Consider the following 72,089-nt stretch of genomic DNA (forward strand, 5'->3'; position numbering starts at 1 on the left):
ATGAAGAGTGGGCGCTGCCTTTCTATTGTCGCCATGTTTTTCTAATCTCTTTGCAGTCTCTTTTTAAAAAGAAAAAAAAAAGGTTCATAGTGAACCAAAATCACAGTGATGATCATCATCATCATCATCCTCAGGAATCGCCGCCTCTCCTCCTCCTACAGTAACACTTGGGTGCATAAGGTATTTGGCGAGGGTCACTAACCGTCCCCGTCCTGCCATTGGGGGAACCGCCGTCCGTGCCGCCCGCATCCTTCACCACTAATATGAGACACACACAGCTTATGTTTGCTTTGGACCCAGCAATGAGGCTCCCCCGGCCCCCGAGGGCCAGGGACACAAAGGGGAGGGCTACTAAAAAAAATAAAAATAAACTAGGGAGAAGAGGCGAGAGTAACTGCTGGTAACCCCTGTCCCCCACTGTAATGTGCGGTGGAAGGGGCAAAGGTCAGATTTTACACTTCAATATTTTTATTTTATTTTACCCTTGTTCAGTTTTCGTTTTTTTTAAGTCTTTGACCAAACAAGCAGAACACCATTTATGGCAATAACATTATGTAACTTGTTCCTTTTTTTTTTGCAATTTTAAGTATTCGCAATCATTTACATCTAACCAAAAAAAAAAAAAACACATTTCCAATTATTTTTTTCAGTTTGTACAACACACAAGAAAACTAAAAATCAGCCCAGTACTTGGTTACAATGTGCATAAATGTGCATAGTTACTAAATAATCTGATATAAAAAAAAAAATAGCGAAACATTAATAAAACACTGTCACGAGCAAAAGACACTGAGCCACTTAAAGTAACATTAAAAAAATAAAAAATAAAATTGATCGTTATATCAGCTAAATCTCCAGACTACTCACTAAAAAGACACAGCATCAAAGCAAAAAGGTACAAAAAAATAAAATAAAACAATCTTGGCTTTTGAAAGCTGGAAAGATCCGGGGGTCGGGGGATTGTTTTTTGGCAGAGAGGAAAAGTCTTTGAGAAATTAGCACGGTTAGTGCTTAAAAAAAGAAAAATTGCATTCTTCTAGTGATTTTTGTCCGTTTTATTGGGGGAAAATTAACTCTTTTGCCCATCTTATTCCTGAGAGCCGCAATGTTTTTTTTTCCCCCATTTTGGATTATTTAAGAATAAAAAAAAAATATATATATATTTCACACACAAACACAATTGGACTCCCAGAGATAAAACCGTCTTCAGCATATTTTTTTTTCTTTAATCTGATGGAAGAGTAAACATTACAAAAAAAAAAAAAAAAAAAAAAATCCCACCCTCATCCCTCCCCCTAAAAAAAAAAAAAAAAAAAAAAAAATGTAAACAAGAGGTTCCCGGTAAGGCACCTCTATAATAAAAAAAAAAAAAAAAATGCAAAGCCTTTGAAAGTGCTGCCCCCTACTGGCACCTGTAGGGTATACGTCACAGCTGTGGCCACTATTTTCTTTTATTTTTTTTTAAGATTTTTTTTGCATTTTATTGTTATTTATTTTTTTTGTTACATTTTTTTTTTAGCGCTATATATATATATATTTTTATTTTTTTTTTTTAGTAAAACCGTAGAACTAAATTTTATTTAGGTCATGAAAACCCGGTGCAATACTTTTCAATTTACTTATTTATTTTCTTAAAAACTACTAAAATTATAACCGTCAGTTTATTTTAACCCTCTTCAGCCCTTGGAGGTCGCCAGTTTCGGTGCATTGCTCGGCAATGGGCCCTCGCTGGGCGACGCTCGGGAAGGGGGGGGGTTGGGTTGGAGCCGGAGGGAGGTTAAAACGTAATACCACAATTAGGTAGGTATATAATCAAGGCATCTTAGAAATAACGAGCATTAAATCACGTAGGTGTCGTCTTAAGTACACGCTAGAGTAAACAGTTACACTTGAGCCGTTTCTGAAAGTTTTACAAGGTAAAAACACAGAAAATGTTGCGCACCGTTCATCAGTGCAACCAGATAACCGAGCTCGGACATACAAACCGGGGTCGGACATGAAATAAAAACCTAAATAAAAAAAAAAAAAAAAATTGAATTGGAAAGCGACAAACAGCTCATTAGACGCGGCTCTGGTATCGATAGCGCTAATGTTGGAAGTGTAAATATAGATTATTTTTTTTTCCTCTCTATTTCACATTATAATATTGGCCTGCATGATTCAAGTATTTCGCACTGATATGTTTGTGGGCTAAAATAAAAAGTGGGAAGTGTGCAGAAGAGCTATCCGCAGTGCAGAGGGTTCACACGTAAAGAGTCCCGACAGGGGCTGATCAGTAACAATCATCTGAGGTCATAGGCTACATGGGCTCTCCGTTTAAGTGATCGACGGGTAGGAAAGCGCTGACGTCTGACGGACTGCTCAGACCCCTGCTCTCGCTGCTTGCGTTACCCCATAAGCTTGAGGAATAGTTTGGGGTGCCCCATAGGGAAGTGCCGTGGAGATCTCCAGAGCTGGAGCCGGAGGCACCCGGGCTGTTCCAGTGATTGATATCTCCGCGACTCGAGATGCTGTGGGGGCTATCCAGAGACCCCAGCCGGGAATGGCCAGAGCCCAGGGACTGCCAGCTGGGGGAAGGGGTCATTGACTGGCCTTGTGCAAAGAAACGACTTATCTCCTCTTCACTAGCAAACTCGGCAAGGATAGTAGTGTTCCCTAAAACACACCTGTAAAGCGTGAAGGAGAACAAAAAAAAAAGGAAATGATTAATCTACCCCTGCACAGTGCTGCAGGATACGTGTCCATATATCACCTGCGCATAATGTGGTTCTGTATAATGAAATGGAAGCCGCTACTTACATGTGCAGAGACTTTTGTGCCTTCACTACCTCTTCCTTGGAACTGTAACGGACCAGCGCGGTGCCATGGGGCAGGTTCAGGTGGAATGTAATCAGAGGCCCGTGCTGCATGCACAGGGTGCGCAGGGTGGAGCCGTCAATCTGCGGAAAGAAAGCAGCAGTCAGGGATTAGGCCTCATAAGTCTATGGGGGAAGTTCAAACGTCCAATATTTTGCCTCCGTGTATCGTGTCCGATATTGATCGGAGCGTCGGATCAAAACCGGCAATGCAAGTTTGTGGATCCGTAAAAAAAAAAAAAAACAAAACACACAACAGGCATCACTTAAGATACCATTTGTGCGTTTTCCATTTTTCACGGACTGATAGACAGGAGAAACTTTGTATAAACGACACTCGGCAACATGAAAAGAAAAAAAACAACTTGCGCCTGAATGAGGCTGCAGACAATGGTGATTTTTCTTGTCTGCATAAAGTTTCACCAGTGTCTACAGTGAGGGCTCTGTCAGACATCTTTGATCAGTCTGGATCGCAACGCAGGATGACCGTGCGTCTCCCGATTCGAGTGCGACAGCCGTATAGCAATACACGAAGCCGTCACGATCGGGTTAAGAGACACGAGGTCAGTCTGGTACACTGTGATCTGAGATCAGACCGATCACAAAAGTCTGAGAACTATGAGTTTTTCGCTTATGCAAAAAAAAAAAAAAAATGAAGGTTTCTTGAGCGTCTGTGACTTGGAACAAAATCAGATATAACTCAGTGATTCGGGGCCTTCCACTCGGTCTGCAAAAATACAGACATGTGAACATCCCCATAGACTAAATAGGTGGAAAACGCAGCTAGAACTCGCATGAGGGAAAAAAACGGACGCCTGAATGAGCCCTAAATCCACTAATAGATGCAGATAAAAGCAGAAGACATCATTACTCACTTGAGGTGTTAGGTTTTTCAGAACAAGCCAATTTGTTATTCTCCCTGAGCTATTATCACTCCAAGTGGAACCTAAAAAACAAAACAAATAAAAGATAAAACAATAGTGGCGGGTTTTCTTTTTTAGTCCAATCACTACACCACACCAAGTGCCAGGTGGTTCGGTGCTGCCGTAGACATGTGCTTGTCCTAGCGTATACACTGCTTCATCCAAGTGCAGCAAACTGTCCCCGACAGGGATGACGCCCAAATGCATTTTACTTCGGTGGTCTTGTACCAAAGTTTATGAAAAGTACATTTACGGTGGAAGTAACTATGGGCATCAGACTTTATAAACTTTGCCCGATGATTTAATGAAGAGAACAGCGAGGTTGGCACGGTTGGACCTTCTTGGACAAGCACACTTGGTAGCAAGATTTTAACTTGCTAAAAAGTGCGTCTTACAGTAATAAAAAAAATAGAACGAACAACACCAGGAGGCAGTAGAGAGAAATTTTAAAAAAAAGTGTTTACCGGGTTCAGAATATTTACACACTATCCTAAGGACAGGGTATCAATATCTGATTGAGAGTGACACGTGCCACATATTGTGATACCATGTAATCAGCAGCTATGCCTATAGTTTCAGCCAGGACTTGAGAAAAAAAAAATTATTATGGCTGCTTATGTAAAGTGGCTTACTCTGAACCCATCAGCCACCCATGCGACACGACTTAAGGGTGCTGATGTGTTTGCTATAGCACCCAGTGGCCCAGTAATAACCCTCATCACCCAGTGGCGGGTCCTAAAAGGATTCCATACGTGTTTCAGTGAATCGAAAATCGTGCATTCAACTCACCCAACAATGAATGAAAGTTAAAAAAAGGTTCTGCATTATAAGAAGGCTCTGCGTTATAAAAAGGTTCTGTGTTACAAAAAGGCTCTGCGTTATAAAAAGACTCTGCAAGAAAAATAAGATTTAAAATAAAGAAACAAAGTCACTTCGTATTAAAACAAAAATAAAATAAAAATATATGTAACAATTGGTGAGAAAAAAATAAGAATTCTGGTATAGTTTTGATCCTTGTATTAAACTAATACAAGTTTTTTTTGTTAAGTAACTCATTCTTCAGAAAACAAGCCTGAAGGAAACACACACAAAAAAAATGTTATGGCGCGTAGAAAGTGGCGATAAAGGGGATTCTGAGAACAAGCACTGATGACTTGATAACCATAAGATAGGTCATCAATATCAGATAGGTGGAGGGTCCGGCACAGACATTGATCACTGCACCTCCATTTAAAAGGTTTACAAGCGCAAATAAAAGCAGATCAGTGTCGGCACTGGACTCCCACCCAAGTGAAATCGATGACCTCTCCTGTGTAAAAGTCATCAGTACATGTGCCTGGACATCCCCCTTTAAACCCTTAATGCAATATCAGGTATATGTAAATGATTGTGGGGGAGATTATGTGGGGAGGGGATTGAACCCAGGCAACGATGGAACCTACGAAGTGGAAACAGGTCACTGACGGAAGAGTGACCTGTCAATCAACGACTGGAGGCCAGCAGTGGGCGGGGAAGTTAAAGAAGTTGTCCGCTACTGTTCAGCTCAGATCAGCTGCGGCCCGGAGACAGTGACGCCAGCGCTGATCTGGCGCCGTGGTCATGTGTCAAAACAGCAGCATGGAAGTCCCAGGGACCGCGAGGTCAGACACTGCTGGAAGAGTGCCGGCATTGGAGAGGAGTATAAGCTTTATTTTATCGGGGCCAAACATTGGGGTTGTTCTAGTAGTGGATGACCCCTTTCAGCAAAGCTGATGAGTGATTCAACCGCCCTGATGAACTTGAGAATAAAACTTCTCAAAAATGCCCCGCCCACATTCTGCTAGCAAGGTATGAATGTAATAAGAAGTTAAAGGGGTTTTACGCTCACACCTTTATTTAGGGGGTCAAATGTCCTGCCGACAGGTCGTCCCTTAAATACGACACTAAAGTCATCATGTTTACTTACCTGGTGTATATCTGGACTCAGAAGCCCCCCAGCCAGTACCCAGGCGCAGGGAGCCATTATCCCAGGCAGATAAAGGCGTCTTCTGACCAGTGAGCCCCGGGGGAGGCCTGGACGGAGCACTGATGTTTTTAGATGGCAGAGGAACTTTCCACAGCTCGTGGGCCAGAGAGGTGTTACTGACCGAACCGGGGGACCAAGTTGGTTTGGGATCACTATTTCTAACTGTGAGTGAGAAAGGTGAGAGTTTAGTAACTCCATGATTTTAAGTAGAGTAAAGCTCAGATGTCGGAGTTCTCCATACTTGTACCTGAAGTGCTTTGTGCGGTACTGCTGTGGGAGACATTGTAGTTGGAGGCACGAATGGATGACCAGGCACTATTTGAAGGCAGCGTGGTGTTCAAAGATGAGGATGACCCTATAGAAATCCAGCAAGATACCCTCAATTAACCAACGTTGTGCAGACGGTGATAAGACAGCATGAAAAAAACGGCGGGGCACCTACCACTGTTTCTGTCCCTGAGGTGGTCAACACCCCGCACAGTACTAATTGACAGGTTATTGATGACACTGCCAGGAGTGACGTAGGGGTCAGTTTCGGGGTCAATGTTTGGATATCCCTTCCATGGCTCACCAGGGCGAAATTCTGAAATGAAATCAGAAATGTTATTTCTCAACACATTACATAGTAAATTAAATAATCAAACACGAATAGTTTATCCTAATAATGGCTAATAATTTTTTCGGGAAACGCTTACTCACCCGGTGGCCAATTGACACTGCTGGAGCCATTTGGCGATTTGGCACTGGGCCAGCCGTCCCCTATAGATCCCGGAGGGCTGGATGGAGAGTTACTGCTGTTCATGAAGTCATAAGAACTAAATGGAGAATCGTCAAGCCGGAAACCACTTGAAATAGCACCTAAGAAAAGAAGGCATCTTTAGTATCCAAGATCAAGGGAACCAATGATTTGTAATATTGGATGTCTTTGGGGATTGGTCATTACCATGTTTACCGGAGTTCTGGTCCAGTGAATTATTAGGAGACATGCTGTCCACTGTAGTCCACTTCCTTAGCCGGGACTGCGGTTCCTTTATTCCACCAAATTCCATATTTACATTCGAGTTCAAGCCTGGAGACAATACGGCAAGTACAATAAATCACAATAAAACGGGAGAAACCACCTCTGGAGAACGTCAGAGAAGAAACAATAACTCACCTAAGGAGAAGCCATTGAAAGCACCGATGGGGGAAGGAACTTTTGGAAGTTCTAGGGATGAGTGGGGAAGAACGTTGTCTAGGTAGGACTTGGGAGGCTGGTGAAGCATTCGCTCCTGTGATGGAGGCATAGCTTGCTTCATCAGGAGGTTGGGATCGAGCTGGCGGGATGGTTGCTGCTGCATTCCAAGGGAGCGAGCCTAAAAAATGAGACGACGTCAATGAATTTTACACATTCATCAAGTGCGAAGCCAATGCAAAGAACTAGGGAGAAATGTAGTCAGTCTACTGGCAAACGAGTGCTTTATACTCTGCATTTTAGATGGGGGGGATCCATGCATGTATAGTGGATGTCGAACTGACGCGAGACATGCAGCGGCGGGGACTTGAACATATTTTATGAGCGTGCCGTAGATACTTGGTTAGAACACGACCATGCTCCGATAACGCGTAATCCGAGCACGTTCGCTCATCACAAATATTTATAGCAAAAAAAAAAAACAAAAAAAAAACTTTCTACAGACCTGTTCCTGCGGCGCGCGTCCTCCTGGGGGCATTCCTCCCCTCTGGTTCTGCACTTTCTGTTGCTGAGCCAATAGTCGCTGTGGGAAAAAAAGGAAGAAGATTTACGGACTGCAAATTATTCTTTAATGGCTCTTTGAATGATCTACACTCAAAGAAAACGCACCTGAAAATGGATGAGAGGCGGTGAAATGTGCACAACTGTGTGTCACAGATTAATTTTTATGGCAAAATGCACACAAATAGACACTGCTAGATTAAAGATGGTGCAAAAAGTGGCCAAGTGGAGAGGGATCACATTCTAGACATTTACTTAATCAAAAAAGTTTAAAAAAAAAAAAGTGTGAAATGTTTTGGTATGGTTTTCCTACATCACTCACTTGTAGTTGGGAGATCTGAGAAAGCTGAGAAAGTTGAGTAAGTTGTGAAAGTTGGTTCAACATGGCTACTTGTTGGGGACCAAACAGCGGATTCAGGCCCGTGTTATTAGGTGGATACTTCAGTAAGGAAGGAGGAACCTGTTACAAGAAAAATCATCAAATATGCAACAAATACCATAAAAACATATTGGTGATCAGGAATGAAACCCTCCCCACCGCCCAAAAAACCCCAAAACAACAAAAACAGCCATACAGATCCTGCTGCTCTCAGACGTACCTGAGGGGACATCATATTAGGAGGCACTTGCGCACGGAGATTAGGCTGAGAGGCGTTCATTGGTTGAGGCGGTTGCGGGCCCCGAGCTTGTGCTGCATTGCCAACACCAAACATATTGGGATTGCCATTCTGTAAAAAATGAAGAAAAATAAAATAAATACAATGCAAATAAAAAAAAATATATTTCCCAGTAAAAAAAAAAAAAAAAAAAAAATAACTAGGCGAAAACCAATGAGAATTTCTGCAAGAAAATAAGACATTAGACGGGCACAATAAATTGGAACGCTTTGCAGTAGTTTTCTGGTCTGGATAATAGAGGACCATCAAAGGATAAAATCTTAATAGAGGACAGTCAAAGCGTAAAATAAGAATCTATTTTGCAAAGGTTTGGTGCTAGGATGTATCTGGTACCCTGGCAGACTCACCTGTCTAACAGAACCACCATTTGGCATGGTCAGCCCTTGGAAAGAGCCGAGGGACTGAGTGGGTAGTGCACTATTTATAGAGGGAAGCTTCATGTTCTGATTGGCAATAAACTGCAGATTTTGGGTTTCTTCTGCTACAATGCCATCCTGCTGTGAGGGGGAGGGGTGCAATACAGAATTGGTGTGCAGACCAGGAGAGCAGGATGCAGAAGCGAGGCGATTTCAGGATCCCGGTGCAAAAGAAGAAGGAATGCAACAGAAAGACAGCAAAGAGAGGCAGAAAACAATGGCATTAGTGCAAGTTGCAAAGCAATTAATAAAGTAGGGGAGACCTTTTTTTGTAAGGCCCCATTAATCTAAAATGCAGTGAGAAGCAGAGAAGAGGGCATTGCAAATGATAATATACCAAAAGGAAGCAAAAGGAGATGCAGGACTATGCTGTAAGTATAGAACGGCAGACCAAGGGCTTCTGCACTCCATTCTATGGCTCGAAGCGGACGTATAGGATACCCTTGGTAAGAGACAGGACCGCAACATCATCTACAAAAGTGGCCTGCAGGTATCTGTAGATGCGCAAAACTGTGAATTCCGGTATAGACTCTATAGGCACCGACCTTATCAAAGTAAGGATTGTGATCCATGGAAGACTCTTTGGAAAGGTGCCGAGGTCCAGGGCCTTTTCCGATTACCCGGTTGTAATCCCCAAGAAGCCCCGATTTCTCCAGATCCATTCGCTTGTCTGAGAACCCTGAGGACACATGTGCAAAGGTTACATTACAGAAAACTAATAAACTGAAGAAAAAGGTATAACCTACCAAAACATGGAGGATCAAGGGGCAAATCTGCACTGAAGTTACTCATCTGCCCCCCTAACAAGTTGTGCCACAAGGCGGACATCCCATAGAGAACAGTCAGCAGAACGAGAGTTTGGGTTGGCCGCCATCACTCCGGGCGCACGCCCCATACACATGTGAACCCAAAATGGGAGAGGGGAATAAGCTGCTGACATATCTCTGTGGTCTTCTGATCTCAGAAAACGGAAAAGTTAGGGCGTTGTAGTCTAACACGCCCGATCCATCTCTTGGGAAGCCTCCCACACACAGACTGTTGTCTGATCCTTCTAAAATTGACAGGTTTGGCAAACATGATGATTGACCGTTCGGACCAGCGTCATGGTCGCGCATCTGGCCCAAACTGTCTGGGGTGAACGGATCGTATCTAACAGTCAAAGAAAAAGGATGATAATTTGCGTCGCTCACCTCCGGAAATATCCATCTTATTGCTCTGTAAAGTATCATCGGTGGACTCTCTCTGCAAGAAAGTACAAGCGTTACAAATAATTTGCCAGGTATTAATATGTAGAACCTGTGAAGTATAGGCTTAAAACTTACTGAAAATCCCATATTATTGAACTGCTTGACAAATGGGTGCATCCAGCTGTCATCCTGTTTATTCCCATTTTTCATATTTCCCTGGAGAAAAAAAAATATGTATTTTTGGTATAAAAAACAAAAACAAAAAAACAGATCGAGAATTGTGGCTCCATCACACGATGAGCAATAATGGCCATTGACAATAATGGAGTCTGTCCTGGTTTCCATCATAGCGTTCCTCATCTTAATGGAAAAATATAGTGCAGAGCGCTACGATACTGACTTTTTTCCTGCCTAAAGTATAAAAGAGAACCCAGACAATTAGTAGAGAATTTCTCGCCGCACCTTTGAAGGCATTTTCTTCGAATATGACGACCAGTTGTTTTCCTGCGAGGAATTTGTGTTCCACATTCCTATTTCTACATCGTCTTCATCCCATCCGCTCACATGGCCCACGGCCCCAGCCATCTCATCTCCGCACCAGCCACCGTCTTGCATAGATTTAGGACCTACGGTGAATTAAAAAAAAAAAAAAAAAAGTGGTTTAACAGTAGCAGAAAACCAGCAAGTGGATTAGTCAAAAAATTGCCAAAACAGACGTGAAGAACAACGAAGCAATGGTGGGCTTGGTGTTTCATGTCTATGTGAAGCAGTGTACATACCGGATTTGCCGGGACCCTGATGCCCAATGGGAATATTGCTCCAACTAGTTGACGCCCCGTCAGGATTTTTATCCCCCCAGTTGCCAGCCGTTTCCATGGGTTTACCCCATGCCGCGGTACCATTGTCCACATTTGGAGCGGTCGTCTCGGGCCAAGAACCTCCCCAACCTAAAATAAAGCAAAAGTTAACGAGATCGTTTGAAGGTCGTAGAAAGCAAAAGCTTTAATGTAAGCGCATGTCCACTGTCACAGGGAAAGTGAAGGCGACTGAACAAAGGTGGCTCTGCGCCCCATTGTTTGGGAGCTCAGAACGTGTTTGCTCAGTAGTTTTTCAGGACTTCCTTACAAAATACATTCCCGGTGACACGTGGCGATATAGCGCATTTATCAAACACAGGACACCTTTACGTAATGCCACCACTTACCGGAGCTGCTACTGCTCTCGTTGTTTGGCACGGCACGTGTGGGTGGATGATGCGTCGGGGTGGGATTTTGTGCCCCACTGGTGCCTGTATTCGATGTGTTTTTATCCCACATGTTCACATTCTTGTGTTTGTACTGTCGGGGATCTCCCCAGGCCGCGGTTCCATCGTCGATTTCCATTTTGCGTCGAATTGACTCTGGAGAAGGTTCTCCCCAACCAGTGGGCTCTTCCTCTTTAGCCAGAGTGGGCATAGGTCCGCCACCTAACCAGCCTGATGGTTTATTGCTGGCCGGTTGACCGCCCCATGACCCGCTTCCTTCTGCCTTCTTTCCCCATTCTGAGGAGTCGTTGGGTTGGAGACGATTATTCTCCATTTGGGTTGGACCGCATTTGGAAGCATCTCCACCTCCTTTCACCATTTCGGACCATCCTTGGCTCCCGTTTGCTTTAGAGGCTTCAGCCCAACCGGAACGGTTATTGGTACTGCCGCTAGCCCATGAGTAGGATCTTGTATCCCCCCACCCAGAGCCAGATTTGTCGCTGTCACCGCTAGAACTAGACTTTGTAGACTTAGTTGCGCCCCAATGGTTATTTTTGGAATTTTCTCCCCAACCATCAGTTTGCCCACCACAACCTTGTTTGACCTTTTGTGCATCGTTCCAAGTGGATTTGTCCTCTTTACCGTTCCCCCATGATTGATTGCTCTTGACCGTTCCAGTAGTAGCAGCAGATTGATCCCCCCAATTCCCTTGGCTTGCTGAGCCTTTGGCATCACCCCACCCTGTAGCAGGCTTTGGATCTCCCCACCTAGATACTGATGAGGTATCATTGCTATTAGGGTTGGGTTTCTCCACCCATCCCCCTGAGTTAGAAGTCTTTGACACAGAGGTCCCCCACGCTTCTGTCCCATTGTCAGTCTTTCTGTCGCCTTGAGGCGAAGCAGCTTCGATCTTCCAGGCAGTGTTCTGTCTAATAGGAGTCTGTCCCCAGCCAGTGTTGCACAAGACCCGAGGGTCCAGGTCGCCTCTATTCACAATACTTTGGAGTAACATTTGTTGGTCCACTTTCCTTCTATCTACAGGCTGAAGCCCGTCGACCTGCTCGCTCTGGCATCCAGTGCTGTCTACGCTACCTTCGCTTTCCCCTGTCCCCGAACATTTGGCCCATATAATATTTACCTCATTGCCCCTAGACCCTGTTGGATTATTTTGCCCCTTGTTTTCCTCCTCGACAGATTTCCAGGTGATTGATCCTTTTCTGCCGTTTTCTGAATTTTCCCCCTCGTTGGAATGCTGATTATTAGGTTTGTTCCAATCTCCGTTTGCAATGTTAGTGCCAGTGTTTTGTGCTGGGTTGCCCCATCCTCTGTGATTTCCACCATTAGTCTCTACATTTTCACTTCCCCAATGCATATTTTGGGAGTTTACAGTCCCCGACTCCCATAATCCTCCGTTATTCCCGTTGATTTTATAATTTGGGCCGTTGGGCCCGTTCATACCCGGCTGCATTATTGTCGCATTCACAGTGTCGCCATTAGCTTGCCCTTTAGGGACTGAACTTTTGTCTCCGGAGTAATTGGAGCCGGAGGCGCCCCATGTAGTACCGTAGGGGGCGCCGTTTGTTTCCTCGCCATTGCTAAGGTGAGGAATGGAAGTGCCGTTTGTAACTGAAGGGGTGTGAAGCGGAGAATGATTCATGGTGCCCGCACTCCATGCCCCGTGCCCTGTAGATTGAGACAGTTCGTGTGTCTGCAGTAAACCAGCAGAGTTTGGTAAACTAGAGGTCATAAAGTTAGTAGTGTTATTTGGTCCAGTCATTTCAGTGTTAAGGTTTTGAGGTTGTCCGCTATACGAAGCCTTCCGTGTACCATTGAGTTCACAATCGCCGTTCTCCTGAATGTTACAGCCCCAGGAGCCTGGGTTAGAGCTTCCCACTTTTGGGTTAATACTCCGATTGTTAGACACCTGACCTATAGTACTACTTGGAACATTTGTGCCAGAATTATTAGACCCTTTGTGGGTGGTATGCCCATTGCTGTCCAAAACCGGCCAGGCACCGTGGTTGCCATTCATGCTCAAAGTGCTTGGATTCACAACTCCGTTCATCGAACTGTTGACGGCGCCCCAAGCGTTCATCCTGTTGTGCCTACTGTCTGATTTGCTATCGGCGCCATCTTGGCATGTGCTTATCATGGGTCCACCATGAGTGACACCCCAAGGCCCATTAATACTTCCATTGCCTGCATTATTGCTGTTGCTGCCGACCAAAAGCTTGCTCTGAGAACTATGCCCAATGCCATTCCTTATGGTATCCATTTCCCCTACGGCGTCTCCGAATGGTGCGAGGTGGCTTTTCTCCGGTCCAGAGTTTGTGGTGGAATCAATGTCCATACATTCTGGCTCTGCGTCCGGGCCGCTCTCTGCGATAGATGGCCACGCTTCCTTGTCTGTGCCGTCTACAATAACCTTATCCCAGCTTGTGCCTGTATCGCCATTGGAAGAGACCGATCCCCAGTGTGAACTTTCATAGTGAGATCCTAGGCTCCCGTGATTGATATCTGGGGAAACAGAAGAACAAACGTGCGGATGTAAGTACGGTCATCGGTGGTCAGGCTTTTACATACACGTCCGATCCCACTGCACCCAAAATCCGATCCCATTGTGCCCAAAATTCCCAGACGAACCAGGTCCACTGCAAAGAAACACCTCAAAAGAAGAAAAGCAAAGCATTTTAGAAATGGAGCATAAGCAATGGCGATCCTTGCCCTAAGTAGGATCACTGCAGCCTTCGCCCCGCTGGGCAGTGCCACAGACTGATGGCTGGTCAACAATGCCAGCTGCTTGATACATGGGGAAAAAAAAAGATCAAACTATCTAGGATGCAATTTTTGGAAGTCTGCAGTGGTTATTGAATAAAAAACAAAATCTAGCGAAGACATGTCAATATTTCTGTCCGGATTTAAGGAAAAAGACAAACCCCACATGTAACACATGGTATTTGGGACAGCCGATTTGCATATATATTAATTTATATTATATCATAGAAAAACAGAGCAAACAAGTAGTTGTGAAGTGTAAAGGGAATTAAGGGGTAAGGTTTCTCCTTGTGGAGAGTGGCATGCCAGTATGAGGAGACTTAAATGCCACGCATGCTCCTCAAATTTAATATGCAAATTGTCTCTTCAGAGAGGAAGAGGACTTGAATTCTAGCAATCGTACAAGTCATTATTGACCCTTTAACGAGCCTTGAAACATGACTCCGGATAAAAGCCAAAACAGAATCCCAATTTGCAGACAGTGTTTCGGGGGGGTGTTGCTCCTCGTCGGTGCAAAGTATGAGATCTGATCTGGCTAGGTGAGAGGCTAAGAATGGGATGAAGTGTAAAAGGAAATGATGCATGGTTTCTAATTATTTTAAAAACAAATTGTGTTGTGCATTTGTATTCAGCACGCTGTAGACAGATACCCCTCAATAAAATCCTGAGTGACCACTGCTCAATCCATCATCCAGAAATGGAAGGAGTATGGCGCAACTGCAAACCTACCAAGACATGGTCGTCCACCTAAACGGACGTCCCAAGCAAGGAGAACGCTAATTAGAGGAGCAGCCAAGAGACACACAGTCACTGTGGAGGAGCTAGAGATCCATAGCTCAGGGGGAAGAATCTGTCCACAGGACAAATAGTCGCAGACTCCACAAATCTGGTCTTTATGGAAGAGTGGCAAGAAAGACATTTTGGAAAGAAAGCCGTAAGAAGTCCTGTTCAGTTTGAAAAAAAAAAAAAAATCAACGTAGGGCAGACAGCGACCATGTGGAAAGATGATGCTATGGTCAGAGGAAACCAAAGTAGAACTTTTAGGGCTAAAAGTAAAACGCTATGTGCGTAATACTGCACAGCGCCCTGAAAACACCACCCCCACCATCAAACATGGTGGTGGCAGCATCATACTGCATGGAGGCTTTTCTTTAGCAGGGACAGGGAAGCTGGTCAGAAATGATGGGAAAATGAATAAAGCTAAATACAGGGAAGTCCTGGGGGAAAATCAGAGAGGCTGTGAAAGACTCGAAACTGAGAAATAAAATACGTTCACCTTCATGCAGGACAAGGACCCTAAACAACCTGCTGTAGGTACAAAGGAAGGTTTAGGTCAGAGCATATTTCTGTGTGCCAACGGCCCCTGTTACAGTCCAGACCTAAACCTATTGAGGATCTATGGCAAAATAAGAATTGCTGATCACAGACGCCTCCACCCAATCTCACTGAGCGAGTGCGGAAAGAAGGTGAAAAAATGTCACATCTGGCTGTGCAAAGCCGGGTGAGAGACCCCAAATGACTGCAGCAGTAACTGCAGCCAAAGGTGGTCCTACAAAGTATTGATCAGGGGGGCTGAATACAAATGCACCTTACAAATTTCAGATTTATATCATGAATCTTTTCGTTTACATTTCACAAACACTTGTTACATATGGTTTGTATCATAAAATACTACTAAAACATAATTTAGTTTTCTGGTGTAATGTGCAAAAAATGTGGAAACGGTCATGGGGTATGAATACTTTTTCAAGGCACATGGTAATGCACAGAACAAACCCATATTAGAGAAGGGAAAAAAACAAAACCCCATAGGCCTGGATGAAGAGATGTGGAGGGAGAGATTTTACTTCTGTTCTATCGAAATCCATAAAAAAAAAAAACGCGAACAAAAAGAGGAGGCGGATGGGGGAAAAGACTTCATTTCTCTGGAACAATCCTGGGAGTCTGAATGCGTACCTAAAAAAACATCCAAAAAGCTCCTAGCAACAGGTCCTAAACTGCAGCCGCCAGCTATTCATGGAACAAAACACAGATTCCAGCGGCACTAAATCATGGAGTAAAAATAACCCCATATTGTAAACAGGCGCGGTGACGATGCAGGGCCGGGGGGGAGCGAGAAGGGGGTGCAGGCGGGACCAAACTCTGAAGGAAGAGGCCGGAGAAGGCGACGTTACACAGGGTACTAATGTGCCACAAATGTGACCACTCCGTGAGGAGGACAGCCAGGGGGGTGCGCACATGTGGCTGCATTCACTTCTATGGGAGTTAGACAGCTGCATCTGTTATCCTCTACAAACAGAAGCAATGCCATGCAGATAAGTTGGGTTCTATTGTTCTCAGTTATCAGCCACTTCACTCGTAGGGCAGGGTTACACATGGTTTCCTACATTTTAAGGGGTTGTAGAGGAATTTGATATGTCAATCCTTTGGTTGTCCGACATGACACTGCCGCAGTTCAGATCCGTAACAGCACAGCGCCGTACACTGCACAGTGGTCGTTTTCTGGTACTGCGGCTCAGCTCCAATTGATGTGAAGAGGAGCCGAGCAGCAGCAGACGGGAACGACCACTGGGCAGGGTACGGAGCGCTGCTTTTCTGGCTCTGAACGCTACATATGTCCAACCGACCAGTAGCGCTGGTGCGGATCGATCCATCGACCTCGTCAGTAATATGTGGTCGCTGGATGGAAGCATTCAGAACAGCCTCTTAACTAATAGCATCCGTGACTCTTCCTGTGATTTGCTAGCCTGGCGTAACGCATCTGTGATGCCAGGCCTATTAATCAATAGAAGAACCGCGACTGCAAAAACGAAGGCCAGCAAGGAGCATTAGACCAGTAGTGCTGGAGAGCAGATATTCTTAATTCTTAGGGCTCACGCCGACGTCCGACCACGGGCAGGGGAGACCCGCGACCAGTCCGTGCTCACACGTCTGCACGAGCCCTGAATATTCAACATGCCGTGGAGGAGAGGGGCCTCGTTTGCAGAGAGGGGGGCTTTGGATCCGTTTTCTAATTTCCTACAATTATGTAACACAATGTCACCCGGCTTGTCAACATCTTCTGCGTCTTTAGCTGCAGCTTCGGAAGCGACTGCCAAGATCACACTGAGCGAGTGACCGACAAACAAACCGCTCGGGAGGAAATGCCTCGCCGCAAGATGACGGCCTCCATCGTGAGACGTGAAATGTAGGCACAGCTCGTAAACTCCGGCTTGTACAAACACGCCCCGACGCCGCACAACCACAGTCAGGACTTCCACAGGAACGTGCAAAACACGAGCCCAGAAAACAATCCTGGAAACGTTAGTAACCGACCCCAGGCTAGTCTGGTCGTCAGGACGTTAAAAAAAAAAAAAAAAACTGAAAAATGCAAAGGATGATGGGTTATGTAGTCCTTTCTTCAGGGCTGCCTACTGTAGGCAATGCAAACACAAGGGCTAATAACGTTCCAAAAAAAAAAAAAAAAAGGAAACGTGCAGAAGGGAACGTCTGAGGACGACCTCCCAATGACAGAATTGAGAATGCAGCTCTGAGGTATCATGCAATTTTTATTTTTTTGCATTTCCACTTTTTACCCAAAATGATTATACAAATATAATAGAATGGTTCTGAAAAGTTGGGCAGACCCTTCCTACATTTAAAGGGGTCATTCCCATCTTCACATACAGATATTATGGAATAGTGCTTGTAAAAAAAAAAAAAAAAAAAAAAAAAAACACTTGCCATTTACTCGGTATTCAAAATTGCAGCCGTTTTTTGAGAAGAAAAAAAACAACTTGGTTACGGCTCGTTGCCTTAGAGACCGACCATCCCTGATTTATTTTAGCTTGTAAGCTCTGCGCTGAAGGTGGCCCGGGAATAGGAAGCAACAGCGCAATCCAGGGATCCATAGCTCCAAAACAAGAGCTTGTAAGCACAGAGCATGTTCTAGTGTCCAGCAGCGGTGGTCGGTCTCCAAGGTAATAGGCTGTAAACAAAAGGTGGCAATTTCTCCAAATCTTATTTTCTCCTGTAGGAGGCGCTGTAGTGGAATTGTACACTTGTTGCTGGGCTCTCCCACAGATCGAAACTGATCGCTAGGGATCCTGGCAGCGGGGTAGACGTGAGGTCAGATAAAGCAGATAAAGCAGACAAGTCCAGGATTTTTTTTTTTTTTAGATCGTCACACTGAAATATATATTTTTAGATCTATATATAAAAAAAAAAATATAGGATTGTGCAAACCAATGCTATTTTGCATAATGCGTACAGAGCCATGCAAGCAGTTTACAAGCCGCAGGCAGCAGAAGCAGGACGGCAATCAGCCAAGCAGCAAATTATCCACAAGCAGGAAGCGCATTATTAAAAAAAAAAAAAAAAATCAGGCTTGAAAAAAAATAAAAATTCACCTAGCTGATTAGGGGAGTGGCTGACCAAATCCCGAATGGGAGGCATGCCTATGGGAAAGCAAGAAACGAAGAGCAAAACATTATTGCTGTGTCCGGCCGACACCACGACTGTCCATCCTGCAGCAGTCGGAGATGGTGAGCGCTGGGTTACATTACATTACCGGGTGGCTTACCAAACATCAGCGGTAAAGACTGACTGCCAGCGAGGTCGGGGGGCTACTGAGCGCCGTACAAACACTTACCTGACCAACAAGCCTGAGTGTATGACCACTGCGGTCACGCACCGCACTTTACTCAAACGCTAAGGTCCACTGGCGCCCAAACACCTTAGATCGAGGCCGCTGCTGAGCATACATATGTTCCCAATGGGGAGAGGGGAGTAAACTACTGTCAGACACCTCAACCCGGAAACTACAAAAAGACTCTGTCATAATTCAGCCATCTGACTGCTGAAATCAAAGGGAGCAGCATAATATAGAGAAAGTCTGATTCCAGTGATGTGTCACTTTATTGTTTGCTGTAGTTGTAATACAATCAGTGTTTTATCAGCAGATAATCATCACTAAAGGACTGGACCAATCGGACTGATCTGTGTAGTCCCGCCTCTTCCACTGATTGGCAGATTGACAGGAATCTGCCAATCAGTGATGTGGGCGGGATTATACTGGGATCAGCATACAGAGCACTGATACATTTACAACAGAGAAAATGGGTATTTTAACAAAACTTTACCAAGCAGCTCAATAAGTGATACATCGCTGGAAACAGGCTCTATGCCCCGAAAATCATGCTACTCTATAAAAAAAAAAAAAAAAAAAAAAAAACACAGTACCATAAACAAAATAGCATCTAAAACAAAAAATATACATTTTTTATTAACTGGAAGCCCCAACAATCATGACGGTGGGGGTCCCAAATTCCAGTGAGAATGAGATGGTAGTAAGCATGCGTGACCATATCTATTCACTGTCTGACGAAGTGGTGGTTGCACACGTTTACTACGGCTTCATTCTCACAGGGACCCCCATTCATGGATTTGATGGGGGTCTCAGCAGCCAGAAAACCCATCTATCGTAACTGAATCACCGACCTGGTAGAGAAGTGATAAATGTTAATGTAACTGCCCCTTTAATGTATATGGCAGCCATAACCATTACAGCATGACAATCTCTGTGCATATCTGACCTCAAGAGAATGGAAACTAATTACTTTGTAAATGCAATCAAGAAAGCAACAGATAAAGATAATTTAAAGAAAATACTCCGGAATACAAAACCAACCTGTCGCCAACATTACAACTGTCGAAGCAAAGGACATACAAAATATAAAACCAATTAAAACCTGATCCATAAGGATCAAACACGAGCACACCATTCCCCCCATGCGGTGTTAAACCAGCGAAAGGCAAAAAATGGATACTGGTACAGTAATAATATATATCAGTATCGGAAAGTTAAATACAATATAAGGTATACATTTAAACCTAAAAAAAGTAACTGGCATTAACCATATGTATATATACTCCCACAAAAAGTGACAACACACAGGGCGTCCCCAGAGTTGTCAAAGACCAACAGCACCAAACCCAGTGCTATATACCGTGTTTCCCCGAAAGTAAGACAGTGTCTTACATTCTTTTACCACTCAAAAGTCCCACTATGTCTTACTTTCGGGGTATGTCTTACATTGGAAAAAAAAACGCTGCGTTTTTTTTTCCAACGTACAGTTTACTACCGTACTAGTGTTGAGCGATACCGTCCGATACTTGAAAGTATCGGTATCGGATAGTATCGGCCGATACCCGAAAAATATCGGATATCGCCGATACCGATACCAATACAAGTCAATGGGACACAAGTATCGGAAGGTATCCCTGGATGGTTCCCAGGATCTGAAGGAGAGGAAACTCTCCTTCAGGCCCTGCGATCCATATTTAAGTGTAAAATAAAGAATTAAAATAAAAAATATCGCTATACTTACCCTCTGACGCGCCCTGGTACTAACCGGGAACCTTCTTTCCTTCGAATCAGCGCTTCCAGGACCTTGCGATGACGTCGCGGCTTGTGATTGGTCGCGCGACAACCCATGTGACCGCTTGCGCGACCAATCAGAAGCCGCGACGTCACCGCAAGGTCCTGGAAGCGCTGATTCGAAGGAAGGAAGGTTCCCGGTTAGTACCAGGGCGCGTCAGAGGGTAAGTATAGCGATATTTTTTATTTTAATTCTTTATTTTACACTTAAATATGGATCGCAGGGCCTGAAGGAGAGTTTCCTCTCCTTCAGACCCTGGGAACCGTCGAGTTTCGGCCGACCGCAACACTACTCAGCACTACGGTATTTACTACGTCTTACTTTCGGGGTACGTCTTACATTAGCCGACCCCGCTAAAACCCCCACTACGTCTTACTTTCGGGGGTGTCTTACTATCGGGGAAACAGGGTAGTAATAACTGGATATAAGCCAGAATCAAAGCCCAATATACAGCAGCACTGGGATTGCTAGCAAAGATGAAGTAGAAGCAGGTATCAGGCCAAAAGCCTGTATCTTATATATATATTATATTTTGTATGTCCTTTGCTTCTACACAATAAAGTTGTATCTTATTATATATATATTGTATAATATTATATATTATATTTTGTATGTCCTTGGCTTCTACACAATAAAGTTGTATCTTATTATATATATATTGTAGGTGTGCACGCATTTATGCAGTGTCTTTCTTCTTTTGTTCAGTATTTGTAGTCTCATGCATTGTGTAGCACCCTGATTTACATTGTGCCTATACCTGGTATTGGTAGTGCTCCGAACAAGTCTTGTTTTGATTTGGGAACATTACAACTGTCTGCACAGAACAGACGGCACGTCCACCGGAAGAAACAGTCACTTTCCCAAACCACCGGCATCCAACCCTTAGGTAAAAAGCCTTTCCAGGAGATGAGATGCCGTATATTTCAGCTTCCGGGCACTGCACACATTACATGCCAAGCACGGAGCCGATATATTATTAATATGTTCCTTTAAGCCTCAGTATGCTAATTGTCATAACATCAGAGTACATGGATGGGCTTACCAGCTCATCGCAATAACCTTGCAATAAACAGGGGGAGGCGCAAACTTGGGGTACGTTCCCATATCCGCTGCACACCTCCCATAGTGAGAACCCTAAAACCTGCATGTTCATAGACATCTCCTTTTCCAGCTGCTGCAAAATCCCAACTCCAAAGCTTTTCTAGGACACAGGCGCTGCGTTACCTGTCTGATTTCCGTCCGATGCGTGCTCCTCGCTCGCCGACTCTTGGTTTAATACTTTAGTGGCTAAGCCCAGACTGGCTGCGATGCCGGGTATATGTTGCCCACGCTTCACAAGAGGCTTCTGTTCCTGGTGCCGGAATCGCGGTGGTACTTCACGGGCAGGATAACGGGACGCCGGCTGCTGCGCACTGACTGCTGTGGGCTGGTTGGCATTATTCTGAATGCTGGTTACGGTGGAAATGCCACTGTTCCCATTGACAGGCTGAGGCTGGCTTAGGATTTGTTCTGGCACTGCACGGGGAACAGAAGGGACAAGAATTAGTCACTATACGGTGCAAACGCATCACATGAATACCACCGAACGGCCCAACTAGGCCTTAAAGGGGTTGCGGCCCGATTCTAACGCATCAGGTATTCTAGAATATGTATGTATGTATGTATGTATGTATGTATGTATGTATGTATGTATGTATGTATGTACGTATAGCAGTCACATAGTATATAGCAGAGGCCACGTAGTATATAGCAAATACTACGTGGCCTGTGCTATATACTGTGTGGCTGCTAAATACATACATATTGTAGAATACCCGATGCGTTAATACAGGCCACGCAGTATATAACACAGCCCAAACAGCATATAACAGCCCAAACAGTATATAACACAGCCCACATACTATATAACACAACCCACGCAGTATATAGCAGCCACGCAGTATATAACACAGGCCACACAGTATATAACACAGGGCACGTAGTATATAGCACAGCCCACGCAGTATATCACACAGCCCACGTACTATATAACAACCCACGCAGTATATAACACAGGCGACAGTATATAACACAACTGACGCAGTATATAACACAGCCCACGTAACATAACACAGGGCACGTAGTATATAGCACAGCCCACGGAGTGTATCACACTGCCCACAGAGTATATAACACTGCCCATGTAGTATATAGCAGCCACGCGGTATCTAACAGCCAACGTAGTATACAACAGTGTGGGCACCATATCCCTGTTAAAAAAAAATAATTAAAATAAAAAATAGTTATATACTCACCCCCTAGGTTCCAGCGAAACTCTGGCGATGCGCGCGGCTGCCGCCATCTTCCGATCCCAGGATGCACTGCGAAATTACCCAGATGACTTCGCGGTCTCGCGAGACCGCTAAGTCTTCTGGGTAATTTCGCAATGCATCTCTGGTAATGGAAGATGGCGGCCGGCGTGAGCGCATCATCGGACGACGGAAGGCGAGACTAGCAGGTTTGTTTTTTATTATTTTTAACATTACATCTTTTTACTATTGATGCTGCATAGGCAGCATCAATAGTAAAAAAGTTGGGGACACACAGGGTTAATAGCAGCGGTTACGGAGTGCGGTACCCGTGGCCCGTTGCCCCCAGTATTTACCCTGTGTGAGTGGTGACTGGAGGGGAGTATGCGGGCGCTGAGCACTGACTGCGGGTAGTAAGGAGCGGGCGCCGGGCACTGAAGTTGTTGGCACCAGCCACTGAGCTCACAGATTGTCTGCAGCGCTGTTGATGCGATGTTGGCACTGTATAGAATAATATCTCTGGGAGCAGTGATGAAGACTCAGTGCTGGACCTGGGGAGGGTGTGCAAAACGCATTCAGCTGGATGACCCCCTTTAATACACATAAACGTCCCCATGTATTTTGCTCAATCCCATGAACATTGCACCACCTGAACCTGTTTTCCCTATGATCCGGCTTCTGATAAAGGGTATGCAGCAGACGGTGCCATGCCATACAGCTTGGAAAAATATAAAGTTATGCATTCTCATACCGGTGTAGGAGACTCATACCTTTGCAAAGGTTCACAACGTATGTCAGTATGAACTGAGCCATTACAGACCCTTCAATAACATCCCCCCCATTGCATGTGACATTTACTGTTCAATAGATCCTCCAGCTACAACCGCCTGTAAAAGGCCGAGGGGGTCGGTGTTCATTGTATAAATTCTAGAGAATACTGCAGAAAAAAAGGGGGCCGATCGCAGGGCGGGTATAGACGAGCCGCCCAGACACAAAGGACGGTCCTCGCAGGGCAGAGATGGCCACAAATCCTGAGCGGCCAGAAAGCCGTCACTAATCAGACTACCCCGGTCACTTCTGCTGAGCGCAGATCTCACGAATGAAGTGTCAGGGAGGTGATCACAATGACAGTCCGTCATCAGAAATGCAAGAAAACGTCATTTACGCTACCGTGGGCATTGGAGGCCCGTGCACGCCATTTATCGGAGGCCTCCGCATTGTGGACACGTCTAATGGGCTGTCAGACGCGATATGATCAGATGACGACGCTACCGCTTGCATCCAGAGCTGACACTCGGTCCCTCCTGCTCTGGGCCGATTACTTTATCTCCCGAGCCTACGCCCAGTAAATCTGGCAACAAACCAGGCAAAATCTTCGCTCACCAGCCCAGTGGAAGGCAAGCGAGACGAACGTACGAAGAACTGCCCATGTCACCATGTTAATACAAGGGCAAACTGAAAGCGGGTATTTGAAAACTACAACTCCCAGCATGCCCTAATCCAGTAATCTGTAAGCGGTGGCCATGCTGGGAGTTGTAGTTTTGTCCCATATGCCGGGCTGCAGGTACACTTTTGTAAAAGGCGCTGACTGACTTGCAGCAAAGCTGAGCCGCACGGCCAAGTTTCCATTTCCAGCAGATTATGAGTCAGTGGACGGGCACGCACCAAGTCTAAAGTTATGGGAGGAAGCAGCGCAGCGGCATCCCTCCCCTCCTGTCAGGACTGCTCTGCATGTAAACCTCATTATCCTGCAAAAAACAACAAAATCTGTTCCACGCAGGGACAGAAAGCTACAATAGTGGATCAGCTGCTCCATGTCACCAGATATGTCTGGAAAGCGTCACCTTATGCGAACGAAAAGGGAAAAAAAGAAGTGTACGGAGGATTCCAGCGGCACGCTCCCATAGGAAGACGCTTGCCAATTACACGCTTATTAGTATCGCGCCTATAGAGATGAAGGCAGCGCCCGCCTACGACGCACATCGCGAGTTTTGAGTCTTTGCTTTGTGGATGGATCATATATTAGTAGGAGAAAATAACAAACAGACACAAAAGGGGGAAACAGCAAAACAATGCAGACACCGACCTGACCGGAATCCAAAGAGGAAGCCTGGAAGTCACTAATGAAGGAGCGGGATCCAAGGAAAGACGTTTCCAACTCCTGTTGCTTTCCCACTCTGCAGATTTCGTGAGAAAATGGAGGAGAAGCATGGTGTCATTTTACTCCTGTGAAAGCCCTGTTTGCCAACTCCTCCTGACGGAGGGGCCCGTTCGGACACAGTCTCCCTCCCTTCTGGTAAATAACGGCAGCTGTCTGCATTAATACTGCTAGTGAAAACAGCTCCATCGGGAAGACGCGGGCGACTAACGCCGCGCTCTTCCGAAATAAAGGGGCTTGACAGTTCAGGAATGCTGGGGTAGGGGAGCGCGCGGACGACGGCCGGCTGTAGAGGCGACGCGTAATGTGCTGCACTGGAAATTTCATAGAAAAAAAAAAAAACACGTCTGCAGCTTTGGTCACCGCAATCCACTCTGGAAAATATCCTCAGTGGACACCAAGTGATTAACTCCCTGAGGCCAGGACTGTGGAGCCCAGCGACAGGCGGACATTGCCAGGACTGCGGAGCCCAGCGACAGGCGGACATTGCCAGGACTGCGGAGCCCAGCGACAGGCGGACATTGCCAGGGATGTCGAGCGCATTACAATGAAATCCCAAACAGAGACTTTAACCCCGGGGCTACCAAAGGAGACGAGAGTGCGGCTGACGATGCCACGGGTGACACCAATAACCCTCCGACTGCTCAGAAAATGCCACCAGGGGCCAGGAGACAACTAACCAGCAGCGCCGCAGTGGACGAGCGATTAACTGTTTTTATACCGCTGTGGATTTCACAAAAGGCCACAATCCGGAGTACAGGGCTCCCAGTCTGCTTCACCTGGAAAGGGGGTGGGGGCTTCCCATCTGTCTCTACCCGAAATAGGACGTGGCTCCATATTTATGGCGGGGATCTCCTCTCTACAGGAGGTGGGGGCAGGTCTGTCTCTGCTCCTGCTCTCCTGTCTGCCAAACTGCATACCAGCCTAAAACAGCTTGGCTTTTGGTTGGAGGCAAATAAGCCAATGATAATGGCAGCAGGTGCTAAAACAGAGGAAGTTCCAGCTCAGATAGTGCTGACAGAATGCTGATGAACAGGAACTGCCCTTTCAATAAGAATGTTATACTCTGTAACTTTCCATCCAACCCAGTTAATTCCTGGACTTTTAGACAAGCACCAAAAGCTGTTTCACCGTGCAGACTCTACTTTCCAGTCCAGATCGTTATATGCACTATTGAAGTGTGTGGATAGATTGCCCAGGTGTGTATGGAGCTTTTCTGGGTTCTCTTGTGGTCACCATCAATCCCTACACATGATAACGACGAGTGCTGACACGCGGCATCTCATCGTTCAGCTTCCTGGACTTGGCAGCTCCATAGTAAACAGCCTTCAGGTCTCCATGAGAAAGACATAAAAGTGACAAACATCCCGCAGCAACGTCCTGCACTGCATTTACCTGCACCATTAGCCTGGTCAACAAAAAATCACCACCACTCCCAAATTGAGGAATGGCCAAGAGCAGCAGCGAAAACGGACGCTCAGCGGAGCCTACGAAGGCCGGACAGCCCCCACACACACAAGGAAAGGGATATCAGAAGCAGGAAGAGAAGTTGGCCGACCACCCGGTGTGGATGGAGCCGCCAGAATCTACCCAGATATATAAAACCAGACACTTTATTTTCAGGATACATAAGTCCCCTCTAAGAGGTGACCAGCACGAGGCATCTTCCCGTCTCCCTAAGCGTTCGTGTGTATGGGGGACATGGAGGAGTTCAGAAGAGGGCAGTTATATGGCCACTTATACTCCCAGAAGTCAATAAATGCCTACACACAATGGCCGACCACTTTCTCTCCTAGTCGCCTCAATTTACATGCGCTCAGTCCGGCTGAGCATGTAAATCTCTTCGATATGACTTGCGTTTATGGAGAAAAAAAAAACCAGAACGGAAATTTGGCAAAAATTTCGAAAAATTTTGCTATTTTCAAACTTTTAATTTTTGTGCCCTTAAATCAGAGCGTGGTGTCACACAAAATAGTTAATACACAACATTTCCCACATGTCTACTTTACATCAGCACAATTTTGGAAATAACTTTTTTTTTTATTAGGAAGTAATAAGGGTTAAAAGTTGACCAGCGATTTCTCATTTTTCCAACAAAATTTACAAAACCATTTTTTTAGGGACCACCTCACATTTGAAGTGACTTTGGGGGGGGTCAATATATCAGAAAATACTGAAAATTGAAACTATTCTAAAAACTACACCCCTCGAGGTGCGCAAAACCACATTCATGAAATTTCACGAGAACTAAAGCAATGTGGAATGAAAAAAATGAACATTTTACTTTTTTCACAAAAAAATTACTTTGGAACCGAACTTATTATTTTCACAAGGGTATCAGGATAAAATGGACCACAAAATTTGTTGTGCGATTTCTCCTGAGAACGCCGATACATCGTATGTGGGGGAAAGCCACTGTTTAGGCGCACGGCAGGGCTCAGAAGGAAGGGAGCACCCTTTAATGCAAAATTGGCTGGAATCAATGGCGGGCGCTATGTCGTGTTTGGAGACCCCTGATGTACCTAAACAGTGGAAACCCCTAATTCTAACTCCAACTCTAACGGATAAAACACTTATTTTTATTTAACCAGATCAAGGGGGGTTTGTTTTACTTTTTTTTTTTATATATATATTTTGATCACTGTAATAGACCTCATCACAGTAATCAAAATGAACCAATAGGGAAAATCTATTGTTGCCGGCTGGGAGATCTCGGCGGGCGCACTGCGCATGCTCCAGCCATTTTCATCCCGGAAGACGACGCCGAGGGCCAGGGGACAGAGCTGGAAGGTCCAGGGACACCGGAGGTCACCATTTCTCTCTCCTCTGGTATGCTAGATCATATCAGAGGAGAGAGAAATAAATGTGAAATTTGACTTTTTTGGGGGGCGGCCGCCTTTATTTGGTAATTAATGGCGATCGCAACACTGGGGATGGTAAAAACCACGCCGAATTATGTTCTCCGGGTTCTCAGCTACCCCCCGGTAGCCAAGACCCCGGAGATTTTTCAACGTTGGGAGGGGAGTGTGGGGGAGGGGGAGGAATACACTTATTTCTCAGAGCCGTTAAAAGGCGTATCAGCGGACGTTAAGGGGTTAAAAGCTCACTTACACATTAAGAAAAATGTAGATTTCTTTGGAATAATTCATCGGATCACAGATATCTAGGTGTCATTTTATTTAGATCATATAGACGGCTTAGGAGGGTCGGTCCTACTGACAGATGCCTGTCCGAATAGTCTCATGAACGGCTAAGGTCATCAGAAGCTTTTAGGCCATGTTCACACGTTCCTGATTTCCCTGCTGTTTTTTCTGCACTAAAAACCGCAGCTCTTGGCAGAAAACGCAGGTGCGTTTTTTTGGTGCGTTTTTTGATGCGGTTTTTAGTGCAGTTTCTGTGTGTTTTCTAGGAAGTTTTTTTAGGGTTAAAATGGCTGAAAATACCCTAACCCTACCCCTAGTTCTAACTGTAGTGGGGCGGGGGGGGGGGGGAAAAATTATTTTTATTTTATTATTGTTACTACCTATGGGGGTGATAAAGGGGGTGGGGGCATTTACCTTTTTTTATTTTGATCACTGTGAGGTTATCACAGTGATCAAAATGTGCCTGGAACTAATCTGCCGGCCGAGTCGGCGGGCGCACTGCGCATGCGCCCGCCATTTTGGAAGATGGCGGCGCCCAGGGAGAAGACGGCCGGACGGACACCGGGAGGCCCGGTAAGTATAAGGGGGGGGGAGATTAGGGCACGGGAGGGTGGGATTGGAGCACGGGGGGGCAGCCACACTGCAGCGGTTCTGCACCACAAACCGCAGAAAACCCGCAGATATTTTTTTCGTCTGCGGGTTTTACTGCGGGTTTGACCTCACAATGGAGGTCTATGGGTGCAGAACCGCTGCAGTTCCGCAAAAAGAAGTGACATGGTACTTCTTTTTTACCGCAGCTATTCAGCGCGGCTTTTTTTGGGATTTTCCGCAATGTGGGCACAGCAGTTCCTGTTTTCCATAGTGTACATTGTAATGTACCCTGCATGGAAAACAGCTGCGGACCCGCAGCGGGAAAATCGCGGCGGTTCCGCATGAAAAAAAGGATGGTGTGAACATGGCCTTAAAGTATTTTTTGTCTCCGAAAAGATGCAGCGTCTCAAATCATACAGCCAGGATCTCAGGCATGCTGCCCGAGGATCAGGTTTGTCTAGTAGCATCTTACCGTCCTCTCCCCATACAAAACACATGCATGCTCGGCAAAGCAGAGTGTGCATATAAGGGATTTGTATCCTTGTTTATTGCACGATGATCTGTAGTTTTTGGTCGCAGGATATACATGATGTGACATTTTCGGTAGGAGTTAAATAATTTTATATGATGAGAGACCAAATTGTCACGTGCACATCAATGCAACAACTAATCAGCTTTATTTTTTTAGGTTTGGAATGGAAAAAGTGGTGAACTTTAAGGCTATGTGCACACGTTCAGGATTTATTGCAGAAGAATAAAAGTTTATTTGTTGCATTTTAAAATTATTTAAACTATTACGTCTGACCACTTGTACAATACACTGCGATACCAAAGCATTGTCTAGAGTCGTCAAAACAAAAAAAAAAAACCAAATTCTCCAACATTTGCCATTTTGCTACATTTATCTTATGAGAATGGGCAAAGTGAGCCTCCGTCCGCCTCTTACCGCGGTGACTGGATGTTATAGCACATTACACAATCGGCCTCGGTTCTTATTTATTGCAACTAAAACCAATCTGTCATCTGCAGCAAAATATTACCCACGGGCTAAAGCTTTTCATGGAAAGTCAAACACTGTAAACCTCGTAGTGTGATGTAACAGCGAATAATAAGTCAGAGACCAGAAAACACACAACTGTGAGACTCCATTCATCACTGCACAAATAAGCCGACCACAGAGACCCGGATAACCCAGCCGTCACCACCGCTCAATGTGACCACTGTGTAACAGCAATTACTGTGCGATCGTATCAGACACTTGACATATTCAGATGCATGAAAAATAATACAAACAAAAACATTCACTAAAATACATGTGTAACCTCACACTACTGATCCAATTATACACCAGAGCTGCACTCACTATTCTGCTGGTGCGGTCACTGTGTACATACATTACATTACTGATCATGAGCTACCTCCTGTATTATACTCCAGAGCTGCACTCACTATTCTGCTGGTGCAGTCACTGTGTACATACATTACATTACTGATCCTGAGTTACATCCTGTATTATACTCCAGAGCTGCACTCACTATTCTGCTGGTGCGGTCACTGTGTACATACATTACATTACTGATCATGAGCTACCTCCTGTATTATACTCCAGAGCTGCACTCACTATTCTGCTGGTGCAGTCACTGTGTACATACATTACATTACTGATCCTGAGTTACACCCTGCATTATACTCCAGAGCTGCACTCACTATTCTGTTGGTACAGTCACTGTGTACATTACTTATCCTGTACTATACCCCAGAGCTGCACTCACTATTCTGCTGTGCATCCATTACAATTATACAGCCACTTTAAGCAGAGAATACTGAATGATCTCTGTAAATAGCATACCTGTAAATACAGCTGTGAAAAATCGGCTATAAATACATTGTAACTCCGAATTATACATTCATGCAAACTAAAAAACAAAACATAACCCCTTACTCGAGATTTGGAAAAGAAAAAAAAAAAAAAGAAAAAAAAAGTTAACAATTTTGTAGTAAATACAAAAAACAGGGCTTACCTTTGTTTATTTGATCAGAGGCCTAAACAGGAAAAAAATAGTATATATTAAAATATTGTAATTACATCTTGAGAAATCTTTTGGTATGAATGACATGATCAGATGGGGCGCCAGGGTGTATAGTATAGGGGGCAGATCACTGGTAGAAGTGCACACATAGAAGCACAGGTCGGGGGTGGGAAATCATCGGATTACCTTTTTAGAGGCGGCTTCCTTCTTTTTCTTATCTTTCTTTCGGGGTTTCTTTTCTTCCATCAATTGTACTTCCTTCAAGTGCGCTGTGCCCCTAAAAGCAAACAAGCGTCACAAACTGAACCTGGGACGACACAGGAGGAGCAAAACATTGTGCATGGACAGCATTCAGTGGCCTTCAAAAAGGGAGGTGGGTCATGAAGACCCCTCCAAAGCATTACTAAAATAACTATTAGGAAAGAAAAACCCATACACACCAACCGGACTCCTGAAAGAGCCACGTGCTTCTTCCGGCGAGGGGCGTCTGAGCTGGAAGAAACAGTCTCCTGGTTCTTTCTTCCAGCTCAGATGGATTGGCCGCAGATGCCAATGATGACCCCCTACTAAAAAGAGAAAGCCAGGAAACCAGAGGGGGAAAATTGCCAGAAGAATGGAGGAGATGGGGCATGTTTAGTTTTTTTCCTCATCTTTATTATAACATTACAATGGGCTCAAAGAAAGAAAAAAAAAAAAAAAGACAACCCCTTTAAATTTTTAAATTTCCTAGCCACAATGTTTTAGGAAAAAGAGTGGGTCCAGTAGCCACATTGGAAGGCAGTGCAAACCTTCTACCTGTCGGCATCCATGGCGCCTTTTCCGATTAGCGAGTCCGGCACGACATGATGCGTTTGTTGGGTTGGACGGAAAAGGCGCCAGAGAGGCCGGCAGGTCGGAGGAGGCTCCTGGGTGATCGTCCTACAAATCTTTTTGCTCAAATGAAAAGATAAATTGAAAAAAAATTAGGGATCAGTCCTAATGTTTGTCCAGGTTGCTGCCATGTACTGGCAATTGCCTACATTTTCTGAATTTGGCTCACTTGTGATTGGCGTCGTGTGCCTGAAACAACGGCGTGATCTCCCCTCGGCTGTGCTGCAGAGCAGCGCTCGTAATAAGATTCTCTCTTCTACTTATTTAGCAATTAATAAGGAGGGAAAACATCTTCATTACACAGCTGAGCGCTCAGAGGAGACCATTCCTCTTTAATTATGAAGGCCTCTAAATTGCCAGGCTCCGAAACCCAAATTGTAGAAAGATTAAGCGTGCCCTTTGATAATTCCCTCCCCTCCATTGCTGGCTGGTCTCTGGGCCACTACAATAAGACAATTGTTTCCCCCGTTCCAGGCAGATCAGGGAGTAAATAGTCGCAATTAACCACTTGCTGCAAGATCGGCTCGCCATAGATTAGACAGGGATTACTGCGAGGTTCGGGGATGGAAGTGGCTTGTAGCAGATATTCCATGGACATTTGCGGTCAGGCAGACCACATTTCCCTCATCCGTCCACTGCAAACACCTGGGACTTTGTGCGGTCAGGTACAGGCGCCGTGTCCCAGCATGCAGATCCGCACCACCCACTACTTGTGTCAGTCTCTACTGCAATTTCACCATTCCATTCAGGAATCTGGAAGAATGTGATGCCGCCATTGAGCGAGTCTCACCTCCCGATCCATAGGGGTGGCATTGGATAAGCCAATCTTTAAATTCCCTGTTTCCTTGGGAGTTCCTCCTGGAAATGTCAGGGTAATCAGACAGCTGAGCGTTTCCTTGCTGATGAGGACGACTGTCCACCATGTAGGTAAACTCCACTGAGAAGTGCTATGGTCATCTTACACATAAGCAACAGAAACTACTAGATCTCAATCACTAAGACTTCGGTTTCTGATAATCTTGGAATATTTTCCCCGAGATCAAAAACGCGTGTGACAGACCCCCGAAGTTTGCCAGAGCTAGACCCGTACACAGGAAATCAAATGCACAATTTGCTGTCATATTAGTCCTGGCCGCTCATCTGTGCGGTAATAGCAACCACATATCAGGATCAAAGTCTCAGCGCCGGCCCCCAGCGAGGTGTCCTGGTGCCAGACCATATACAACTACTAGACGGGCCAGGCGGCGGGCCCACAGAGAGATACTACTAGACGGGCCAGGCGGCTGGCCCACAGAGAGATATCAGGAATGCTAATACATGGGCTCAACAGAAATACAATGATCTGTATAGTCTGAAGTCAAGAGGTTTAGGGCCGATTTTAAGGCTCGGCCCGTGACTGATCAGATCGTTTATGTGAGTCGACAAACCCCCCCATTATAAGCAGCTCATCAGCCAATGTATTACAGTTTACGGAGGGCTGACACTTCTCACATCGTTGACCGTCATTCATTCGTGTACCTGCTTTTAGAACGTGCTGGTGTTGGGCCGGTTTGTTTTGTTTGCTTGGTCTCTCTGCTCTATGACAAGCGCAGATTAAAGTCCAAGGGTCGAACCGCTCAGGTTCATTACCAACAACAAGTGTATCTAGGAACAGATAATGGGCTGATAACAGGGAGTTAAAGCACATTATCACCATTTACACAGTCCACCAATAACTTGCTCCCATTCTACAAGTTATCGCCACCCTGGCATGCTTTGGGGGATTTCAGGCAATCAGAGGGGCTTCCACTATAGTTGTTTAAGGACATCCCAAAATATATCTGGACACTGCAGAGGTGACGGACGACACACAAGGTTATTACAGTCCGGCTAATATGTCACTACAATCGCAGTGCCCTCCAGCAGAAATCATAGCGCTGCTCTAAACCTGGCATGAAAATCATCAACGCCAGGGTCCACTTGGCACCAAGCCTGGGGTTTTCCACCGTCTTGACATTTGTACACATGCATTAATATACAGCCGCTATAAAAAGACATAACATTGAGTCGCCTGTCACAATTCAGGCGGTGCAGTGACATGGGGAACGGCCAGCTGTCGATTCACCCGTTCAGTGCCAGGAAGAATAACAGTAACTGCACAGCACAGCTTCAATATAAAGACATAAAAGATTTGGGATTCTCTTAATTTGTCACATAAAGGGTTACGTGCTGTCGATCCTAAGAAAAAGCGGCTCCATGCCCCAGAACAAAATACCGCAGCAGTGTATAACAAAAACTAAACTAAATGCTGATGGCGGCTGTGACATGACCACCGCTCAGGGGTCCAACTTTTGTCTGCTCGATCCACTGGGGGAAACAGTGGTTTACGATGAAACGGGTTTTAGAAAATAAGCATGAACCCACGTGCAGAATCTACACATGGAGGACGGTCAGATCTGCTGCAAAAGCAGGAAACCAAGGCAATGTAATGATTGAGAATGTGGTCGCATCATTACACAAACCTGCTGGATTTTCGCCCACAAATTGCAGAGAACACTTTTTTTGTTTCGTTTACCGATGGCCGTTGCAAATCCAAAGGCCGGGGCGACACGGGGTCGTATTGACACATCACATTTAATGATTTCCCATGGTGAAGCGTTGCAGCCTCGTATTTACAGCTTCTGCAAAACAGAGTCACGAATGTTTCCAAAACGCGTCGGATTCTGTACCGCTGGTTGCAAGTCGCACGTCTATCACCACAAACCATGGTCTATAGTCACGTACAACTGCGACTTGTCGACTTTTTTTGTACAGAGAAATCGCGGACAGTCGTGCAAAACAAACGTATTTTTGGCCACAGGACTTGTATGTTATTTGCCAGCCCAGCCTCAGCTCAGATGGCTCCGATAACTCGTGACTCATCTTCACTTTCTGCAGCAAAAAAAAAACTTCTGTCCTTGGAGCTTATCCATGAGATACTATCAATAGAGATTACAGAAGACTCTGTGGAGGAGAACCATCACAGGTATAGACTCTGCTCACCACCAACAACAATCAACCATGGCCTATGTTTCTTTTTTTTATGCCCTTTTGTAGAATTTACACGGAGACCATGAATAAATCATTTTACAACTCTTGTTTTCTCCATGTCGGCTCAACTTTCACTTTCCTTTCTTGCGACGTTTAATATTTTATACCGGTGTCTGTGGCTGCTCTGTAGACAGCGAGCAGTATGGGCGGGGGGAGGGGATGACTGATAAAGAACAGGTACTTACATTGCAATGTAGTGGCACAAATGGCGACGTTGAGATGAGAGCGTTGACGAGCAGTTCATAAATATGCTAATGCGCGTCAGTGGGGTGTATACCGTAACAGCGCACCGCCGTCGGCACAAAGGACCATAAACAGTGTATACCCGCAATAACAAGTGTCACCCGGTCCCCCACAATAAGGGAACATCAACTAATTACACGAAAACTGGAATAAGAGGCGGCTGCTCAACAGGAAATTTTACAGGCAAACGATGGTGTTAACCGAGTGCGCTCTATATTCAACACCGCGAGCCTATCTCCTGCCACAGGGTCTGCGGAAGGCCCTGGGGAATTAGTCGCCAAGTGTGAGCTACTTGGTTTTTAAAAGGGGCGTTTTCATGGATGGCCATTTACAACAGATTACAGGGAAGCTCCATTATTTCTCTGTATTTCTGTAATGCACTCTGCTTTCCCTGAGAAGCGGTGCCCTGCTGATCCACTAGTCGCAGTGGGCCCCCGGCTCGATAGTGGACAGACTGAGGAAAGTGCACCTGCTGCTTTTATTAGCTGTCAACACCACGGTCAGCCGACATCAGGAGCACCAGAAAGAGCAATGAGGGTCCCGGGAAGCACGGAGGGTAAAGTAACGTCCTGTGCACAGAATGCAGAGAATGGCTCAGTAGGATGTAATTAGTGTATACTATAAGCCGGGGTTACCATGAGTACAAAGCTACAGGATGGCTTATTGACAGCAGAAACTTCTACCTAATCCATAGGCTGATCACCGGCCGATTACGGTAGACAATTTACAGCAAATGTCGTCTATAGCGGCACAGACACAGGTGCCACACCTACACCCTTTTTATTTTTTTTTCTACACCCTTTTCATTTTTTTTTTTTTTATTCTGGTATCATGTTAAAAGCTCCTCACAGACACATGTCATTCACAGGAGGTACAGGCGAGTAGTACGTGCCCATTGCGGTGCCATATACACATATATTAATTTTATTTTGTGAAGTAGGATAACCCCATTATTCCAAACTTGACACGCATCTAGGGGTTAAGAGATAACTTGCTGATCGTTTAGCATGCCCCAATGTAGTGGTGCATCACCGCTCCATTCACTGTCTATGGGACTGACGTAGATAGATGGACGAATTGAAACCTAGCCTAAAGGGTTAACAACAAAACATTTATCGCCTATCCAGGCACTTGGTACTGCTATAAACAATGAATGGACCATGCGCAACTCTGCTTCATACAGGAAATGGCTGCAAAGCAGTTTTTGGGGCTCTAAAACCACTGGGAGGGGGTCCCAGAGATCTGCAAGTTCTCTCTTGTCCCATGCATAGGAGACTCAAGGACTTCTATTTACTGTGGCAATATTAGCAGGAAATATAGATACAATTTTGCCAAAACAGCATATGTAACAATGGACTTCGATAATGTAACACTATTGTATCACTCTGGTGGTGTCAGCGCCGGCTATGATAATGGCAGACAGCGGCTGTAACCAGTGCACGAGCAATGAGTCACAGCCGGAGAATGAGGATCACGCCTGCGCTGACATCTCAGGATCATCGCGACAAAATTGCACGCTGAGCTCACACTCACCTCCTCAGACTTCTTCCTTCAGTGTCTTTGGTAGCTGCAGCTTCCAATTCTCTGTAATTAAAATCTATATTAGTCCCCGGATGACAAGACGACTGCAGAAATAAACACAGAGCGGCCAATGTGCGACACGTGAACCGTTCCCCCGGCAGGATATACACCCCGGAGACCGCCAGCTGCACGGTGCATACACACAGGGTGTACTCACTATAAACAGGCACCGTCCCCAACCTACGGCTTTCCAGCATGCTGCCAATTGTAGCTTTGCACCAGCCACTGTCTTATATACTGCTGGGACCTGTAGTCCTTTAACAAGCAGGAAGACAGCATAAACACGAGAGGGGTATAATTTGCAGACTCATAATGCATCGCTGTGCTTGTCTACACCCAGAATTTTACATCACAATGTACGGCGAACACATAGGACGGACTGGAAAACAGGCACAGGCGGTAATTACAGGGTTAACTGCATACCTTCATTATAATAACTACTAAGGATACAGGACGCCTATATATATATATATATATATATATATATGTACATCACCCCCACCAGATCAGCACTATATACTCTGCAGCTGATCCCTTATGGCCAGCGTTGTACCCGCCGGCCTCCGGGGTAAGGTGCGCCCAAGTCATTCCACAAGTGCCGCTAGGGACCGGAGTCTAACGCTGGCATATGCATGCCCGGGAACTAGACGGGTGGGCAGAGGCGCCCCCAAACCCACACAGCCGCCCCCAAAAATATGGTGCAGCCGGTCAATAGCAAGAAAAGGGCAAAAAGTACTTCCAGGTCATGCCAAATAGTCGCCACTTTTAGACTGTGCATACATTTGCGGATTTTTCGTGTTTTTTAGCTATAAAAACCGTGAAAAAAACGCAACCATTAAGCATCCTATTAATAGAATGCAATCGGCAATTTTTGTTGCATATATTGCGTCTTTTTCCGCTAATAAAACGCATGGCGGAAAAAAAATGCAGCATGTTCATTAATTTTGCAGATTTTTCACGGATTTCCAGCTATTTAATGCATTGGGAAGCTCCAGAAAAAAACACGAAAAATCCACGCAAAAAAAACGTATGCAGATTTCATGCGGAATAAGTCAGGTTTTGTTCAGGAAATTTCTGCAAATAATCCTGACGTGCGCACATTGCCTAAGAGTAAGTTAACACCAGGAGTCTTTAGTAGTGGCTTTTTTCTGCAGCAAAACCTGATCTCGTGGCAGAAAAGAAGCTGCACGAAAAAAAAAGAGCATGATCTGAACACTGCTATACACGTATATACCGCGCACACCCTGGGGCTCTGCACCCCGCTATACACCGCGCACACCCCGGGGCTCTGCACCCCGCTATACACGTACATACCGCGCGCACCCCGGGGCTCTGCACCCCGCTATACACGTATATACCGCGCACACCCCGGGGCTCTGCACACCGCTATACACGTATATACCGCGCACACCCCGGGGCTCTGCACCCCGCTATACACCGTGCACACCCCGGGGCTCTGCACCCCGCTATACACGTATATACCGCGCACACCCCGGGGCTCTGCACACCGCTATACACCGCGCACACCCCGCTATACACGTATATACCGCGCACACCCCGGGGCTCCGCACCCCGCTATACACGTATATACCGCGCACACCCCGGGGCTCCGCACCCCGCTATACACCGCGCACACCCCGCTATACACGTATATACCGCGCACACCCCGGGGCTCCGCACCCCGCTATACACGTATATACCGCGCACACCCCGGGGCTCTGCACCCCGCTATACACGTATATACCGCGCACACCCCGGGGCTCTGCACCCCGCTATACACGTATATACCGCGCACACCCCGCTATACACGTATATACCGCGCACACCCCGCTATACACGTATATACCGCGCACACCCCGGGGCTCTGCACCCCGCTATACACGTATATACCGCGCACACCCCGGGGCTCTGCACCCCGCTATACACGTATATACCGCGCACACCCCGGGGCTCTGCACCCCGCTATACACGTATATACCGCGCACACCCCGCTATACACGTATATACCGCGCACACCCCGCTATACACGTATATACCGCGCACACCCCGGGGCTCCGCACCCCGCTATACACGTATATACCGCGCACACCCCGGGGCTCTGCACCCCGCTATACACGTATATACCGCGCACACCCCGCTATACACGTATATACCGCGCACACCCCGGGGCTCCGCACCCCGCTATACACGTATATACCGCGCACACCCCGGGGCTCTGCACCCCGCTATACACGTATATACCGCGCACACCCCGGGGCTCTGCACCCCGCTATACACGTATATACCGCGCACACCCCGCTATACACGTATATACCGCGCACACCCCGCTATACACGTATATACCGCGCACACCCCGGGGCTCTGCACCCCGCTATACACGTATATACCGCGCACACCCCGGGGCTCTGCACCCCGCTATACACGTATATACCGCGCACACCCCGGGGCTCTGCACCCCGCTATACACGTATATACCGCGCACACCCCGGGGCTCCGCACCCCGCTATACACCGCGCACACCCCGGGGCTCCGCACCCCGCTATACACCGCGCACACCCCGCTATACACGTACATTCTCCCGCTCGCCCCCTCCGGTAATGGCCGCACTGCGCTGCTCCGGCCGCTCTCACCTCATGTATGTAAAGTGCACCGCGGAGACATGAGAGCTGCGGCCTCGGAGCCCCTCAGTCTGACAGAGGCTGCACTGCAAACACGGTCAACACATCCACCGGCGCCATTTCCTCCACAAAAATCTCCAACCGGAAGAGGAGGCCGCGCACTGCGGGCACTTCCGCTCTGTGGTCTCCTACCACTTTCCAAAATGGCTGCCTTAGCAACCGCCGCTTAGCAACCAGGGACTGCACGGACGGACTAGGCGGCGCAGTCAGTGGCAGGTAAAATGGAGGAATTTATGAAGAAGTGTTAACCGCAAAACATTAAAACAATGAAGAGAATTATGTTGTTCCGCACTTATAGATCTCTCTACCGGTCACTCAGCTTTCCTAAGGTCCTGAATGGTCCGTAGTTCTGGGAGAGAACTGTAATTGTGGCCATATTGGTTGCCACCAAGCATTCCCAGAAACAGATAAGTATAGGCTGAGCTCTATAGAAATAGATAATATCCACACTGCCCCAGAGGACAGATACCCCCATACACAGCGTCTCAGAGGGCAGATACCCCCATACACAGCGTCTCAGAGGGCAGATACCCCCATACACAGCGTCTCAGAGGGCAGATACCCCCATACACAGCGTCTCAGAGGGAGGATACCCCCATACACAGCGCCCCAGAGGGAGGATACCCCCATACACAGCGCCCAAGAGGGTGAATACCCCCATACACAGCGCCCAAGAGGGTGAATACCCCCATACACAGCGTCTCAGAGGGCAGATACCCCCATACACAGCGTCTCAGAGGGCAGATACCCCCATACACAGCGTCTCAGAGGGCAGATACCCCCATACACAGCGTCTCAGAGGGAGGATACCCCCATACACAGCGCCCCAGAGGGAGGATACCCCCATACACAGCGCCCAAGAGGGTGAATACCCCCATACACAGCGCCCAAGAGGGTGAATACCCCCATACACAGCGTCTCAGAGGAAGGATACCCCCATACACAGCTCTCCAAAGGGAGGATACCCCCATACACAGCTCTCCAAAGGGAGGATACCCCCATACACAGCTCTCCAGAGGGCGGATACCCCCATACACAGCGCCCCAGAGGGCGGATACCCCCATACACAGCTCCCCAGAGGGCGAATACCCCCATGCACAGCATCTCAGAGGGAGGATACCCCCATACACAGCATCCCAGAGGCCGGATACCCCCATACACAGCGTCCCAGAGGGCAGATACCCCCATACACAGCGTCCCAGAGGGCAGATACCCCCATAAACAGCGTCCCAGAGAGCAGATACCCCCATACACAGCGTCTCAGAGCGAGGATACCCCCATACACAGCATCTCAGAGGGAGGATACCCCCATACACAGCGCCCCAGAGGGAGGATACCCCCATACACAGCGCCCCAGAGGGAGGATACCCCCATACACAGCGCCCCAGAGGGAGAATACCCCCATACACAGCTCCCCAGAGGGCGGATACCCCCATACACAGCGCCCCAGAGGGAGGATACCCCCATACACAGCGTCCCAGAGAGCAGATACCCCCATACACAGCGCCCCAGAGGGCAGATACCCCCATACACAGCGTCTCAGAGGGAGGATACCCCCATACACAGCGTCTCAGAGGGAGGATACCCCCATACACAGCTCCCCAGAGGGCGGATACCCCCATACACAGCGCCCCAGAGGGCGGATACCCCCATGCACAGCGTCTCAGAGGGAGGATACCCCCATACACATCATCCCAGAGAGCAGATACCCCCATACACAGCGCCCCAGAGGGCAGACACCCCCATACACAGCGTCTCAGAGGGAGGATACCCCCATACACAGCATCTCAGAGGGAGGATACCCCCATACACAGCTCCCCAGAGGGCGGATACCCCCATACACAGCGCCCCAGAGGGCGGATACCCCCATGCACAGCGTCTCAGAGGGAGGATACCCCCATACACAGCATCCAAGAGGGCGGATACCCCCATACACAGCGTCCCAGAGGGCGGATACCCCATACACAGCGCCCCAGGGGGAGAATACCCCCATACACAGCTCCCCAGAGGGCGGATACCGCCATACACAGCGCCCCAGAGGGAGGATACCCCCATACACAGCGCCCAAGAGGGTGAATACCCCCATACACAGCGCCCAAGAGGGTGAATACCCCCATACACAGCGTCTCAGAGGGCAGATACCCCCATACACAGCGTCTCAGAGGGCAGATACCCCCATACACAGCGTCTCAGAGGGCAGATACCCCCATACACAGCGTCTCAGAGGGAGGATACCCCCATACACAGCGCCCCAGAGGGAGGATACCCCCATACACAGCGCCCAAGAGGGTGAATACCCCCATACACAGCGCCCAAGAGGGTGAATACCCCCATACACAGCGTCTCAGAGGAAGGATACCCCCATACACAGCTCTCCAAAGGGAGGATACCCCCATACACAGCTCTCCAAAGGGAGGATACCCCCATACACAGCTCTCCAGAGGGCGGATACCCCCATACACAGCGCCCCAGAGGGCGGATACCCCCATACACAGCTCCCCAGAGGGCGAATACCCCCATGCACAGCATCTCAGAGGGAGGATACCCCCATACACAGCATCCCAGAGGCCGGATACCCCCATACACAGCGTCCCAGAGGGCAGATACCCCCATACACAGCGTCCCAGAGGGCAGATACCCCCATAAACAGCGTCCCAGAGAGCAGATACCCCCATACACAGCGTCTCAGAGCGAGGATACCCCCATACACAGCATCTCAGAGGGAGGATACCCCCATACACAGCGCCCCAGAGGGAGGATACCCCCATACACAGCGCCCCAGAGGGAGGATACCCCCATACACAGCGCCCCAGAGGGAGAATACCCCCATACACAGCTCCCCAGAGGGCGGATACCCCCATACACAGCGCCCCAGAGGGAGGATACCCCCATACACAGCGTCCCAGAGAGCAGATACCCCCATACACAGCGCCCCAGAGGGCAGATACCCCCATACACAGCGTCTCAGAGGGAGGATACCCCCATACACAGCGTCTCAGAGGGAGGATACCCCCATACACAGCTCCCCAGAGGGCGGATACCCCCATACACAGCGCCCCAGAGGGCGGATACCCCCATGCACAGCGTCTCAGAGGGAGGATACCCCCATACACATCATCCCAGAGAGCAGATACCCCCATACACAGCGCCCCAGAGGGCAGACACCCCCATACACAGCGTCTCAGAGGGAGGATACCCCCATACACAGCATCTCAGAGGGAGGATACCCCCATACACAGCTCCCCAGAGGGCGGATACCCCCATACACAGCGCCCCAGAGGGCGGATACCCCCATGCACAGCGTCTCAGAGGGAGGATACCCCCATACACAGCATCCAAGAGGGCGGATACCCCCATACACAGCGTCCCAGAGGGCGGATACCCCATACACAGCGCCCCAGGGGGAGAATACCCCCATACACAGCTCCCCAGAGGGCGGATACCGCCATACACAGCGCCCCAGAGGGAGGATACCCCCATACACAGCGTCACAGAGAGCAGATACCCCCATACACAGCTCCCCAGAGGGCAGATACCCCCATACACAGCGTCTCAGAGCGAGAATACCCCCATACACAGCATCTCAGAGGGAGGACACCCCCATACACAGCGCCCCAGAGGGAGGATACCCCCATACACAGCGCCCCAGAGGGAGGATACCCCCATACACAGCTCCCCAGAGGGCGGATACCCCCATACACAGCGCCCCAGAGGGAGGATACCCCCATACACAGCGTCTCAGAGGGCGGATACCCCCATACACAGAGTCCCAGAGGGCGGATACCCCCATACACAGCGTCTCAGAGGGAGAATACCCCCATACACAGCGTCTCAGAGGGAGGATACCCCCATACACAGCGTCCCAGAGGGAGAATACCCCCATACACAGCGCGCCAGAGGGCGGATACCCCCATACACAGCGTCCCAGAGGGCGGATACCCCCATACACAGCGCGCCAGAGGGCGGATACCCCCATACACAGCGTCCCAGAGGGCGGATACCCCCATACACAGCGTCTCAGAGGGAGGACACCCCCATACACAGCGTTCCAGAGGGAGAATACCCCCATACACAGCGTCCCAGAGGGCAGATACCCCCATACACAGCGTCTCAGAGGGCGGATACCCCCATACACAGCAATTTCAAAGATAAAGCCGTGTGCACTACTACTAGTGGTGCCCAGGTAGGTCCCCACACCATGTGATACTAAAAGAAAGAACCTGGCACTCAACTTAATGCTCGTGAGATTTTAATGGTAGTAGCCAAAAAAACGTTTCGGTCCTATATCTGGACCTTCATCAGTTACGTACTATGATGAAAAAGTGAATGACTGTAGTGTCATATACGGCACAGCATGGTCTGCGTCTGGTATTTGCGCAGATAGGTTTAGGCACACAGACTGGACTTATTAACGCTGATAGGTGCTGTGCTTGTGTCCAGACACGGAATCCCCGCTTGAGACAAGGTTCTTTCTTTTTTTATTACCCCCATACACAGCGTCTCAGAGGGCGGATACCCCCATACACAGCGTCTCAGAGGGCGGATACCCCCATACACAGCGTCTCAGAGGGCGGATACCCCCATACACAGCGTCTCAGAGGGAGGATACCCCCATACACAGCGTCTCAGAGGGAGAATACCCCCATACACAGCGTCTCAAAGGCCGGATACCCCCATACACAGCGTCTCAGAGGGAGGATACCCCCATACACAGTGTCTCAGAGGGAGGATACCCCCATACACAGCTTCTCAGAGGGCGGATACCCCCATACACAGCGTCCCAGAGGGAGAAAAACCCCACACACAGCGTCCCAGAGAGAGTATACCCCCATACACAGCTCCCCAGAGGGCAGATACCCCCATACACAGCTTCTCAGAGGGCGGATACCCCCAAACATAGCACCCCAGAGGGAGGATACCCCCATACACAGCGCCCCAGAGAGAGAATACCCCCATACACAGCGCCCCAGAGGGAGAATACCCCCGTGCATAGCGCCCCAGAGGGAGAATACCCCCATACACAGCGCCCCAGAGGGCGAATACCCCCACACACAGCGTCTCAGAGGGCGGATACCCCCATACACAGCGTCTCAGAGGGAGGATACCCCCATACACAGCGTCTCAGAGGGAGGATACCCCCATACACAGCATCTCAGAGGGAGGATACCCCCATGCACAGCGTCTCAGAGGGAGGATACCCCCATACACAGCGTCTCAGAAGGAGGATACCCCCATACACAGCGCCTCAGAGGGCGGATACCCCCATACACAGCGTCTCAGAGGGTGGATACCGCCATACACAGCGTCTCAGAGGGAGGATACCCCCAGACACAGCATCTCAGAGGGAGGATACCCCCATACACAGCATCTCAGAGGGAGGATACCCCCATACACAGCATCTCAGAGGGAGGATACCCCCATACACAGCGTCTCAGAGGGAGGATACCCCCAGACACAGCATCTCAGAGGGCGGATACCCCCATACACAGCATCTCAGAGGGAGGATACCCCCATACACAGCATCTCAGAGGGAGGATACCCCCATACACAGCGTCTCAGAGGGAGGATACCCCCATACACAGCGCCCCAGAGGGAGAATACCCCCATACACAGCACCCCAGAGGGAGAATACCCCCATACACAGCGCCCCAGAGGGTGAATACCCCCATACACAGCGCCCCAGAGGGTGGATACCCCCATACACAGTGCCCCAGAGGGAGAATACCTACCATACACAGCTTCTCAGAGGGCGGATACCCCCATACACAGCGCCCCAGAGGGAGGATACCCCCATACACAGCGCCCCAGAGGGAGGATACCCCCATACACAGCGTCTCAGAGGGCGGATACCCCCATACACAGCGTCTCAGAGGGCGGATACCCCCATACACAGCATCTCAGAGGGCGGATACCCCCATACACAGCGTCTCAGAAGGAGGATACCCCCATACACAGTGTCTCAGAGGGAAGATACCCCCATACACAGCGTCTCAGAGGCCGGATACCCCCATACACAGTGTCTCAGATGGAGGATACCCCCATACACAGCGTCCCAGAGGGCGGATACCCCCATACACAGCGTCTCAGAGGGAGTACACCCCCATACACAGCATCGCAGAGGGAGGATACCCCCATACACAGGGTCTCAGAGGGAGGATACCCCCATACACAGCGTCTCAGAGGGAGGATACCCCCATACACAGTGTCTCAGAGGGAGGATACCCCCATACACAGCTCCCCAGAGGGCAGATACCCCCATACACAGCGCCCCAGAGGGCGGATACCCCCATGCACAGCGTCTCAGAGGGAGGATACCCCCATACACAGCATCCAAGAGGGCGGATACCCCCATACACAGCGTCCCAGAGGGCGGATACCCCATACACAGCGCCCCAGGGGGAGAATACCCCCATACACAGCTCCCCAGAGGGCGGATACCCCCATACACAGCGCCCCAGAGGGAGGATACCCCCATACACAGCGTCCCAGAGAGCAGATACCCCCATACACAGCGCCCCAGAGGGCAGATACCCCCATACACAGCGTCTCAGAGCGAGAATACCCCCATACACAGCATCTCAGAGGGAGGATACCCCCATACACAGCGCCCCAGAGGGAGGATACCCCCATACACAGCGCCCCAGAGGGAGGATACCCCCATACACAGCGTCTCAGAGGGCGGATACCCCCATACACAGCGTCTCAGAGGGCGGATACCCCCATACACAGCATCTCAGAGGGCGGATACCCCCATACACAGCGTCTCAGAAGGAGGATACCCCCATACACAGTGTCTCAGAGGGAAGATACCCCCATACACAGCGTCTCAGAGGCCGGATACCCCCATACACAGTGTCTCAGATGGAGGATACCCCCATACACAGCGTCCCAGAGGGCGGATACCCCCATACACAGCGTCTCAGAGGGAGTACACCCCCATACACAGCATCGCAGAGGGAGGATACCCCCATACACAGGGTCTCAGAGGGAGGATACCCCCATACACAGCGTCTCAGAGGGAGGATACCCCCATACACAGTGTCTCAGAGGGAGGATACCCCCATACACAGCTCCCCAGAGGGCGGATACCCCCATACACAGCGCCCCAGAGGGCGGATACCCCCATGCACAGCGTCTCAGAGGGAGGATACCCCCATACACAGCATCCAAGAGGGCGGATACCCCCATACACAGCGTCCCAGAGGGCGGATACCCCATACACAGCGCCCCAGGGGGAGAATACCCCCATACACAGCTCCCCAGAGGGCGGATACCCCCATACACAGCGCCCCAGAGGGAGGATACCCCCATACACAGCGTCCCAGAGAGCAGATACCCCCATACACAGCGCCCCAGAGGGCAGATACCCCCATACACAGCGTCTCAGAGCGAGAATACCCCCATACACAGCATCTCAGAGGGAGGATACCCCCATACACAGCGCCCCAGAGGGAGGATACCCCCATACACAGCGCCCCAGAGGGAGGATACCCCCATACACAGCTCCCCAGAGGGCGGATACCCCCATACACAGCGCCCCAGAGGGAGGATACCCCCATACACAGCGTCTCAGAGGGCGGATACCCCCATACACAGCGTCTCAGAGGGAGAATACCCCCATACACAGCTCCCCAGAGGGTGGATACCCCCATGCACAGCGTCTCAGAGGGAGGATACCCCCATACACAGCGTCCCAGAGGGAGAATACCCCCATACACAGCGCGCCAGAGGGCGGATACCCCCATACACAGCGTCCCAGAGGGCGGATACCCCCATACACAGCGTCTCAGAGGGAGGATACCCCCATACACAGCGTCTCAGAGGGAGGACACCCCCATACACAGCGTCTCAGAGGGAGGATACCCCCATACACAGCGTCCCAGAGGGAGGACACCCCCATACACAGCGTTCCAGAGGGAGAATACCCCCATACACAGCGCCCCAGAGGGCGCATACCCCCATACACAGCGTCCCAGAGGGCAGATACCCTGATAAACAGCGTCCCAGAGAGCAGATACCCCCATACACAGCGCCCCAGAGGGCAGATACCCCCATACACAGCGTCTCAGAGGGCGGATACCCCCATACACAGAGTCTCAGAGGGCAGATACCCCCATACACAGCGTCTCAGAGGGCGGATACCCCCATACACAGAGTCTCAGAGGGCGGATACCCCCATACACAGCGTCTCAGAGGGCGGATACCCCCATACACAGCGTCTCAGAGGGCGGATACCCCCATACACAGCGTCTCAGAGGAAGGATACCCCCATACACAGCGTCTCAGAGGCCGGATACCCCCATACACAGCGTCTCAGATGGAGGATACCCCCATACACAGCGTCCCAGAGGGCGGATACCCCCATACACAGCGTCTCATAGGGAGTACACCCCCATACACAGCATCCCAGAGAGAGGATACCCCCATACACAGCGCCCCAGAGGGAGGATACCCCCATAGACAGCGTCCCAGAGGGCGAATACCCCGATACACAGCATCTCAGAGGGCGGATACCCCCATACACAGTGTCTCAGAGGGAGGATACCCCCATACACAGCGTCCCAGAGGGCGGATACCCCCATACACAGCTTCTCAGAGGGCGGATACCCCCATACACAGCGTCCCAGAGGGAGGCAGACAGTCCGACCTTAAAAAAGTCGACTACAAGAGACCAAAAGAAACACAGGTCAATGGCTGGTTTGACAGACAATGTAAAGCTGTACGGAACACCCTGAGAACAGCCTCCAACAAGAAACACAGAGACCCCAACCACCTGGGTCTGAGGGAAGCCTATGACTCCATACAAAAGCAGTACAAAACCATCCTCAGGAGGAAGAAGCAGAGCTACATCTCTACCAGCTCAATCAACTCCAAGACGCCCTCCAAGACAACTCCTTCTGGGAACTATGGAACCACATGGGCACCAAAGACAAGAAAAACAACAACCATATCCAAAATGGCAACCTCTGGCTCCAATACTTCAGAGACCTCTATAAAGACATTCCAAAGGAAGGACTAAGCCAAGAACAGGAAAACATAATGGCGAAACTAAAAGCAATGGAGGAAAAAATCAAAAACTTCCAAAACCCGGTGGATACACCTATAACACTACAGGAAGTAACCGAGAGACTCTCCTCCATACGATGTAGAAAAGCCGGTGGCCTGGATGGAATCCTACCAGAAATGCTGAAGTACAGCCCACCAGAAATACAGGCTGCAATGGTTAAACTCTTCAATATTGTACTGAGTGCCGGCTACTTCCCTCGTACCTGGAACCAAGGCCTCATCACACCCATCCACAAGAGTGGGGACAGGTATGACCCAGCCAACTACAGAGGCATATGTGTCAGCAGCAACCTGGGAAAACTGTTTAACAGTATCCTGAACAAGAGGATCCTCACCTTCCTCACCGAGCACAACGTCCTCAGCAAGAGCCAAGCAGGGTTCATGCCGAACCACCGCACCACTGACCACATCTATACTCTGCACAGCCTCATTCAGAAACACGTCTACAATACAAAGAATGGGAAGATATATGTCTGCTTTGTGGACTTTAAAAAGGCCTTTGATTCAGTGTGGCACCAGGGCTTATTCCTGAAACTGCTGGAGAGTGGAATAGGAGGAAAGACCTACGATGTCATCAAAAGCTCCTACACCGAGAACAGCTGCAGCGTGAGTGTGAGCGGCAAAAGAACGGCTTTTTTTCCAGCAGAGCCGCGGAGTAAGACAAGGCTGCAGCCTAAGCCCAACGCTCTTCAACATCTACATCAACGAGCTGGCTACCGCCCTGGAATCCTCCTCAGCTCCAGGACTCACTCTCCACGACGCCCAGGTGAAATTCCTGCTGTACGCAGATGACCTGCTGCTGCTGTCACCAACCGAGAAAGGCCTCCAGGACAACCTGAAAATCCTAGAGAAATTCAGCTCCACCTGGGCTCTACCGGTCAACCTAAAGAAAACCAACACCATGGTGTTCCAGAGGAGAAAGAGAAGATCAGACCAACACCCATCATTTATCCTCAACAACTGCGACCTCACAGGAACGGACAAATATACCTACCTGGGCCTAGAAAGTCAGGGAACTTCAAACAAGCCATAGAGACCCTGAAAGACAAGGTCTGCAAAACCTTCTATGCCATCCGAAGGACACTCTACCATCTGAAGCCACCAGTGAGGGTCTGGCTAAAAATCTTCGACTCCATCATCGCCCCAATCCTCCTGTATGGCAGCGAAGTCTGGGGTCCTCACACCTACCCAGACTGGTCAAAGTGGGATTCCAGTCCAACAGAAATATTCCACCTGGAATTCTGCAAGCACCTTCTCCAGGTCCATCGGAGCACCTCCAACAGTGCCTGTCGGGCCGAGCTGGGCAGATTCCCTCTACACCTGACAGTTCTAAAGAGGGCGCTGTCATTCCGGGCTCACCTGCATAGGAGCAATCCAAGCTCCCATCACCATAAAGCCCTGATACATGAAGGTGAAACAGAAAAACCAGAACCCCCGGAACAGCCCAGCCAAACCCAACCGGAGCAGAACACCAATCACAACAACCTGACAAAAGCCGGAATTAGGAAGATGGCAGATGAAGGCCAGGAGAGGTATGTCAGTGACTGGAAGAATGATATCATCAGCTCACAGAAACTGACCATGTACCGGAGCCTACAGAGAGACTACAGACTGGCCCCATATCTGGAGAAACTCCCGGACCCCAGAGACCGCCAGATCCTGAGCCGATATAGACTCAGTGCCCACAGTCTGGCCATCGAATGTGGCCGACACAGGCAGAGCTACAAGCCCAGGGAGGAAAGACTGTGCCAACACTGTGACCAGGAGGCCATAGAGGACGAAACCCACTTCCTGCTACACTGCTCCAAATACTCAGCAGTGAGGGACACTCACTTCAGGAGACTCTCACATCTCTTCCCAGACTTCATCACCATGAAGGAGGAAGAGAAAACATATATCTTGCTGGGAGAAGAAGAGAGAGCAGTGGAGATAGCAGCGCGGTATGTGAGCGAATGCCATAGACTGCGAGAAAGAGAACTATGATGCCATGGACTATAGCCCCCAACCTGGATCTGCCCCATCCACCTCCCCTATGCCATGGACTATAGCCCCCACAATGGACCTGCCCCATCCACCTCCCCTATGCCATGGACTATAGCCCCCAACCTGAACCTGCCCCATCCACCTCCCCTATGCCATGGACTATAGCCCCCAACCTGGATCTGCCCCATCCACCTCCCCTATGCCATGGACTATAGCCCCCAACCTGGACCTGCCCCATCCACCTCCCCTATGCCATGGACTATAGCCCCCAACCTGGACCTGCCCCATCCACCTCCCCTATGCCATGGACTATAGCCCCCACCCTGGATCTGCCCCCATCCACCTCCCCTATGCCATGGACTATAGCCCCCACAATGGACCTGCCCCATCCACCTCCCCTATGCCATGGACTATAGCCCCCACCCTGGATCTGCCCCATCCACCTCCCCCACAGCTCCTACCCAACATCCCCACAGTCCCTATCCCTATTGCCTCTATACACTTGCTTTGGCAAAACTGATGTGTATTTGGTCCTGCCAATAAAGCTTCTTCTTTGAGAAAAACCCCACACACAGCGTCCCAGAGAGAGTATACCCCCATACACAGCTCCCCAGAGGGCAGATACCCCCATACACAGCTTCTCAGAGGGCGGATACCCCCAAACATAGCGCCCCAGAGGGAGGATACCCCCATACACAGCGCCCCAGAGAGAGAATACCCCCATACACAGCGCCCCAGAGGGAGAATACCCCCGTGCATAGCGCCCCAGAGGGAGAATACCCCCATACACAGCGCCCCAGAGGGCGAATACCCCCACACACAGCGTCTCAGAGGGCGGATACCCCCATACACAGCGTCTCAGAGGGAGGATACCCCCATACACAGCGTCTCAGAGGGAGGATACCCCCATACACAGCATCTCAGAGGGAGGATACCCCCATACACAGCGTCTCAGAGGGAGGATACCCCCATACACAGCGTCTCAGAAGGAGGATACCCCCATACACAGCGTCTCAGAGGGCGGATACCCCCATACACAGCGTCTCAGAGGGTGGATACCGCCATACACAGCGTCTCAGAGGGAGGATACCCCCAGACACAGCGTCTCAGAGGGCGGATACCCCCATACACAGCATCTAAGAGGGAGGATACCCCCATACACAGCATCTCAGAGGGAGGATACCCCCATACACAGCGTCTCAGAGGGAGGATACCCCCATACACAGCGCCCCAGAGGGAGAATACCCCCATACACAGCGCCCCAGAGGGAGAATACCCCCATACACAGCGCCCCAGAGGGTGAATACCCCCATACACAGCGCCCCAGAGGGTGGATACCCCCATACACAGTGCCCCAGAGGGAGAATACCCCCCATACACAGCGTCCCAGAGAGAGGATACCCCCATACACAGCGCCCCAGAGGGCGGATACCCCCATACACAGCGTCTCAGAGGGCGGATACCCCCATACACAGTGTCTCAGAGGGAGGATAACCCCATACACAGCGTCCCAGAGGGTGGATACCCCCATACACAGCGTCCCAGAGGGAGAAAACCCCCATACACAGCGCCCAGAGAGAGAATACCCCCATACACAGCGCCCCACAGAGCGGATACCCACATACACAGCTTCTCAGAGGGCGGATACCCCCATACACAGCGCCCCAGAGGGAGGATACCCCCATACACAGCGCCCCAGAGGGAGGATACCCCCATACACAGCGCCCCAGAGAGAGAATACCACCATACACAGCGTCTCAGAGGGCGGATACCCCCATACACAGTGTCCCAGAGGGCGGATACCCAATACACAGCGCCCCAGAGGGAGAATACCCCCATACACAGCGCCCAAGAGGGAGGATACCCTCATACACAGCACCCAATAGGGAGAATACCCCAATACACAGCACCCCAGAGGATGGATACCCCCATACACAGTGCCCCAGAGGGAGAATACCCCCATACACAGCGCCCAAGAGAGAGGATACCCTCATACACAGCACCCCAGAGGGCAGATACCCCCAAACACAGCGTCTCAGAGGGCAGATACCCTGATAAACAGCGTCCCAGAGAGCAGATACCCCCATACACAGCGCCCCAGAGGGCAGATACCCCCATACACAGCGTCTCAGAGGGCGGATACCCCCATACACAGCGTCTCAGAGGGCGGATACCCCCATACACAGCATCTCAGAGGGCAGATACCCCCATACACAGCGTCTCAGAAGGAGGATACCCCCATACACAGCGTCTCAGAGGCCGGATACCCCCATACACAGTGTCTCAGATGGAGGATACCCCCATACACAGCGTCCCAGAGGGCGGATACCCCCATACACAGCGTCTCAGAGGGAGTACACCCCCATACACAGCATCTCAGAGGGAGGATACCCCCATACACAGCGTCTCAGAGGGAGGATACCCCCATACACAGCGTCTCAGAAGGAGGATACCCCCATACACAGCGTCTCAGAGGGCGGATACCCCCATACACAGTGCCCCAGAGGGAGAATACCCCCCATACACAGCATCCCAGAGAGAGGATACCCCCATACACAGTGCCCCAGAGGGAGAATACCCCCATACACAGCGCCCAAGAGGGAGGATACCCTCATACACAGCACCCCAGAGGGCAGGTACCCCCAAACACAGCGTCTCAGAGGGAGGATACCCCCATACACAGCGTCTCAAAGGGCGGATACCCCCATACACAGCGTCTCAGAGGGCGGATACCCCCCATACACAGCGTCTCCGAGGGCGGATACCCCCATACACAGCGTCTTAGAGGGCGGTTACCCCCATACACAGCGTCCCAGAGGGAGAATACCCCCATACACAGCTCTCCAGAGGGAGGACACCGCCATAGATAGCTCCCCAGAGGGAGAATACCCCCCATACACAGCGTCCCAGAGAGAGGATACCCCCATACACAGCGCCCCAGAGGGCGGATACCCCCATACACAGCGTCTCAGAGGGCGGATACCCCCATACACAGTGTCTCAGAGGGAGGATACCCCCATACACAGCGTCCCAGAGAGAGGATACCCCCATACACAGCGCCCCAGAGGGCGGATACCCCCATACACAGCGTCTCAGAGGGCGGATACCCCCATACACAGCGTCTCAGAGGGCGGATACCCCCATACACAGTGTCTCAGAGGGAGGATACCCCCATACACAGTGTCCCAGAGAGAGTATACCCCCATACACAGCTCCCCAGAGGGCGGATACCCCCATACACAGTGTCTCAGAGGGAGGATACCCCCATACACAGTGTCCCAGAGAGAGTATACCCCCATACACAGCTCCCCAGAGGGAGGATACCCCCATACACAGCGTCCCAGAGAGAGGATACCCCCATACACAGCGCCCCAGAGGGCGGATACCCCCATACACAGCGTCTCAGAGGGCGGATACCCCCATACACAGCGTCTCAGAGGGCGGATACCCCCATACACAGTGTCTCAGAGGGAGGATACCCCCATACACAGTGTCCCAGAGGGCGGATACCCCCATACACAGCGTCCCAGAGGGAGAAAACCCCCATACACAGCGTCCCAGAGGGAGGATACCCCCGTACACAGCGCCCCAGAGAGAGAATACCCCCATACACAGCGTCTCAGAGGGCGGATACCCCCATACACAGTGTCCCAGAGGGCGGATACCCCCATACACAGCGCCCCAGAGGGAGAATACCCCCATACACAGCGCCCAAGAGGGAGGATACCCCCATACACAGCACCCAATAGGGAGAATACCCCAATACAGAGCACCTCAGAGGGAGGATACCCCCATACACAGCACCCCAGAGGGAGAATACCTCCATACACAGTGCTCCGAGGGAGGATTCCCCCATATACAGCGCCGCAGAGAGAGAATTCCCCCATACACAGCGCCCCAGAGGGAGGATATTCCCATACACAGGGCCCAGAGGGCGGATACCCCGATACACAGCGTCCCAGAGGAAGAAAACCCCCATACACAGCGTCCCAGAGGGAGGATACCCCCGTACACAGCGCCCCAGAGAGAGAATACCCCCATACACAGTGTCTCAGAGGGCGGATACCCCCATACACAGTGTCCCAGAGGGCGGATACCCCCATACACAGCGCCCCAGAGGGAGAATACCCCCATACACAGCGTCCCAGAGAGAGGATACCCCCATACACAGCGCCCCAGAGGGCGGATACCCCCATACACAGCACCCCAGTGGGCGGATACCCCCATACACAGCACCCCAGAGGGAGAATACCCCAATACACAGCACCTCAGAGGGAGGATACCCCCATACACAGCACCCCAGAGGGAGAATACCCCCATACACAGTGCTCCGAGGGATAATTCCCCCATACACAGTGCTCCGAGGGAGGATTCCCCCATATACAGCACCCCAGAGGGAGGATACCCCCATACACAGCGCCCCAGTGGGCGGATACCCCCATACACAGCGCCATAACAGCTCTTACATGGGATGGAGTCGCCCGTCTTCACATCACAGATTGGTGTGCTCCAACATCCCGGGATTCATCATGTTACATCTGCACATCTGGGTAGGATTGTCCTGCTGGACTCTGGGAAATCTGGGTGACCACACCTCGAGGGGGCTATAATGGCGTCCTTAGTGATTGTCTCCCGGGACAGATATTACCAGGAAGAATCAACTTCTTACCAGAAGAAGACTTAATGGGATTATTTCCATCTTCATAGATGGATATTGTTTGATAGAGCTGGTAAAAACAAGCTTTTTTGCAGTTTACTACTTATTAAAATTTGTTTACAGCTCATTGCCTTGGAGACCGACCACCGCTGCTTTCCAGCTTGTAAGCACTGCCCAGCAGCTGTGATAACTCCAGTGATTCTGTCCAGCTTCAAAACAGCACTTACTAGAAAAGAGCTAGTAAGCACGATGCATATTCTGCCGTCTAGCGGCGGTGGTCGGTCTCCAAGGTAACGAGCTGTAAACAAAAAAAAGTGGTAATATCTCAAAAACGGCTGAAAATTTTAATAAGCAGTAAATTGCAAAATGGCTTGTATTTACCAGCACTATGAATCTGTGAAGATTCTGCTCGGTGATTGACTGTCTTCCCTGTATGACTGGGTATGCAGATAGCTGTCAATCACTAGTAGGACCGCCCTCTGGACTCCTATGTATACAAACACCAGGGATTTCAAGGAATAACATGTAAATTCCTAATAAAATTAAATGGACAATATCAATTTTTGAGACAGCTGGAAAACTTAGAATGGGACGCAGTGTTAATTCATCCCAATATTTTCAGGGATCAGAGATTGGAAGGTGGACAAAGTAAAAGATGTGCCGATCTTCATTCACGGCCGGCTGGGAAGATCGGCGTTACCCCGACATCTTAAGCCCCTCATGTCAATAGAAGCATTGGAGAAGGAGACAGGGGCTCTGCTGTGTCTCGGCAGAACATGCACGGAGGTAAGTGAGCGCGCACGCTGTACGCAGGCGACCTGCCAGCTCCTGACACTCACCACTAATGAGCTCCTCTTGGCAGGTTGATGTTTAGTTGTGGAACAGCAAGCCATTAATATTTTATTACAAATGATCACAGTGTGAACAGCGAAAAGCGCTCTGCAGAGAGGAATCATTACTGTTTCCTATTAGCGAAGACTTCGGGAAACGCTGAGCTAATATTTTAGAAAATTATACACGACGCGTGGTAGATAAACACAAGCAGAGCGTTCACTGCAAGTTACGCAAATATATCACCGCTTTATCCCCGGCTGACGGGCGCTGCGGCTGGTAGAAACCAACATGCGACAAGTAGCATGGAAGCATCGGCCAGCAACCCATAGGTCTATTGCAAAACTACGACTCCCAGCATGCCTGTCCTTGGAGTTGTCCTTTTGCAACCACCATCGAAGTTCAGGAGAAAGTCCAGGCATGCTGGGAGTTGTAGTTTTGCAACCACCTGAGACCCACCGGATGGAAACCACTTGTATACAAGGTTCCTGACAAAGTCCAGGCATGCTGGAAGTTGTAGTTTTGCAACGCCGGAGACCCACCAGATGGAAACCACTTGTGTACAAGGTTCCTGAGAAAGTCCAGGCATGCTGGTAGTTGTAGTTTTGCAACCTCCTGAGACCCACCGGATGGAAACCACTTGTATGCAAGGTTCCTGAGAAAGTCCAGGCATGCTGATAGTTGTAGTTTTGCAACCACCTGAGACCCACCGGATGGAAACCACTTGTATAAAAAGTTCAAGAGAAAGTCCAGGCATGCTGGGAGTTGTAGTTTTGCAACCGCCTGAGGCCCACTGGATGGAAACCGCTTGTATACAAGGTTCCTGAGAAAGTCCAGGCATGCTGGGAGTTGTAGTTTTGCAACCGCCTGAGACCCACCAGATGGAAACCATTTGTATACAAGGTTCCTGAGAAAGTCCAGGCATGATGGGAGTTGTAGTTTTGCAACCGCCTGAGACCCACCGGATGGAAACCATTTGTATACAAGGTTCCTGAGAAAGTCCAGGCATGCTGGGAGTTGTAGTTTTGCAACCGCCTGAGGCCCACTGGATGGAAACCGCTTGTATACAAGGTTCCTGAGAAAGTCCAGGCATGCTGGGAGTTGTAGTTTTGCAACCGCCTGACACCCACCAGATGGAAATCACTTGTATACAAGGTTCCTGACAAAGTCCAGGCATGCTGGGAGTTGTAGTTTTGCAACCGCCTGAGGCCCACTGGATGAAAACCGTTTGTATACAAGGTTCCTGAGAAAGTCCAGGCATGATGGGAGTTGTAGTTTTGCAACCGCCTGAGACCCACCGGATGGAAACCACTTGTACACAAGGTTCCTGAGAAAGTCCAGGCATGCTGGGAGTTGTAGTTTTGCAACCTACTGAGCCCCACTGGATGGAAACCACTTGTATACAAGGTGCCTGAGAAAGTCCAGGCATGCTGGGAGTTGTAGTTTTGCAACCGCCTAAGACCCACCAGATGGAAACCGCTTGTATACAAGGTTCCTGAGAAAGTCCATGCATGCTGGGAGTTGTAGTTTTGCAACCGCCTGAGACCCTCCAGATGGAAACCACTTGTATACAAAGTTCAGGACAATGTCCAGGCATGCTGGGAGTTGTAGTTTTGCAACCTCTGCAGGGGTGATATGCAGAGTTAATTTTTCCCAACGCTTGCCATTTGGGCAGATTGATCACATGGAAAATTTTGCAAAGACAATTTTTTTAAAGATTTGTCTAGAATTACTTTTTTTTTTCTTCCAGAAACTATTGTATGTAGTTTGTGTCTGGTATTGCAGCTCAATATTAGCTAATGGGGCCGAGCTCCAATACTAGATGCGTCCCACTCATAAAGGTGGTCCCCTTTTATTTTTTAATCCTGTTTCACGACTTCCTTACATTAAAGGAACAGGAAACAATCAGTTTTGCTATTTGTCTGTTCAGCCTGACATTTTTTGCTTCCTGACAACCCCAAAAATATATACAGGACCTGCAGCCAGGGCCGGCGTCAGCACCTGGGCAAATGCCGGGGCCCTGGGGAGAGAGGGGGGCCCACTCACGCTGTCATAGATACAGCTGGGAGAGCAGAGCAGGAGATAACGTGCTCTCTCCACCCACAAAGTCACTGCTGGCTGCGTTCTCTTAACCCCTATGTGCCAGCTCTGACACAAGCATCTTCTCACTCAGTGAGTGCAGCCAGGCAGGCACACATAGGGGTTAAGAGAAGGCAGCCAGTGTGACATTGTGGGTGGAGAGAGCAAGTTCTCTGCTCTGATCTCCGCCCCTGGCTGGCTGCCGCTGCTGAAGTTATGAGGCAGATTCAGGAGGAGCTCCTAGTCCTACCAGTGCCTGGGTGAGTGGCGCTGCTATATACTACATGGGCTGCGCTGCTATATACTACGTGGGCTGCGCTGCTATATACTACGTGGGCTGCGCTGCTATATACTACGTGGGCTGTGCTATATACTACATGGGCTGCTATATGCTACGTGGGCTGCTATATACTACATGGGCTGCTATATACTACGTGGGCAGTGTTATATACTACATGTCTGTGTTTATATGCGATCATGAATTGGGGTATGTGTTAAAGGGGGGGCCCACTGAGACTCTTTCGCCCGGGGCCCTCAAAAACCTGGAGCCGGCCCTGCCTGCAGCCAAAAATATATACAGGAGCTGCAGCCGAAAATATATCCAGGAGCCATAAATATATACAGGACCTGCAGTCAAAAATATATACAGGAGCCGTAAATATATACAGGAGCTGTTTCCAGAGAAGAGAGGGGAATAAACCGGTTCTCACTTGTTGCTTCTTTCCCCTATTATGAAACGATCGGGCATGTTAAAATCCAACTTGCCCGATCTTTCTTTCCTTTGATATGTTCTGTTGCAGGAGTGTAATTAGGATCTGGTCATTACTGGAATGGATCCATTAACTCATTACATCCAGGCGGTGGATCGCATCGCTCGCTGCGCCAAGTCTCCTGCATTCCTGAGGAAGTACAGACGTTTTGTGCTGAAATACTTTCATAGATTAGCAGCGAGGTTCAGCCGGGGAGGATGATGAGGATGCGAGGCCGAGGGGGGAGAGCGCTGCTAAGTTTCTCCTCTAAACCCTATTTGGGAAATCTGCCAGCTGGAAAATAGGATCCCTTTTCTTGGAGCCGCGCCGAGCTCTGGTATTCCCAGTCCTCAGCGCTCGGCAATACCTGGCATTCAGCTTCTTCTTTGCCCTTTTTGAAAAAATTACTTTTCCTTATTTTACATTTCCACCCATTAACAAGGTATTACAATTTGCATTTATGAGTTTCTTACTGGTGAGGTGAAATGGATAGAAACCAATTTGACCACCGTTTTGGCTGCTCTGGGCTTTAGGAATGTTGTGTGACATCCTTTGTGGGAACTCTAATAGCAGCTCTATTGTCACCCAGATTTTCTAAAACGGAAATACTTTTTTTTTCTTTTTTTAAATAGAATTTATAATAGTACAAAAGTGGGTGTGAGAATGAGCAATTTCGGGGTCTGTGACTAGATAGGTGAAGAAAACAAGTAAGGCACCGCAACGGGCTTTGCATCAACGCCTCTTCCTCTTTGATTACATAAAACCACAGTCACAATCTCCAGAAAAGCGGAGGCACGTCACAGCCCCCTACAACTTGTCTTATAGGAACAGTAAGCCTTTATGTAAGACCCTGTGATCTCCCAGACTAAGCGCTCCATGATGTGAATGGACGGCACAGAATTCATTTCTTTGGCCTTTAAACTCTTCATTGGGCATTATGGCGAAGACTGGAACCCTTTGGTCCAAAAAGTACAAGGTCTGAAACACCTTACGGAGAAGATGTGGACATATACGGTATATCACTTAAAGGAATTATTTTACTACTGAAACTAATTCCGTTTCTGTATAAATCCTAGTACAACCATAAAGTACTTGTTTTTATTATGTATACCCCTCCTCACATGTAAAGCGCCATGGAATAAATGGCGCTATAACAATAAATAATAATAATAATAATAATAAAGACGATACCTGTCTTGCAGTAATCCGACGTGTCGGCGCTGAGAAACCGAGCTGTGAAACCACATGCAAATTAGCCTGAAAGTGCATCGGGGGCGTGTTTAAGGACACAGTATATTGACACGCCCCCAGGCTAATTTGCATGTAGCTTCAAAGCTTTATTTGTCAGCTTTCGTCACATGACGAGCAAAAAGATTTGCAGGATTGTGATCCGGCTGCCATGTTAGTAGCACTCGCTGGTAAACGGGGAGAGGAAGTAAGTCGCGGCAAGACACCTCTGCAGGCAGCTTATAATAACAAAAAGATCGGGCATATCGAATGTTCGACATGGGCAATCCTCTTGGAGGAGAGTCGGGATGCTGGAAAGCGCAGAAATCCACACCCCATAGTGGAAAATGGCATCTGATATGTCCGTAGTCCACTCTCCCCTCCCCCTTCATGTAGCATTTACTGACATTTGTAAAGCGTTCTGTACGGTCGCTACCTTCAGATCACACAGAATTTACAGAACCGCAACATGTGCAGCTAAACAAAAGCAGCGGCGCGCGCCCCCCTCCCGTCCTTTCATGTCCCCTCATCCATATTTATCAGGCGGCAAAGATTCCCGACAAACACGGCAGAGGTAGATAGAAATAAATAAGACGTCGCATCTTTCGCTATCAGTCCGTTTCGGGCCCCCGGAGGTGAGATTGGAGGCTGGGAATTAGCCTGTCGGCGCTGTCAATGTGTATTCCAGTCAGGCACACAGTCAGTGACAATACCCAGGAAGCCTCGGCTCAGGGGACGCCGCCGCCGCGCAGGGACGGGCTCCAGCTCTTACCCCGGATTTATGGGACATTTCTCTCCCTGACGGTGTGATATCCAGTCTAGTCTCTGGATAGCTGCACCATTTAGGCTTGCATATACAGCGCCGTGCACAAGTTTTAGGCAGGGGCGGCAACAAAAAAAATGCTGCAAAGTCAGAAGCTTTCACAAATAGAAGTGTTAGTAGTTTCATTTTTATCAATACAAATGAAAAGGAACAAAAGAGAAATCAAAATCAGATCAATATTCGGTGACCGTCCTTTGCCTTCATCAGTCCGGGATTTTGTAGTCAGGCGTATGAGTAACCAATTGTGCCAAAGAGGTGATAACGAAATAACGATCATCATTTTTCATATTTACATTGTAACTCTGTTATTAACTGAAAGAGTTTAAAACTGGGTGAGGATTAGACGAAGTCTGCTACAATGGTGAGGTTGTGGAAGACGGTTTCCTGTCAAATCCCTTTTAAAAAAATTTTTGTGTCATTTTTAGCTGCCTATTTTGCGTAAAAAAAAAGGCTGCATCCTGATTCTACACCGACCTTCTGGCGATGCGCCTTTACTCTATAGGGGAGCTCCAAATTTCTGCCGGGTTCGCACATGTAGCGACATTTTATGTAAGGAGCCGGGGGCAGCCATTTTTGTTTTTCTTTTGTTCATGCTCCTCTCCGTTCCTGAGTTATGGCTTCCTCTTGTACGCATATCTATTTTTTTTTTCTTTTAGCCAAATGGGCATGGGCCTCATATCTTCTCTGTAGGTGCCTTGGTTAGGTTGACGCCCACTTGGCAAAAAAAAAAAAAAAAATTACATATGAGGAAGATGAGGCCATAACTCAGTAACGGAGAGGCTCAGGAAGAAAAGAAAAACAGCGACGGATTCAGGAGAACAGCGGCATTTATATCAGGTAAGCAAAATGAAATATTTATGGGAAGTGAAAGGTCTTTTTTAAGGTCAAATCCATTAAATACAAAGCAGTTTAATTTGTGGATTTTTTATTCTTTAAATCACTGCATATTCTGGTTGTTCTCCTGTAGGATTATCTATAGGACATGTTCATTTTTGTCTTTACTCAACTTTTGGAATAATTTTATGTAAAATCACTGATTTTCCTCCGATCTATGATCAGAAAAGATCAGAGGGCTGCGAGGAAGCTGCAGCCCTCGTCGCTCCGGCTCTCCCGTCACTTTATATATAAATGCCGCCTTTCTTGCTTGATTGCATTGAGTATTCGCTGAAGGAGAAACTCCTTTCACTTCCTCTTTGTGGTTTGCATTGTCCTTGAAAACCTCTTTTTTTTTTTTTAAAGCTTTTTTCTTCGCTGTTTGAAGCTGCAGAACTTAGAGAACCATTGTGTGTTGTACCGCAGGATTAGATAGAGGCCAGAGTACAGAATGACAGTCCTTAAAAATGCCGGGGTCAGGCTAGAGTCACACTTTTCATGAGCATCTATTTTTTCCGATTTATCAGCAATAGATTTTTCAACTTTTTAAAGTTTTTTTTAATTTTCTCCCCACCTTGTAAAGGTACGTGCTTTTTCAAGCGGATCCTGTTCTGAAAACCCCCTGATGAAGCTCTGAGTGCTCGAAACGATCAACATAAGTTTTCCTATTTAAAGAGAATAATCTATTCACACGTTTTCGTTTTCTAACCGGTTTCCAAAGACGCCAAGTGGTTAAAAAGGAGTGAACGGACCTTTCTAGCGATTTCAGCTTTGAAGATGAGCTACGCTTTATAATAGTAGTCGATAGTAACGATTAAAAGATGCCCGAGCGTCTTTTTGAGCCTTTTGCTAGTGTTTTTCACTTGAAAAAAGCGCTTGTGGTTTTAACATCGTTGAATGGAGTTAAAAAAAAGAACGTTCAGAAAACAGGGTTTAAAAAAGATGGCGCTAAAACGATGGAAAAATGCTAAAGAAAAAAAACGCTGACTGCCAAAAATGTTGAAAAAGTGCCCAGTAAATGCCAATAAAAATACTAAAAAAGCTCAAGGGAAAAAAAAATGCAGGCACTTCCTCATCCTTCTTCCTCTTGAAAGCTCTTTCAGATACGTCCGGCCTGAAATAGACGACGTCCTTTGGGTTTGTGGACAGGTTGCTTTTTTGAGCCAATCAAAGGCAACAAGTTTTCTCATGGAGAAGGCTTAGAAAAAAATGCTCCGTTTTTCAGGGAGTTATTTGAAGAGCTTTTTGTTTCTTGAAAGTGTTTCTGGAGAGACTTTGTTATTTTTTTTTTTCAGCCTTCTGATTGTACATGGAACGTTTTTCATAAGGACAAGCTTCCAAGAAGCGACACGCACTTTTCTTTTCTTTCCACTGGAGTTTTTGAAAATTTTCTTAAGGAAAAAAAAAAAAAGCTCAAAAAACTCCTCGTATGAACAACGATGTGGATTTGCCATAAAAATGAAATTTTATCAAGCATAGTATCTGCTCTCAAAAAAATTATTAAAAAAAGCTTAAGGTGAACATATTAAAGAGTTTTTTTCAGGAGTTTTTGGAGCGGATCCTTTCATTTTTAACAGGAATGTCCCATATTTGCTGCCGGAAATCTGGATCTCGGGATAAAGCGTCTGCTTGGGTGCAGATTGCACAAATCTAGGTGTCCGCCTTCAAGTCCTTCCTCCTCCAGACAAAAGAAAACAGGCTTTCCCCAAGGAGTCCAAGGTGTTATCTTTTCATCGAGCAATTAGTTTTTAGGTTGATTTTGTTTATAAAGCAGATCTATTTTATAGCTCCTAAAATAATAGGTATCTATAAAAAAAAAGGAGGACAAACATTTATAGGATCTCTCGTTTCCAATTATAAGTCCGGGTAGATATGACAGCGGTCAGCTGACAAATGAGCAAACGCTCAACTGTCCACTAATCGCTTCTTCGATGTGGCTGTCGGCAGCATATCGCCCCATGTAAACAAAGAATGTGCTGCCGACTATATGCAAACTGAACGGGGACCAAATGATTGTAGTAAAACGCTTCAGGGAAAAAAAAACCTGCAAAAACACCACCAAAAAAGCAGCGTTTCCTGAAGCGGCTTCCACTAGAGAACTCATCACTCCTCAAAGAAAACTCCAAATGCACGTACACTAAATGATGGAAGGATTTGATTTCCCAGCCTTTATTACTGACACTGATGATACCCTGAACGGTGGAAGGATTTCATTTCCCAGCCTTTATTACTGACACTGATGATACCCTGAACGGTGGAAGGATTTGATTTCCCAGCCTTTATTACTGACACGGACAATACCCTGAACGATGGAAGAATTGATTTCCCAGCCTTTATTACTGACACGGATGATACACTGAATAATGTAGGGATTTGATTTCTCAGCCTTTACTACTGACACATACGATATCCTGAACGATGGAAGGATTTGATTTCCCAGCCTATATTACTGACACGGACAATACCCTGAACGATGGAAGGATTTGATTTCCCAGCCTTTACTACTGACACGGACAATACCCTGAACGATGGAAGTATTTGATTTCCCAGCCTATATTACTGACACGGACAATACACTGAACAATGGAAGGATTTGATTTACAAGCCTTTACTACTGACACTGACAATAGACTGAACAATGGAAGGATTTGATTTCCCAGCCTATATTACTGACACGGACAATACCCTGAACGATGGAAGGATTTGATTTATTTCCCAGCCTTTACTACTGACACGGACAATACACTGAACAATGGAAGGATTTGATTTCCCAGCCTATATTACTGACACGGACAATACCCTGAATGATGGAAGGATTTGATTTCCCAGCCTATATTACTGACACGGACAATACCCTGAACGATGGAAGGATTTGATTTCCCAGCCTATATTACTGACACGGACAATACCCTGAACGATGGAAGGATTTGACTTCCCAGCCTTTACTACTGACACGGACGATACCCTGAACGATGGAAGGATTTGATTTCCCAACCTTTACTACTGACACGGATGATACCCTGAACGATGGAAGGATTTGATTTCCCAGTCTGTACAACTGACATGGACGTTACCCTGAACGATGGAAGGATTTGATTTCCCAGCCTTTACTACTGACACGGACAATACCCTGAACGATGGAAGGATTTGATTTTCCAGCCTTTGTTACTGACACAGCCGATTCCCTGACTGACGGAAGGATTTGATCTCCTAGCCTTCAGTACCGACATGGACGATACCCTGAACGATGGAAGGATTTGATTTCCCAGCCTTTACTACTGACACGGACAATACCCTGAATGATGGAAGGATTTGATTTTCCAGCCTTTGTTACTGACACAGCCGATTCCCTGACTGACGGAAGGATTTGATCTCCTAGCCTTCAGTACCGACATGGACGATACCCTGAATGATGGAAGGATTTGATTTCCCAGCCTTTACTACTGACATGGACAATACCCTGAACGATGGAAGGATTTGATTTCCCAGCCTATATTACTGACACGGACAATACACTGAACAATGGAAGGATTTGATTTCCCAGCCTTTACTACTGACACTGACAATAGACTGAACAATGGAAGGATTTGATTTCCCAGCCTATATTACTGACACGGACAATACACTGAACAATGGAAGGATTTGATTTCCCAGCCTTTACTACTGACACGGACAATACACTGAACAATGGAAGGATTTGATTTCCCAGCCTATATTACTGACACGGACAATACCCTGAATGATGGAAGGATTTGATTTCCCAGCCTATATTACTGACACGGACAATACCCTGAACGATGGAAGGATTTGACTTCCCAGCCTTTACTACTGACACGGACGATACCCAGAACGATGGAAGGATTTGATTTCCCAACCTTTACTACTGACACGGATGATACCCTGAACGATGGAAGGATTTGATTTCCCAGTCTGTACAACTGACATGGACGTTACCCTGAACGATGGAAGGATTTGATTTCCCAGCCTTTACTACTGACACAGACAATACCCTGAACGATGGAAGGATTTGATTTTCCAGCCTTTGTTACTGGCACAGCCGATTCCCTGACTGACGGAAGGATTTGATCTCCTAGCCTTCAGTACCGACATGGACGATACCCTGAATGATGGAAGGATTTTATTTCCCAGCCTTTATTACTGACACGGATGATGGCCTGAATGATGGAAGGATTGGATTTGCCAGCCTTTATTACTGAAACAGACAATACCCTGAATAATGGAAGGATTTGATTTCCCAGCCTCTATTACTGACAGAGACGATACCCTGAACAATGGAAGGATTTTATTTCCCAGCCTTCCTTACTGACACGGACGATGACCAGAATGATGGAAGATTGGATTTTCCAGCCTTTATTACTGACACGGATGATGCCCTGAATGATGGAAGGATTTTATTTCTCAGCCTTTATTACTGACACGGATGATACCCTGAACAATGGAAGGATTTTATTTCCCAGCCTTCCTTACTGACACGGACGATGACCAGAATGATGGAAGATTGGATTTTCCAGCCTTTATTACTGACACGGATGATGCCCTGAATGATGGAAGGATTTTATTTCTCAGCCTTTATTACTGACACGGACAATACCCTGAACGATGGAAGGATTTGATTTTCCAGCCTTTGTTACTGACACAGCCGATTCCCTGACTGACGGAAGGATTTGATCTCCTAGCCTTCAGTACCGACATGGACGATACCCTGAATGATGGAAGGATTTGATTTCCCAGCCTTTATTACTGAAACAGACAATACCCTGAATGATGGAAGGATTTTATTTCTCAGCCTTTGTTACTGACATGGACAATACCCTGAATGATGGAAGGATTTTATTTCCCAGCCTTTATTACTGACACGGATGATGCCCTGAATGATGAAAGGATTGGATTTTCCAGCCTTTGTTACTGACACAGCCGATTCCCTGACTGACGGAAGGATTTGATCTCCTAGCCTTCAGTACCGACATGGACGATACCCTGAATGATGGAAGGATTGGATTTTCCAGCCTTTATTACTGAAACAGACGATACCCTGAATAATGGAAGGATTGGATTTTCCAGCCTTTATTACTGACATGGACGAGCGCTGCAACGGGCAGCAGCTGCATCTAAATAAGTGTATGATTACATAGCCATCCAAAAAATATATTCTTTGTGTGTCATTACTTTCCAGCCCTAATTAGTAATATCACGGGAAACCACTACGTACAGAGCGAAAACAAGTGCAGGGCGGACACTTTCACCAAATACAATGGCTGGTTCAGCTGGAGGAGCAGATTACGGAAATGGAGTCATACTCCTCTGACTTGAAGTGCGTGACCTCTGCTCCGCTACCGAATGTGGCGCTGCGTACTTTGCTGCAGTGCACTGGTTCGTGTGTGTTTGCCTGATGGTTTAGACTGGTGTATCGCAAGCTACCAGACCGTGGTTTTTTTGCAGCAGCAGATAAAGGCACCTTGCAGACAGTGCAATGCCCTTTACAAGAGGTCAGCCAGTACTGCGATCTGCAGGGAGCGTTGCGCTCGCGATCGGTCCTTCGCTCAGCACTTCCAGACAGATACGTTTTAGCAGGTGCAAATACCCCAGCAGGGTCTATTTATACAGAGTCGCCTCCGAGCATAGCAAGTCACAAGCCTTAATCTTCTGTCTGCCGTGGAGCCAGAGCCCGCAGGTCACCCTCCGACCGACAAATGCAGCTTGTTTACTAAGGAGGATGATGCGGAGAGGAAAAAATAATCTCATGGCTCCCGAAGACTTTGAGTCCTTTTACAGGGGCGGATCAAGTGCTCCATACAACGGCGATAAAGGAAGTCAATCATGGGTCGCTTATTTGCATTTTTGGCTTTCTTATGAATGATCATTTCTACAAAACCCTTTTGCGTTTTGTCAGCAGCACATCCGGCGTTGACACGTGGGAATGTGCTGGCGAATAACAGAGTCTTTTTATGTTTGCCTAAAAGATGCGATCAACTACAAATGACTTGCTCGTTGGTCAGGTTCACACTGGGTAAAGATCCGACGCTGCAGTTTATAGTACCAGAAAAGTGAATGAGAGTTCTAAAACCTTTCCGATTAGAACCTTCAAAGCATTCCTGTCGCGCCGTAAGCGGCGTTAAAGGGGCAGGATGGCGCACTGGGACCAGCACCTGTCCCTACCACTTTAATGGGGCCCTGGCTTTTCCTTATCTCGGGGGTACCTATGATGGTTAGGAGGCCCGAGCCGCCAGCATTTCCCTGTCTCCTGTGCAGGCCCTATCAGTGGCCCCCTCTCCCCCCAAAGGAGGTGGACTGCACCAGTGTAATAATACAGCAAATAACAGGGTATACAGACAAGGTAACTAAAAGTCTCAAACTCACCAAATGCTCACACAACCACAGAGGAAACACAGAGAAGGGAAGAGAAGGAATAAACTAGGAAGGAAAACAGGTTAAACATGCAACCAAAACAGCAGACACCAATCTCTGTAAATAAACCTCCAACACCAACACTACGCTCCTTCAACCTCCAAGCCAAGCAGTAGAACTGATCACTGACAATAGCTGAAGTCAGGACTGGGTCTATATAGAGGATCAGATTACAAAATCCACTTCAGCTGAGAGAGACCCAGCTCTCAGCAACTCAGCAATAAGGTTAACTCCTGCACTGCTGGCACAAAGCAGCCAGGTCAGAATACAGGTGAAGAGCTTCTGTTCACTGTGTGTGAACGAGGCCCAGAGCGCTGCGGTTCTCTGGAACCTCTCTGTCGCGGTAGCCCCGTGACAATTCCCAAATGAATGAGTGTCTTAAAGGCAAAATTTTTCCAGCCACCCGTGGTTTTTGGTGCAGAAAAATGTACGTGTGCACATACCCTTAAACCAGACATACACATTAGACGACAGTCACCGAACAACGCTGCAGACAATCGTTTCCTCGACAGCCATCCCTGTCGACACTCCCACACACAGGAGCGCTTCTCTGTCCTCTGTTCTCGCCAGCTTTCTTATAATGCGAATGGCAGTACAAAATCGGACGTGCCCAATCACCATGTCTCCCGACAATCGGACGGCACCTCCATACACATTACATCGTCAAAATAGGCGGGTGACATTAGTCTAATGTGTATGGGGGGCCATTAGGGTGGGCATACAGTCGTGTCGTGTGGCCAGTCAAGCTCGCATTAAAAGAACCCCAGGTGAGATTCCGGGTATTGTTGTGGGGTAAATATGGTTTCCCAAACTAAATCGTGATGGTAAAATGGAATGAATAGGGTAAGCTGGTAATAAATAAGATATTTTCCTGCTTATCAATAGGATGCCCTCATAGTAATAAATTAGGTAATCTCCTGGTAATTAATAAGGACATCTTCCTATTAATGAGCACTATAATCCCCTTGTAATAAATGGCCTATTTGCCTGGTAATAAAGGGTATCCTTCTAAAAAGAAAACAAAAAGGGTTTTCTCCTGCATTTAAATACTTTTCCCTATAAGTAATAAATAGAATATCGATCAGGTAATAAAGAGAGTAACTAGCTGTAATCCTCCTGGTAATACCGTAGATAATATATCCCCATGGTTATAAATAGGATATCACCAGGTATGCACTGACTTTACCCAGCTCTCCCTGGCTCCAGAATATCTCTGTATACTGCATTGATTTTCCATGGTATGCACTGACTTTACCCAGCTCTCCCTGGCTCCAGAATATCTCTGTATACTGCATTGATTTTCCATGGTATGCACTGACTTTACCCAGCTCTCCCTGGCTCCAGAATATCTCTGTATACTGCATTGATTTTCCATGGTATGCACTGACTTTACCCAGCTCTCCCTGGCTCCAGAATATCTCTGTATACTGCATTGATTTTCCATGGTATGCACTGACTTTACCCAGCTCTCCCTGGCTCCAGAATATCTCTGTATACTGCATTGATTTTCCATGGTATGCACTGACTTTACCCAGCTCTCCCTGGCTCCAGAATATCTCTGTATACTGCATTGATTTTCCATGGTATGCACTGACTTTACCCAGCTCTCCCTGGCTCCAGAATATCTCTGTATACTGCATTGATTTTCCATGGTATGCACTGACTTTACCCAGCTCTCCCTGGCTTCTGAATGTCTCTGTATATTGCACTGGCTTTTCTATGCTTCCCCTGGATCTGAGTGTCTTGGTGCAGCACATATAATCCTTTTAGTATGCTTTCTCACCTATGAGCTTGTTTCCACGACCTGTTTTCATGTCTCTCATTGTGTGATCCTGGCATCTCTTTGAGTGGTCAGTCTTACCCCTCCCTCACTTTATGACCTTTGCTTAACTCTCTACATCTGGTCTCCCATACCCAGCCACCCCCTCATTCACACCTGATTGCCCTTAACTGGGGATATAGTCACATGCAGGAGTCTGCTATAGACTCAGTCTGCTGCAAATCATCTTTTAACTTCCATCTTTTAACTTCCATCTTTTTAATTATGATTCTGAATTAGACTGAATTGGACTGGAATTGACTGGAAGGTAACAGAACAACAACCACTACAATGTTTCGGTTTCTTTTCTCTTTCACCCCCATACTACTTTCCTTCTTACAATCTCCTGCAATCCCTCCTCCTAGTAAGGAACTAGTCATTTCTTCCTCCATACTCCCCAGCCATCTCATCTTCTCCTCAGAACTGTTCCTCCACATACAATCCTTTTTATCCAGACACACACGGCCACATCATGTCCTATCCTGCTCCCACCTTCTAATGATCTGTCTGTTACTCCTCATTGCTGGTGACATATCCCCAAATCCCGGCCCTCCCCAATTCATCCCCACACTCGTTTCTAACCCCCTGCCACGATCCTCCGCACGTTTTCCCAACCACGACAACCTCATACCCATTCATCCAGCCCCCACTCCCCCGCTCCCCCTACTTGGAGCACTATGGAACGCACGCTCCATCTGCAACAAACTGACATTTATCCATGACCTCTTCATCACCAACAAACTCTCCTTCCTCGGCCTCACTGAAACCTGGCTCACCCCCTCTGACTCGGCCTCTCCAGCTGCGCTCTCCTATGGCGGATTCCACCTCTCTCACACCCCTCGCCCCAGCAACAAACGCGGTGGAGGAGTTGGCTTGCTCCTGTCCGACACCTGCTCCTTTACTCCAATCCCGCTACCACCCTCCGCTACTCTTCCCTCGTTTGAGGTGCACTCTGTCCGCATCTATTCCCCCTCCAACCTCCAGCTGGCTGTCATCTACCGCCCCCCAGAACTAGCCATCTCCACCTTTCTCGACCACTTCACCACCTGGCTACTTCATTTCCTCTCTGTTGACATCCCCACTATCATCATGGGTGATTTCAATGTCCCCATTGACACTTTCACCTCAGCTACCTCTAAACTTTTATCACTGACTGCCTCCTTTGGCCTCACTCAATGGTCCTCTGAGGCCACTCACAAAGATGGCCACACGCTGGACCTCATCTTCACCCGCCTCTGCTCCCTTACTAACCTCACTAACACACCCCTCCCCCTGTCTGACCACAACCTACTGACATTCTCGTCCCTCTCCTCTCCTAGTGTGCAACCCCCACTCCACAAACTCACTCACCCTCGCAGAAATCTCAAACATCTCAACTTACAATCACTCTCTGAGTCCCTTCTCCCTCTCACAGACATAGCCTCCCTTCATGACACAGATGCTGCTGCCACTTTTTATAACACCACAATAACAACAACACTCGATTCGGCCACCCCACTCATGCATAGTAAAACTCGTACAATTAACAGGCAGCCCTGGCTGACCAGCCTGACCAAAGAATTGAGACGGGCTTCCAGGATTGCCGAGCGGAGATGGAAGCAATCCCGTTCTGCTGACCACTTCACTGCATACAAGCAGTCCCTCGCCAGCTTCAAGTCTGCGCTCACTGCCGCAAAACAAACTTACTTCTCATCCCTCATATCCTCCCTGTCCCACAACCCTAAACAGCTTTTCAACACTTTCAATTCTCTACTCCGTCCCCCCGCACCTCCTCCCTCCCCCCTCATTTCTGCTGATGACTTCGCCTCTTTCTTTAAACAGAAGATCGATACGATCAGAGAAAGCTTTGGCCCACAGCGCCCACTGCCCCTCTTAGCTGCTCAACCCTGCTCCTCCAAAACCAGCTTCTCCACCATGACAGAAGATCAGCTCTCCACCCTCCTGTCAAGATCACACCTCACCACCTGCACGCTTGACCCGCTCCCATCCCACCTCATCCCTAACCTTTCCACGGTCTTCATCCCAACCCTAACGCACCTCTTCAACCTCTCACTCACAACAGGTGTCTTTCCCTCATCCTTCAAGCATGCCAAGATCACACCCATCCTCAAAAAGCCCTCCCTCGACCCATCCTCTGTGTCTAGCTATTGCCCAATATCTCTTCTCCCTTATGCCTCCAAATTGCTGGAGCAACACGTCCATCTTGAACTGTCCTCCCACTTCTCCTCCTGCTCCCTCTTTGATCGGTTACAATCAGGCTTCCGTTCCCATCACTCAACTGAAACTGCCCTAACTAAAGTCACCAATGACCTACTAACTGCCAGGAGCAAGCGACACTACTCTGTCCTCCTTCTCCTGGACTTGTCTTCTGCCTTTGACACTGTAGACCACTCCCTTTTGCTACAAATCCTCTCATCCCTTGGCATCACAGACTTGGCCCTTTCCTGGATCTCGTCATATCTGACAGACCGAACATTCAGTGTCTCCCTCCCCCACACCACCTCCTCACTTCGCCCCTTGTCAGTCGGTGTGCCTCAAGGCTCTGTTCTAGGACCCCTACTCTTCTCCATCTACACTTTCGGCCTGGGACAGCTCATAGAATCCCACGGTATGCAGTACCATCTCTACGCTGACGACACGCAGATCTACCTCTCCGGACCTGACCTCTCC

The 72,089-nt window shown here is 48.3% G+C and overlaps 1 protein-coding gene across 4 annotated transcripts; it reads right to left on the reverse strand.

Moving 5' to 3' along the window:
* Positions 1-1,554: 1,554 nt before the first annotated feature.
* Positions 1,555-38,964, reverse strand: TNRC6A (trinucleotide repeat containing adaptor 6A). Of its 4 annotated transcripts, XM_069734529.1 has the most exons (25): positions 38,839-38,964; positions 36,161-36,211; positions 30,632-30,722; positions 30,437-30,458; positions 21,460-21,750; positions 18,205-18,252; positions 11,003-13,558; positions 10,578-10,745; positions 10,261-10,424; positions 9,934-10,014; positions 9,802-9,853; positions 9,157-9,290; positions 8,543-8,692; positions 8,118-8,246; positions 7,841-7,978; positions 7,463-7,540; positions 6,940-7,138; positions 6,727-6,852; positions 6,483-6,641; positions 6,226-6,366; positions 6,031-6,138; positions 5,724-5,945; positions 3,731-3,801; positions 2,800-2,939; positions 1,555-2,666 (listed from the first exon to the last, which is right to left on the reverse strand). In XM_069734529.1, the coding sequence occupies exons 1-25, from the start codon at positions 38,841-38,843 to the stop codon at positions 2,300-2,302; spliced, it is 5,691 nt and encodes a 1,896-aa protein (XP_069590630.1). In that variant the 5' UTR covers positions 38,844-38,964; the 3' UTR covers positions 1,555-2,299. The 4 variants fall into 4 exon arrangements, with proteins under 4 accessions (XP_069590630.1, XP_069590631.1, XP_069590632.1 ...); XM_069734530.1 differs by lacking the exon at positions 18,205-18,252 and having other exon boundaries at positions 38,839-38,962; XM_069734531.1 differs by lacking the exon at positions 8,543-8,692 and having other exon boundaries at positions 38,839-38,955.
* Between the last annotated feature and the right edge of the window lie 33,125 nt (positions 38,965-72,089).

Source organism: Ranitomeya imitator, chromosome 7 (genome assembly GCF_032444005.1).
Source record: "Ranitomeya imitator isolate aRanImi1 chromosome 7, aRanImi1.pri, whole genome shotgun sequence".
Classification (NCBI taxonomy): Eukaryota; Metazoa; Chordata; class Amphibia; order Anura; family Dendrobatidae; genus Ranitomeya; species Ranitomeya imitator.

Bases quoted from the DNA above. Each gene is read 5' to 3' on its own strand.
- TNRC6A (XM_069734529.1), bottom strand. The intron at 9,291-9,801 runs GTGAGCGACGCA...ATGTGTCCTCAG, and splicing joins TAAGATGGATATTTCCGGAG to GGTTCTCAGACAAGCGAATG. The intron at 5,946-6,030 runs GTACAAGTATGG...TCTCACTCACAG, and splicing joins TACCGCACAAAGCACTTCAG to TTAGAAATAGTGATCCCAAA.